Consider the following 65,404-nt stretch of genomic DNA (forward strand, 5'->3'; position numbering starts at 1 on the left):
AGCCAAAAATGCTGGAAACGAGCCTGGAGCCAAACTCCTGCTGCTGCCAAGGCCAACACGCCAGGATTTCAAAATAGCCCCGTGTCCCGCGCGGCTCCGGCCGGAGCCGAGGGTGCCAGCGGGAACCACCCACGCGGGCCGGGCCGGGAAGGGACAGGAGAGGACGGGAAGGGACAGAAAGGGACAGAAAGGGCACTGCTCCTCCAGCAGACGGGAAGGTCAGCCCCATCCGGATCCCACAGCCAGGCCTGGGCACGGCCCCAGCATGGAGGAGGCTGCGTGGCACCCGCTGTCCTGGCACTGCTGGCACGGTGCCCAGGGTGGGCACGGAACGGTCAGACCCCAATGTCCCCTTGTGCTGTCCCCAGGGGGAATTCCCGTGCCAGGGGCTGCTCCCTTGCTCTTTCCCGAGGTGACAGGTGAGCTGCGGAGTGAATTTTCCGGAGTTAATGCTGCTTGAAACCTCCACGATTCCCAGGGGAAGCCGCTGGCGGGGCAGATCCCAGAGGAAAAGGCGATTCCGCTTCCCAGGATATTTATAAGACATGGGAAACTCGTGGGGGTCCCAAGGGCCTGGTCGAGGGTCCTTTCTCAGCCTGGCTGGACTGGGAATGTTCCGGGCGCTCCCTCCGGGGCTGGAGGGGACAATCCCGGCACAGGTGGAGGCCAAAGGCGCCTCTCCCTTGGGATTCGGGATTAGGGAATCGCGGCGGCTTCTTCCCACCACCCTGGGCTTACATGGGGGGGTCAATCCCGGGGTTTTCCCAGCAGCAGGAAAGGCAGGGCTGAGAACGGGGAGAGCGGGGAGAGCGGCCCAGTGTCCGTCTGTCCCTCAGCCCGTCCGTCCTCCTCGGTCCCCACCCCCTCCCACCGCCCCGAGGAGGCTCCCGGGGCCCCACCGGGGGCGGGCACGGGGCGGAGCCGGCCCGGGGGACCGGGGAGGTCCCGGCCCGGAGGCAGGACCGGAGGCAGGACCGGCCCATCCCGGCGGGCAGCGGCGCGGGGACGCAGGCGGACACGGGGGAACGGAGGCGCTCCCGGCCCGGTGCCGCTTCCCGGTGCCAGTTCCCGGTTCCCATTCCACGTCCGAGCTCCCGCAGCGGCAGCACCGAGGAGTCGGGGAGCGCACGCACCTTCGGCACCCCCGCGGTGCCCGGTTCCCCCCGGTTCTCCCCGGTTCTCCCCGGCTCCCGGTGCCGGTTCCGGTCCCGCCATGCCCTCCGCGTACCCGCAGCGAGCCCTGACGGTGCTGCTGCTCTTCGGCACCTTGTCCGCTGCCATGGCCCTGCTCTCCTCCAGCCTCATCTTCCAGCTGCCGTCGGGCCGCGCCAGTCCCGCCGGAGGTGCCGGTGCCGGTGGCGGCCGCGGGGCGCTCCCGGAGCCGGTGGCCGCCGCTGTGCTGCCGGTGTCGGCCGTGCTGGCCGCGCTCTGCCTGGTGCTCAACGTGAGCTGCCTCCTGCTCTGCCTCCTCCACGGCTACTTCAGCACCGAGCTGTGCCGGGGGCAGCCCGGGCCCGACCGGTGAGAGCCGCGGGGCAACCGGGGCTGGAGGGGCCGGGGGGGGGGGGCTCGGGAGAGGCGGGGATGCTCGGAGGGGTCCGGGGGATGGACAGGAGGGAAGGGGCTGGAGGATGGCGAGGGATCGGGGAATGAGGGGTGCGGGGTGGCAGCGGGATTGTCACAGGACACCGGGACAGGGTCCCCTGGGCATGGGGAGCTGCCAACCCGTCTGCACCCCAAAATCCGCGTGAGGATTTTGCCGGGCCCCCCAAAAAAGGGGGGTTGTGGGGAGCAAACGGTGGGAAATCCCTCAAATTCCCCTCCGTGGTGCTTTCCATGAACCCCAAGGCTGGAATTGTGCCCTTTAATTTGGGCTGAGCTTAGCGGCTGCACAGACCGGGAGCAGCGAGTTTAGACCTGGCTGCACAATCCAGGTTATTTCATTTCCCGGATTTGAGATTCCCACCGCGTTTTGGGGGGGTTACAAGAGCTCTTGGCGTCACCCCAGCCCCCAGGGACGGCCCAGGACCCCCCCCAAAATGTTGTCGCTGAGGTCACTGCTGCGGTGACCGCTCGGGCCACCAGCACAGCACCAAAATGACCCCAGGGCTGGGCTCATTAACCACGGCCACGTGTTGATTTAATCATTACCGGCACTTTTACACCTGCACTGTTATTCCCGAAATAATTCCTCTCTTTTTTTCATGGATCTGGAATGGGCTGGGGGCTCCTCGCCCAGCTCCTGGGTTAAAATTAAAACCAGCTCGTGAATAATCAGATTTTAAAGTATTTTTGGGGACAATTGGACATCGTGGAGGACCCCTCAGCGTGGCTCACGCGATTTTTTGGGACCGTTCTGACTTCAGTCAAAAACTCATTTCAAGGGAATGACGATGTTGCAACAGCTTTTTGTCCCTAATTACAGAATCCAATCAGTCCCCGGGCTGGAGAAATTCCAGCAGCGCCTCCTCAGCCTCTTCCAACGCTTCATTAACGGAGGAGAGCAAAAATATTTCTCCAAAACACAAAAACTCCCACAACGAACTCGGCTTTTTGTGGGAGCCAATTTTCCGCTGGGAAATTAACGACAAAAAACTCCCCCCCCAGTCGTGGATTTTCCTGGGATCCCGGCTTGGATCCGGGCTCCGTTTGGGAGCTGTGAGGTTCGAATTTTGGGAATTCCAGGGGCCAAAGGGGAGCAGCGCTGATCGGGCAGCGGGATGCGAGGTCACAGGTGAGGACAAGGGACGTGCCAGCCCCTGCTCCAAGGCAGCGACATTCCCAAGGAATTCCCATCGCCGCAGGGAAGGCTCTTCCCCCCCCCCCCCCCCCCCAAAAAAAAAAAAAAATCTGAATTTAAGGCGGATTTCTGTGTGCGAGTGACACGAGGCTTCGGGAATTCCTTTCCCTGGGAATCTCCAGCAGACCCCTCAATCCGTGCCTCAGTTTCCCCAGGTGCGACTTGAAAGTTCCGCTCACATTTGGGAGGAAAAGCGGGATTTTTGGGACACGGGGCCACGGCCAGGAGGTGCTGGCGATGTCCCCGTGCCGTGGCGGCATTAAGGGAGCCGCTCACGTCGCGGGGACCTTTCCCACGTTGGAGCTGTCACCCCGAATTAGCTCAGGCTGCGCTCCCCGCTCCAAACAAATCCCAACGCTCCCGCTAATCCCTCCCGGCTCAGGTAATTAGGGAACAAAGCGGCCGCTCTTCCCTCTTGGAGCTGGGAGCGGATCCAGCGGCTCCCGACGGGACACGGGGACAGCGGAGGGGGCCCGGGCAGAGCATCCTCGGATGTGGAATTCCCTCCTTGCCTCTGGAATTCTCTCCTCGGATGCGGGATTCACCTCCCTGGATGTGGAATTCGTCCCCTGGATGTGGGATTCACCCCTTGGATCTGAATTCCCACCTTGGATGTGGGATTCTCCCCTCGGATGCTCCGTGGAGCGACACGAGGGGTCTCACAGGATGGTTGCGCTCCCCTTCATCCTTTCCAAACAATTCCCTGGGATTTTTGGAGGTGGCCAGCCGGGATCGGGTTTTTAAGGGACAATTCCCTGGGATTTTTGGACGTGGCCAAGCGGGATCGGGTTTTTAAGGGACAATTCCCCGGGATTTTTGGAGGTGGCCAAGCGGGATCGGGTTTTTAAGGGACAATTCCCTGGGATTTTTTGGAGGAGGCCAAGCGGGATCTGTTTTTTATGGAGCTGTTTGGGGTATCCCAGCTCCCGCCAGCATCTCGGGTTTCCACCCCTGGCACCGCCTGCCCAAACCCCACATCCCGTTCCCCCGACAAGCACAGAACCCTCTGCTCACTCCAAACGCAGCGAGGACGGAATTTTCCAGCTCCTTGTGGCTCTGGAGGTGCCCGGGAAGCGCCGGCAGCGGGAGCAGGGATTGGGGCTGGGGTGAGACAAAGGCTCTGCTGGGAAGGCTGAGATCTTCTCACGAGTTTTAAGCGCAGCTCAAGCACCGAGTCCCGCCCAGACAAAAGGGCTGAAACCGGAGCTGGGCACAGAAATCCAGCCCCGAGGGTGAGGAGAGAACCCGGCCCGGCTTTGTCCCTTTTTTGTCCCCCAGGCTTTGCTGAACTCGAGCAAACCACCTGCAAAAGTTTTGTCTCTCCTCAACCCACCCCCACTCGGCCTTGGAGGCACGGCCAGGCGGGAAAAATGGGAATTTTCAAGCGATTTCCCAATTTTCTCTAAGAAGAAGAGCCTGGGGAACCCCAAACTCAGCACTTGGGGGGTGACTTGGCCTTGAGCTCTTCTCAGTTTTTGAGCTCCTCAGCTCCAGAGCTTTTCCCTGGGCTCGGAGCAGGACCAGGATCCTTCCCAGAGCTGTTTTCCCTGCGAGGAGCCTGCCCAGAGGCTCTGTTTTCCTCGTTTTCCCTCTTTTCCAGGGCAGACTGGTTCCTCCTGGACAGCTGCAGTGTCCGGCACGCGGCCATCGGCCTCTTCTGCTGCGGGGTCTGCCTCTACCTCACAGGCAAGTGTCCCACCAGTATTCCCAGTACTCCCAGTCCAGCCCCGGACTGGTTTCTGCCCCATCACCCGGTGGGGCTTTGCCAGCTCGTTCCCACATCGTGAACTTCCCATTCCAGGAGCCCAAAGCTGGAATTTTGTAGGGGCTGGAGGGGGTCCAGAGATGGGAATGGAGCTGGAGAATTCCTGAGGGAGCTGGGAAGGGGCTCAGCCTGGAGCAAAGCGGGATCAGGGGGGACATTCCCAATCTCCACCAGTCCCTGCCAGGAGGGCACAGCCAGGGGGGTCCCAGGGGACACCAGGACAGGAGGGAACGGCCCCAAGCAGTTCCAGGTGGGACAGCAGCGGGAATTTCCTCCTGGAAAGGTCTTGGAACTGCCCAGGGAGGTTTGGAATCCCCACCCCTGGAGGCGTGGTGGGGGGGTGGCCACACCTTGGACTCGGAGCTCTTTTCCAACCTCAGCAATTCCACGGATTTACAAATCCATCCCTTTTTAGTCCCGGCTCCTGAGGCCGTCCCTGTGCTCTGCCCCCTCTCCCAGCTCTGGCCCTTTTCATGCTGCTGCTGTTCGAGCCGGAGGCTGCCATCGCCAGCGCCTGCATCCTGGCCTCTGGAATCCTCGTCCTGCTCATCACCGTGCTCCACGCCCTGCTCCGCGCTTCCCAAATTTCCCAGCGGAGCCGCTCGGAGCCTTCCCAAGCCCTGTACGAGAACGACTCGGCCCCGCACGGCGACAGCTCCGGCAGCGACCTCAACAACAAGAACGCGGCTCCTCCCCGGCCCCGCCCTGAAATCCACCGGGAATTCTCCTTCCCACCTTTCCTGGAGCGCAAATCCCAGCTGGGCTCGGCCTCCAGCAGCAACCTGAGCTCGGCGGGCAGCCCCGGTAAGGAATTCCAGCAGGAATTCCAGCAGGAATGTCGCGACTTGTCGCGCCAGCACCGGACGCTGTCGGTGGAGTCGGGGCTGCTCCAGGGGCAGGGAAAACCTTGGAATGTCATCACGCAGGAGATGAGGAATGTGATGTCCCGCAAGCCCACGGGCAAGGACTCCACGCTGGTGTGATGGAAAATTGGGATTTTCCCGGCAGCTTCCCGGGATTTGCAGCTCGGGGCAGAGCTGCCCTGCAGTTGTTGCTTTTTCCACGTTTTTGGGATTTTTTTTTTTTTCCTGGATAAACTCCTTTATCCCCAGCCAAATTCCCTCTGCTGCCTGCCTGGAGCCCCCAGATCCATCCAGGACCATCCCAGGTGCGGGAAAGGACGTGGAAAACGTGGATGAGAAGAAGGAATTGGAATTCCCACGAGCAGAACTCCTTCATTCCTTTTCCAGCTGATTTCCTTGGATGTTGTCCCTCCGTTCTCCTTCCTCCCTGCTCCATCCTCAGCCTGACCCCGGGATGGGAGGGCTTTGGGGTGGCCAAGAATGGGGTTGAGGTGGCCAAGAACAGATTTGGGGTGGCTTTAAGTGGTTTTGCGGTGGCCAAGAGCAGTTTTGGGGTGGGAAAAATGAGGTTTGGGGTGGCAGGGGGGTATTTGGGGTAGCAAAGGGTGGATTTAGGGTGGCCAAGAGCAGGTGTGGGGTAGCCAAGAGGGCGGGTTTGGGGTGGCCAAGAACAATTTTGGGGTGGCAAAGGGGGGGTTGAGGTGGTGGGAAGAGGTTTGGGGTGGCAGAGAGGGGAAATGGGGTGGCCAAGAGTGGGTTTGGGGTGGCCAAGAACAATTTTGGGGTGGCAGAGGGGCGTTGAGGTGGTGGGAAGAGGTTTGGGGCGGCAGAGAGGGGAAATGGGGTGGCCAAGAGCGGGTTTGGGGTGGCCAAGAACAATTTTGGGGTGGCAGAGGGGCGTTGAGGTGGTGAGAAGAGGTTTGGGGTGGCAGAGAGGGGAAATGGGGTGGCCAAGAGCGGGTTTGGGGTGGCAGAGGGGTGGGTTTAGGGTGGGAAAAAGCAGATTTGGGGCAGCAGAAGGTGAGTTTGGGGCGGCAGGGATGGGGTTTGGGGTGGCCAAAAATGGGGTTGGGGCTGCCAAGGGCAGATTTGGGGTGGCCAAGAGCCGCTTTGGGGTGGCCAAGAGCCGCTTTGGGGTGGCACTCCTATCATCCCAAAAGCCACCTGGCATCCCAAGACCAACTCCCCTGGAATTTGAGGTCAGCACTGCTCCATTCCCTCCATCCCTGGAAAATCCTGGATCCAGGAGGGATCCACACCAAAGCTCTGCCTCTTCCCAGTGACCTCCAAAACCAGGGGGGGATGAAGAAAATCCTTTTTTTTTTGTAGGATTTTAAGGAACAGGACAATTCCTTTTCTCCCTTGACAGCCTCCAATTCCACATTATTTTGCTCCATGCCCTTGGAAACAGCGGGATAAAACCAATTCCAAGCTCCCATGGCGACAGGAGAAAGTTTGAAACCTTTAAAAGGAATTTTCTTGTTGGTTTTTTTGGGCTTTTTTTTTTGCTGTTGTCGTTGTTTGTTTCTTTTCCCTTTTCTTTTTTATTCTTGTCCTCATTAAAACCAAAATCCAGCAATTCCTTGGCAGCCACGGGAAAAGTTCTCCTTGGAGAATTCCTCCTCAACAAAAGCTTGGAGCGTGCCCACATTCCAGCTTTTACACAAAATTCCCAAAGCAAGACCTCATTGGGGGGGTTGTTTTGGTGGCTAAGAGGTAGGAAAAAAAAAACCTAGGAAGGACAAACACAAACCCACCCCGTTTTTCCATGGAAAAGGGACAAAAGAGGTCCCAAAAAGCAGGGATTTGGGATTTGCCAGCTCCTTTTTCCCGGGAATTCAGGGGCCTCTCTACCTGTGCAGCCCCATAAGTTGGGCAGGGGGGGTTTTCCACTCCTTCCCGAGGCTGGAAAAGGATCAGGATGGAAAAAATCAGGAAGTGCCTGGAGGATTCTTGGCTTGGGGGGTGGAGGTGCTGTGGAAAAAGAGAGAGAAAGTCACACCCAGAGGCCTGGAAATGTGGAAAATTTGGGATTTCCTTAAAAAATCCCCCCTCTCCTGCTGGTTCCTGGGATAAGGGGCTTTCCCTGGGGTGTCACAGGTACTTCTGTATCCCAAAAAATTCCCAAAAAATCCCCCCAAAAATTAAAAAAAAAAAAATCCCTCTCCCCCCCCAAAAAATCCCAAAAAATGAAAAAAAAAATTCCCAAAAAATGAAAAAAAATTCCCAAAAAAATGAAAAAAAAAAACTTCTCAAAAAAAGAAAAAAACTTCCCAAAAATGAAAAAAAAATTCCCTCCCCCCTAAAAAAAGAAAAAACTTCCCTAAAAAAGAAAAAAAATTCCCAAAAATGAAAAAAATAAATTCCCCAAAAATGCTCAGGGTGTGACCCTGCCATGGAAAACACCAGGAATGTTCTGGATGCTCCACAGGGATAAAGGATCCCTGCTTGCTGGGCTGGTTTCTGCTGGGATTTGGGAATTTTCTCCCCCTCCCCAGCTGGATTCCGACACCTCAGGAGAGGCAAATCCAGCCAGGATCTGCTCCAGGATCTTTCAGGAGCTGCCAAGCAGGACTTCAATCCTGCTGCCACTGACTCCTAAGGAATTCTGCCTAGAAAATCAGGATCCAAGCAGCCTCTTCCCAATCCTTACATCCCCACATTCCCAACCCCTTCGGATCCAACAAAAACCCCGCCTTCCACACAACCAACCCTCCCTAAAAATTCCATTTTTTTCCCCACTTTTCCCTCGGCAAACTGCCCAAAATTGGGGGGGGGAAAAAGCAGGGAATGCTGTCCTAAATAATTCCGGGATTCTTCTGCCGGGATTTTGCCGGATACCTGCGGCCCTGGGCGGCGTTGAGCTGCTCCTTGATGGCTATGGAATGTTTGAGGAGGCTGTCGATGCTCTTGAAGTACACACCACTGTCAGTCATGTTCTTGATGGCGCTGGAAAAGCGGGAAAAGCGGGAAAAGGGGGAGGAGGACGGAGCTGGAATTCCCGAATTTTCATCCCTTCCCTTCTAATCCCAGCAAATCTCAAGTTTTAGGTGTTTTCCACTGTGGGAAGTTGGGAAAAACCCGCTTTGGAAGCCCTGAAATTGCTGCTAAGAGTTCCCAAATCCCAGCTCTTCCCGTCCTCGTTGCCTGGATGCTGCTCCAGAATTCCAGGAGTTCCCAATCCAATACCTGCAGGCGTATTCCACGGTGTAAATGGCTCCCTGGCTCTGCTCCTCCCAGCTCTGCATGTCCGACTGGGAAAAAAACCACATGGATTAGGCAGCATCTTCCCCAAAAAAAGAGCTCTTCCCAAAAAAAAAAGGCAGCTGCTCCTCCCTGGGAATTCCCAGATCCTGGGAGGCACCCCGGGCTCCTTGGAATAAAGATTTATTGTGTGTGTGACTCCTTCAGGGGAAAAGTTTGGCTATTTTGGGAATTGCTGGGAAAATTCCAGGGACAATTCCCGTTGTTTTGAGGTGGTTCAGTCCAGGAGCCACCAACAGAGCCTCCGGATATTCCGGAGTCGCATCCAACTGGGATTGGCCCGGCAGGAAGTTGGGACCTCCATTCCTCAGGAGTTCAGCCCTAAAAAACCAGGGAAAAGTTCCTTTCCCAGCACTCCAGGCTCTGTTTTCCTTGGATTTGCCACTCGTTTCCCAGCTGGGATTGTCCCAGTGCTCCGGAATGCTCCGGAATTCCAGAGGCTGATCCCTGCCTTTCCCAGCTGGGAAAGGAGCCCTGCAAAGCTCACACTGCATCCAGAAGTTCTGGAATTTGGATGGAGCTTGGAATTCATCCCAAATCTTTCCTGCTGCTCCAGAAATCTGGAGTTTGGAAGGATAAAAGGAACAAATCCCTACAGGCCTGGCTTGGAGAAATTCCCTGCAGGAGAGGCTCCATGATCCCGGGATTTGGAGCCCCTCAGAGCCTGTGCTGATCCCAGAATCCAGCCTGGGAACTGGGAAGGAATTGCTCCCTGGGAGGAGAAGGGAAGCTCCAGGAAAACCTTGGAGCTGCTTCCAGGGGCTGAAGGGGCTCCAGGAGAGCTGGAGAGGGATTTGGGATGAGGGCTGGAATTCCAGGACAGAGGGAATGGGTTTAAACTGGAAAAGGCAGGGATGGACGGGATATTGGGGAAGAATTGTTCCCTGGAAGTGTCCAAAGCCAGGCTGGAGAAGGGAAGCTCCAGGGAGAGCTTGGAGCTGCTTCCAGAGCCTGAAGGGGCTCCAGGAGAGCTGGAGAGGGATTTGGGATAAGGGCTGGAATTCCAGGACAGAGGGGATGGGTTTAAACTGGGAAAGAGGAATTTGGGTGGGATATTGGGAAGGAATTGTTCCCTGGAAGTGTCCAAAGCCAGGCTGGAGAAGGGAAGCTCCAGGAAAACCTTGGAGCTGCTCCCAGAGCCTGAAGGGGCTCCAGGAGAGCTGGAGAGGGATTTGGGATAAGGAATTCCAGGACACAGGGGATGGATTTAAACTGGAAAGGAGGAATTTGGGTGGGATATTAGGAAGGAATTCCTGCCTGGGAGGGTGGGGAGGGAAGGGGATGGAATTCCCAGAGAAGCTGCAGCTGCTCCATCCTTGGAAGTGCCCCAGGCCAGGCTGGAGAAGGGAAGCTCCAGGAAAACCTTGGAGCTGCTTCCAGAGCCTAAAGCGGCTCCAGAAGAGCTGGAGAGGGATTTGGGATAAGGAATTCCAGGACACAGGGAATGGATTTAAACTGGGAAAGAGGAATTTGGGCGGGATCTTGGGAAGGAATTCCCGGCTCTGAGCAGAACGGGCTGGAATCCCCAGAGGAGCTGCGGCCTCCCCACCCCACTGGGAGCACCCTGGGATCACGGGAGGCGCGGGGGGTGGGGCGGGATGATCCCACAGCTGCCGCCATCCCGGGATTCCGAGGCTGGAAAAGCGGGAATCTGACTGACCTTGTGCTGGGCCAGCTCCGGGAGGGATCTGCGGACGTGCTCCTGCAGCCGGAACAGAGCCACCGAGGGCTCGTTGGCCAGCACGTACAGGCTCTCCGTGAACTTGTCCGTGACTGCCGGGAAAAGCCGGGAATTAGCGGGAAATCGGGATGCACGGGGAGGAAGGGGTGGGAAATCCCCCCCTCCCCCCCAGGGGATGTTTCCAGCAGTGAAAGTGGGAGAGTTTGGGAGATTGAAGTGGTGAGGGGGGGTGGGAATCCAGGGAAATGCAGGGAGATGTGTCCAGAGAAATCCATGGAAATGTCTGCATGGAAATCCCGAGAAATCCAGGGTATCTCCATGGAAATCCATAGAAATATCTCCATGGAAATCCACGGGAATCCACAGAAATCCATGGAAGTATCTCCACGGAAATCCATGGGAATCTCTCCACAGAAATCCATAGAAATATCTCCACAGAAATCCATGGAAATCTCTGCATGGAAATCCCGAGAAATCCAGAGTATCTCCATGGAAATCCATAGAAATATCTCCATGGAAATCCATAGAAATATCTCCATGGAAACCCGCGGAAATCCACGGGAATGTCTCCACAGAAATCCCGAGAAATCCATGGAAATATCTCCATGGAGATCCATGGGAATCCACAGAAATCCATAGAAGTATCTCCACAGAAACCCACGGAAATCCATGGGGATCTCTCCACAGAAACCCACAGAAATCCATGGAAATCTCTGCATGGAAATCTCGAGAAATCCAGAGTATCTCCAGAGAAATCCATAGAAATATCTCCATGGAAATCCATGGGAATCCACAGAAATCCATGGAAGTATCTCCACGGAAATCCATGGGAATCTCTGCATGGAAATCCCGAGAAATCCAGAGTATCTCCATGGAAATCCATAGAAATATCTCCACGGAAATCCATAGAAATATCTCCACGGAAACCCGCGGAAATCCACGGGAATGTCTCCACAGAAATCCCGAGAAATCCATGGAAATATCTCCATGGAGATCCATGGGAATCCACAGAAATCCATAGAAGTATCTCCACAGAAACCCACGGAAATCCATGGGGATCTCTCCACAGAAACCCACAGAAATCCATGGAAATCTCTGCATGGAAATCTCGAGAAATCCAGAGTATCTCCAGAGAAATCCATAGAAATATCTCCATGGAAATCCATGGGAATCCACAGAAATCCATGGAAGTATCTCCACAGAAATCCACGGAAATCCACGGGAATCTCTCCACAGAAACCCATGGAAGTATCTCCACAGAAACCCACGGAAATCCACGGGAATCTCTCCACAGAAATCCCGAGAAACCCATGGAAATATCTCCATGGAGATCCATGGGAATCCACAGAAATCCATAGAAGTATCTCCACAGAAATCCATGGAAATCTCTGCATGGAAATCTCGAGAAATCCAGAGTATCTCCAGAGAAATCCATAGAAATATCTCCATGGAAATCCACGGGAATCCACAGAAATCCATGGAAGTATCTCCACAGAAATCCACGGGAATCTCTCCACAGAAATCCATAGAAGTATCTCCACAGAAACCCACGGAAATCCATGGGAATCTCTCCACAGAAATCCACAGAAATCCATGGAAATATCTCCGTGGAGATCCATGGGAATCCATGGGAATCTCTCCACAGAAACCCATGGAAGTATCTCCACAGAAACCCACGGAAAGATCTCCACGGAAATCCATGGAAATATCTCCTGTCGCGACATGCAGCGTCTCGCCGCCACCGGGCAAATCGCCCCCGCGGAGCCTCGCCGAGCCCCTCCCGGTCCCTCCCGGTCCCTCCCGGTTCCTCCCGGTCCCCTCCCGGTCCCACCTTTCTTCACCTTCAGCTGCATCTCCGGCTCCTCCATCCCGCCCGCCGCCGCTTCCGCTTCCGCCGGCGCCGCCCCCCCGAAGCCGCCCCCGACGGGAACCCGCGCAGCGAGAACACCCACGGCTGGAAACGCGGCCGCGCTCCCGCCGTTCCATTTCAGCGCGACAGCGGCGATTCCCCCCCAAACCGAGCACCCCCCCGGGCCGTGTCCCCCCCCTCCGCCAAGTCCCCACTGTCACCCGCAGGGACACTCGGTGGCTCCCGCTTTGGCCGTGCCCGGCTCGGGCCGCCGCGCCCCCGCTGCCCTCAGAGGGCTCTGGGGGTGTCGCAGCGCCGCGGTCGCGGCCTTTGCCGGGCTGTGACACCCGGGGGTCCCCCTCGGACACCCCCCTCCACCGCGACGCGTCCCCGAGGTGTCCCCAGGGTGTCCCCAGGGTGTCCCCAAGGCCAGGGGGGTCCCGCCCGCTGCCCCACGGCCACGCCGGGCCCGTCCCTCGCGTCGCTTTAAGGCCGCCCTCAGCGGGGAGGTGGCGCCGGGCCGGGCTCCCTGAACCCCCCCGGGCCGAGCTCCCTGAAACCCCCGGGCCGGGCTCCCTGAAACCCCCCGGGCCGAGCTCCCTGAAACCCCCCGGGCCGGGCTCCCTGAAACCCCCGGGCCGGGCTCCCTGAACCCCCCCGGGCCGAGCTCCCTGAAACCCCCCGGGCCGGGCTCCCTGAAACCCCCCGGGCCGGGCTCCCTGAACCCCCGGGCCGCCCCGGCCCCACCGGGCCCCGCGGCCGCAGGAACGGGAAACGCCGGGGCGGGAGCGCCGGGGAGGCCGCGGTGAGACCGGGAACGGGATCGGGAACTGGGACTGGGATCGGGAATGGGGAGTGGGATCGGGAACGGGGAGGGGAGGCAGCGGTGAGGGGCTGGGGAGAAGGAGGGGGGGGGGGGGCGTCCCGGGGGTCCCTCCGGCCTGGGCCGAGCGCGGAGGAGCTGCGGGAGCGGGGGTTTGGAGTGTGGGAAGCGCGGGGAATAGGGATGGGAACGGCGAGGGGATCCCAGGAATTGGGATAGGGATGGAAAGGGCAAGGGGACCCCAGGAACAGGGAGGGAAGGGAGATCCCAGGAATAGCGAGGGAGAGGGGACCCCAGGAATAGGGAGGGAAAGGGGACCCCAGAAATAGGGATAGGGATGGAAAGGGCAAGGGGACCCCAGGAATAGGGATAGGGATGGAAAGGGCAAGGGGACCCCAGGAATAGCGAGGGAAAGGGGACCTCAGGAATAGGGATGAGGAGGGCAAGGGGACCCCAGGAACAGGGATGAGGAGGGGGAGGGGACCCCAGGAACAGGGAGGGAAAGGGGACCCCAGGAATAGCGAGGGAAGGGAGATCCCAGGAATAGGAATGGAAAGGGGACCCCAGGAATAGGGATAGGGATGGAAAGGGCAAGGGGACCCCAGGAACAGGAAGGGAAAGGGGACCCCAGGAATAGGGATGAGAAGGGCAAGGGGGCCCCAAGAATAGCGAGGGAAGGGAGATCCCAGGAATAAGGATGAGGAGAATAAGAGGGACCCCAGGAATAGGATGGGAATGGCGAGAGGGTCCCCAAGAACAGGGAGGGATGGGGAACCCCAGGAACAGGGATAGGGACAGAAGGGGGGATCGCAGGAACAGGGATGAGGAGAATAAGGGGGACCCCAAACCCTACTGCAGTTTGGGGGTCACAAGCGCTCGGGCTCTGTCCCACATGTCCCTGTTTTTCCCCCTCTTCCCAACCCATCCTGTGCCGGGAAGGTGAAGGAGCAGTCGGAGGTGTCGAGAAGCCCCCCTTGGAGCACGGGACCCCCCGGAATTGAGTGGAAAAAGGGGGAAAGCAGGGAAAAGGCAGCAGAGGAGCTGGCGGCCACTGGGGACACGGGGGACAGCGGGGTCCCCTCGGCGTGTCCCCAGCAGGATCGGGACGTGGCACTCCCGGAATGCGGGGACGGTGAGTCTGGGAATGCTGGGGGACCAACCGGATCTGGGATCCTCCTGGAAACCGGGATCTGGCTGGGTCTCACGTGGAATATCCTGAGCTGGAAGGGACCCACCGGGATCATCCAGCCCGGGACACCCCAAAATCCCCGCCACGGGTGATCCCGACCTTCCTGGATTGCAGGTGGAGCCGAGACCCTGCGGAATTCCTCTGCTGCTTCCATGGATTCCCAGAGCAGCAGCGAGCCCCCGGCTCTGGATGGTGAGTGTGGCACAGAGGGAGAAATCCCCAGGATCTCTCATCCCCAAAAAAAAAACTGGGAAAGAGCCTCAAACTGCTGCCATAACGTGGCAAATCCCATTCCCAATCCCAAACCTTGGTGCTGACTCCTCCTGCCAGCCCTGAGAGGTCGCTGCAGCTCCACGCTGGAATTGGAGATGGGAATCTCATTTTCCCTGGATTTTTCCCAGTTAAACTGTGGATCAGAGGCTGGAAAGACTTTGGGATTCCCGAGTGGAGCCCATCAAGGATGGGAAATACGAGGATGAGCCTGGATTATGGGGATTTATGGCGTTAATGCCACATTCCTGCTGGAATTCTGATGGATCTGGTCCCTCCTGGGCTGGTTCCTCTCCCTGCTCAGTTTCCAGGTTTATTTTAGGATGGGAATAATCCCTGGTTTTGTAGGAGTTGGGTTTTGGACAAGGAACAGCTCTGGGTAAGGGCTGAGCTCTGTCCTGTGCACAGAAAATAAATACAGGGGAAAAAACCAAAATCAATAGGGAATAAATAGAAAATAAACCCCAAAATAATTGGGAATAACTCCAAATTTAATAGAGAATAAACCTGAAATTAATAGAGAATAAATAAATATAAAATAACCCCAAAATTAATAGAGAATAAACCCGAAATTAATACAGATTAACCCCCAAATTAATAGAGAATAAACCCAAAATTAATAGAGAATAAACCCAAAATTAGTAGAGAATAAACCCAAAATTAATAGATAATAGAGAATAAAACCTGAAATTAATAGAGAGTAAACCCAAAATTAAGAGAATAAACCCAAAATAAGTAGAGAATAAATAAATAGAGAATAAACCCGAAATTAATAGAGAATAAACCCTGAAATTAATAAACCCCAGATTAATAGAGAATAAACAGAGAATAAACCCTGACATTTACAGAGAATAAACCCGAAATTTATAGAGAATAAATCCCAAATTAATAGAGAATAAGCAGAGAATAAACCCCAAATTAATAGAGAATAAACCCTGAAATTTATAAAGAATAAACCCCAAAATAATAGAGAATAAACCTTGAAATTTATAAAGAATAAACCCCAAATTAATAGAGAATAAACCCCAAATTTATAGAGAATAAACCCTGAAATTTATAAAGAATAAACCCCAAATTAATAGAGAATAAACCTTTAAATTTATAAAGAATAAATCCCAAATTAATAGACTAAACAGAGAATAAACCCCAAATTTGTCGAGAATAAACCCCAAATTAATAGAGAATAAACAGAGAATAAACCCCAAATTAATAGAGAATAAACCCCAAATTTATAAAGAAAAAACCCCAAATTAATAGAGAATAAACCCTGACATTTATAAAGAATAAACCCCAAATTAATAGAGAATAAACCCCAAATTTATAAAGAATAAACCCCAAATTAATAGAGAATAAACCCTGACATTTATAAAGAACAGCCCCCAAAATCAACAGCGAAAACCCCCAAACTTAAGAGAATAAACCTGCAATAAATAAAGGCTAAACACCTAAACCCAGAAGAAACCCCAAAGGAGCAGGACAGGACCCCAAAGGAGTGGGAAACGACCCCAAAGGAGCAGGAAATGACCCCAAACGAGCAGGTCAGGACCCCAAACGAGCAGGAAATGACCCCAAAGGAGCAGGACAGGACCCCAAACGAGCAGGAAACGACCCCAAAGGAGCAGGAAATTACCCCAAAGGAGCAGGAAACGACCCCAAACGAGCAGGACAGGACCCCAAGGGAGCAGGACAGGACCCCAAAGGAGCAGGAAACGACCCCAAAGGAGCAGGACAGGATCCCAGAGGAGCAGGACAGGATCCCAGAGGAGCAGGACAGGACCCCAAAGGAGCAGGACAGGATCCCAGAGGAGCAGGACAGGACCCCAGAGGAGCAGGACAGGATCCCAGAGGAGCAGGACAGGACCCCAAAGGAGCAGGAATCCCAAACCCACGCTGTGAATAAAGCCATCACCTCCTCCTGGCAGCTTTCCCCCTGAAGCACTCCAACACCCTGACCAACAGACAGCGAGGCAACGAGGTCTCCGCGCTGCCGGCCACGCTGGACAGTGAGTGCCCCCCGTGTCCCCACGGGGCTGCAGGGGACAAGGGGGCAGCAGGGGAGGGGCTGCGCCCACCCTGAGCTTTGGGGGTGCCCCCCAACCCCCCCAAATTTGCAGGGAATTGGGTTTTTTTTCCCTGATGGATTCCGTCTCTCCCAGCGCTGTCCATCCACCAGCTCGCTGCCCAAGGGGAGCTCATCCAGCTGAAGGAGCACCTGAGGAAAGGTTGGTGTCTCTTTGGCCCTGCCAGGACCTTTCTGGTGACCTCAAAGGCTCAGCTTGGTTTTTATTCAGCTGTAAAACCACTGGAATTTCGGGGTTTGTTTGGTTTGTTGGGGTTTTTTTTTGGAGGTTTTTCCAATTTTGGAGATCGGAAAAAGCCTCCAAAAAATCACGAATTCCAACCATCTGATGGAGGTGGTTTTGCAGCCCTTACTGGTTTTACTGGGAGCACAGCGGGGTTCACCCTGGCTGTTTTCACCTCCCCCAGGTGAGAATTTGGTGAACAAACCTGACGAGAGAGGCTTCACCCCCCTGATCTGGGCCGCAGCTTTCGGGGAGATCGAGACCGTCCGGCACCTCCTGGAATGGGTGAGGCTGTGGGACACTTCCCATCTGCAGCTCCAGGAGCTTCCAAAGTGTCCAGCAGCATCCTGGGATCTCCCTTTTCCATCCTGGGACCTCCCTCTGTCATCCTGGGATCTCCCTCTGTCATCCTGGGATCTCCCTCTGTCATCCATCTGTTTTTAATCCCGGGATCTCCCTTTTTCATCTTGGGATCTCCCTTTTCCATCCTGGGATCTCCCTTTTCCATCCTGGGATCTCCCTCTGTCATCCTGGGATCTCCCTTTTCCATCCTGGGATCTCCCTCTGTCATCTGTCTTTCATCCTGGGATCTGTCTTTCATCCTGGGATCTCCCTCTTTTATTCTGGGATTTCTCTTTCAAATCCTGGCTCTCCCTCTGTCTTTAATCCTGGGATCTCCCTTTATTATCCTGACATCTGTCTTTCATCCTGGGAATCTCCCTCTTTTTTTCCCTGGAATCTCCCTAATTTTCCCTGGAATCTCCCTCTTTTTTCCCCTGGGATCTCCCTCTTTTTTCCCTGGGATCTCCCTCATTTTCCCTGGGATCTCCCTCTTTTTTCCCTGGGATCTCCCTCATTTTCCCTGGGATTTCCCTCTTTTTCCCTGGGATCTCCCTCTTTTTTCCCTGGGATTTCCCTCTTTTTTCCCTGGGATTTCCCTCTTTTTTCCCTGAGATCTCCCTCTGTCTTTAATCCTGGGATCTCCCTCTTCAATCCCAGACGATGCTGCTCCCTCCCTGTGGCACTTGTGGTGTTGGGGAGCGGGGATCAGCTCCTCCAGCATTCCAGAGGGAGCTCATTCCCACTTCCCACGTGTATCCAAGGGTTGGGAGGCACTCCCAGCTCAAACCCAGCAGGAAAACTGCAAAGCACGACCGGAGACCCCAAAATAAACGGGGGCAGATCCATAAAGGAATTCATGAAATCCAGGAGGGGTCAGTGGCTGGCAGGGCTGGGAGAACAGGGAGATCTTTTATGGAAAGCAGTGAAAAAATAAAAGGGATTCAGCCGGGGGAAAAAGGGATGAGGAACAGGATCCGTCAGCACTGGAAAGGAGGTTCTGAAGCCTCACCTGAGATATGGGATGAGGATTAAAATATTCCTAGGAAGGATTTTACTCCGGAGAGGGAACTGGGAATGCAGGGGCCGTGTCAGCCCGTGGGAAGGGAAGGTGGCTGCGGGCGATGTCACCTCGCTGTCCCCACCCTGCTGTCCCCACCCTGCTGTCCCCACCCCTGCTGTCCCCAGGGCGCCGATCCCCACGCGCTGGCCAAGGAGCGGGAGAGCGCCCTGGCCCTGGCCAGCATGGGCGGCTACACCGACATCGTCACCATGCTGCTGGACAGGGACGTGGACATCAACACCTACGACTGGGTGAGTGCCACCAGCACGGCCAGGGGACACCGGGGACACGGGGAGAAACCTCCCCAGTGCCACCAGCACGGCCAGGGGACATCAGGGACACGGGGAGAAACCTCCCCAGTGCCACCAGCATGGCCAGGGGACACCAGGAGAAACCTCCCCAGTGCCACCAGCACGGCCAGGGGACAGTGGGGACACCGGGAGAAACCTCCCCAGTGCCACCAGCATGGCCAGGGGACACCGGGGACACCGGGAGAAACCTCCCCAGTGCCACCAGCACGGCCAGGGGACACCGGGGACACCGGGAGAAACCTCCCCAGTGCCACCAGCATGGCCAGGGGACAGTGGGGACACCGGGAGAAACCTCCCCAGTGCCACCAGCATGGCCAGGGGACATCAGGAGAAACCTCCCAGTGCCACCAGCACGGCCAGGGGACACCGGGAGAAACCTCCCCAGTGCCACCAGCATGGCCAGGGGACACCGGGAGAAACCTCCCCAGTGCCACCAGCACAGCCAGAGGACATCAGGAGAAACCTCCCCAGTGCCACCAGCACGGCCAGGGGACACCGGGGACACCGGGAGAAACCTCCCCAGTGCCACCAGCACGGCCAGGGGACATCAGGGACACTGGGAGAAACGTCCCCAGTGCCACCAGCACGGCCAGGGGACATCAGGGACACCGGGAGAAACGTCCCCAGTGCCACCAGCACGGCCAGGGGACATCAGGGACACGGGGAGAAACCTCCCCAGTGCCACCAGCACGGCCAGGGGACACCGGGAGAAACCTCCCCAGTGCCACCAGCATGGCCAGGGGACATCAGCCCGGAGTTGGGAGAGGCTGGAAGGAGGTCTCAGTGGGACCCAGTCTAGAACTGGGAGAGACTGGAAGGGGATCCCAGTGAATCCTGGCCTGGAACTGGGTGAGGGTGGAAGGGGAATCCCAGTGAGTCCCAGATTGGAGCTGGCAGAGGGTGAAAAGGGGTCCCAGTGAGTCCCAGAAGGGCTGGGAAGGGGATCCCATTGAGATCCAGACTGGAGCTGGGAGAGAGGCTGGAAGGGGGATCCCAGCCCGGAACTGGGAGAGGGTGCAAGGGAGATCCCAGCGGGTCAGGAACCTCCCGAGGGAGAACAGGGAGAGGCAGGAGTTGTGTGAGCTCGGGAATGACTTTTCCCTCCCCTTCCCCACCCCACAGAACGGGGGCACCCCCCTGCTCTACGCCGTGCGCGGGAACCACGTCAAGTGCGTGGAGACCCTCCTGGGTAAGGCAACACCTGCTCCTGGTGCTTCCAGCTCCTGGAATTGCTGCTTCCCTGCCTTGGGAAGAGAGCCTGGCTGCCTCGGGGCAGCTTTTGGGGTGGCTTTTCCCTGGGCAGCCCCTCCCTTTCCTGACCCGCAGCTCGCGGCGCTGACCTGACGGAGGAGGCGGATTCGGGATACACCCCCATGGACCTGGCGGTGGCCTTGGGACACAAGAAAGGCAAGTGTCCCCTTCCTGGGGAGCTTCCAGGGAATTCCCAGCTCCCAGCCCTGCTCGGGGCTTCCTTGGACCTCCCAACACCACAGCTGTGCCAGGCAGAGGCTTCAGTCCGGGGAAATCGCAGGCTCTGCTTCCCAACTGGAGCTGGGATAAGGCTGGGACTGGGGAGGTGGGGACAGGCTCCTGGAAAACAGGGATTTTCCCTCAGAAAATGGGGATATTCCCTCAGAAAACAGAGGCTTTCCCTCAGAAAATGGAATTTTCCCTTGGAGAACAGGGGCTTTCCCTCCGAAAACAGATTCTCCCTCAGAAAACAGTGACCAGATCCTTCCCAGAGCAGCTTCCCTGGATTCCCCCTCCCTCCCTCCCTCAGTCCAACAGGTGATCGAGAACCACATCCTGAAGCTGTTCCAGAACAAGAAGAAGAAGAAGTGAGGCGGCTCCAGCTCTTCCCAGGATCACCACGGCCTCATCCCAGCCTGGAGCAGGCCCTGGCACGACGCTCCAGGCACGGAGGAATCCGGGAATTTCTGCCCTCCATGGATCCAGGCCTCTCCCAGAGCTGGCATGGCCGCAGTGCCTCAAATCCAGGGACTCTCATTCCTCAGGGCAGCAGCGCTCCAGCCCCGCCTGGGCTCAGCTGCTCCGTGTTTTCCATTGGAAGGAAACCCTAATTGGAATTAAACTCGGAAGCAGCCCCGTCTGCTGCCTCAGCCCATCCCAGCTCCCGTCCCAATCCCAGTTTTTGGGCAGAATTCCCCCCTCAGCATCCTGGAATTGCTCCATTCGGAACGGGAAGCTCCCATAAAGCTGCAGGAGGAAAAATCCTGGCAGCTGGGAATGTGTCACTGCTCAGGGGTGGCCACCAAGGTGACAGCACAAGGAGGGGACGCTTCTCCTCTGCCCTGAAGCCAAACCCCCGGAGGGCTCATTCCCAGAGAGCCAATTCCAAAGGAGCAGCCGGGAAAGAGCAGGAATATCTTTAATTGATCCCATTGCACCCCTGTGTCCCACCACAGCCTCCTGTGTCCTTCACCAGCGTCACCCCAGGGGACAGGGATCCCTCTCAGGGGGGTCCGCAGAGCCCCCAAAATGGGCACAGCCCCTCAGTGTCCCCCCCTAGAGCCTCTCCCCCAGCACCCCCAGGTGATAAACCACGATCCTCCCGAAGAAATCCGTGCTGCTCCCAAAGGTGATCCTCAGCTTATCCAGCACCGTCTCCTCCACCTGGAATCTGTGCCGCTCCCAGTGAAGGAACAACGCAGGGATTGGGATGCCAGACCTGCCCTGAGGGGTGGGAGGGGGGGGTCACACCCCCAGCTCTGCTGAGCAGCTCCCACAGCAGCAAAATTCCAAAATAAAAAATCACCCCAAATGCCAGCCCCCCATCATCATCCTGGGAAAGGATATTTGCAGGGCGTGGCTGTCCTGGGGGTACAGCTCGGATATTTTCACCAGTTCCTCACCAGTCCTGCAGCCTGGGGAGGGCGAGGGCGAGCCTCAGGTGCTGCAGGAGCCTCCAAAAATCTTCCCTGGCTCCCAGCAGCACCCAGAGCACCCCAGCTCCTCTTTATTCCCCTCCAGGAGCCTCCAAAAGTCTTCCCTGGCTTCCAGAGCACCCCAGCTCCTCTTTATTCCCCTCCAGGGGCTGTCCCAAAATTTTCCCTGGCTCCCAGCAGCACCCAGAGCACCCCAGCTCCTTCTTATTCCCCTCCAAGGGCTGTCCCAAAATCTTCCCCGGCTCCCAGCAGCACCCAGAGCACCCCAGCTCCTCTTTATTCCCCTCCAGGGGCTGTCCCAAAATCTTCCCTGGCTCCCAGCAGCACCCAGAGCACCCCAGCTCCTTCTTATTCCCCTCCAGGGGCTGTCCCAAAATCTTTCCCGATTCCCAGCAGCACCCAGAGCATCCCAGCTCCTTCTTATTCCCCCATGGAGCTGCTCCAGGTGTTCCCAAACCCCTCCTGGGTTTTGGGAATTGCTGATGAACCCTTCTGAGCCTCCCTCTCGCAGCTGCAGGGTGCAGGTGTGGGTAAACTGAGGCAGGGCCCCCCCCAATCCTCACCTTCCAGCGTGCACAGCCGGCTGGAAAATCCCCCCTGGAACTGGATGTGGAGCTGCGAGACCTTGACGGGCTGGGGGAAATCCAGGGTGACCCACTGGGACGTGCCCTGGGTGGGGACAGCAGTGTCACAGGGGGCACGGAGTGGGGAGGGGGGGCTCGCAGCTCCCTGTCCCCGCACCTGGTCCGAGTTCCAGCAGGTCTCCTCGCTGCCATCGAACAGGTGCTGCTTCCCAAACTGCTTCACGTCCCGGTTCAGCACGGAGCTCACCCTGCGGGGGACACGTGCCACCAGCCCCGGGGGGACATCAGAGCCTGGCAGGGCCAGGGGACAGCGGGGCACGGGCGCCTGGAGGGGCCGGGACTCACCGCGTGGCCGTGCGGGCACAGACCAGGGGCTCCGCGGGCATCGCTGCCTGCGGAGAGAGCGCTCAGGGAGGGGCAGGAACGGGGACACCCAAAACAGCGCTGGGGACACCCAAAACAGCGCTGGGGACACCCCAAACAGCGCTGGGGACACCCCAAACAGCGCTGGGGACACCCAAAACAGCGCTGGGGACACCCGGAACAGCGCTGGGTACACCTGGGCAGGAACGGAGACACCCAAAACAGCCCTGGGGACACCTGGGCAGGAATGGGGACACCTGGACAGCCCTGGGGACACCCGAAACAGCGCTGGGGACACCTGGGCAGGAATGGGGACACTTGGGCAGCCCTGGGGACACCCAAAACAGCGCTGGGGACACCTGGGCAGGAATGGGGACACTTGGGCAGCCCTGGGGACACCCAAAACAGCCCTGGGGACACCCAAAACAGCGCTGGGTACACCTGGGCAGGAATGGGGACACCTGGACAGCCCTGGGGACACCCGAAACAGCGCTAGGGACACCCAAAACAGCGCTGGGTACACCTGGGCAGGAACGGGGACACCCAAAACAGCCCTGGGTACACCTGGGCAGGAATGGAGACCCTTGGATCGTACTGGGGACCCCCGAGCAGCACTGGGGACCCCTGGGCAGGAATGGGGACACCCAAAAGAGCACCAGGGACCCTCGGACAGTATTGGGGACACCTGGGTAGGAATGGAGACCCTTGGATCGTACTGGGGACCCCCCGAGCAGCACCGGGGACCCCCGGCCAGCAATGGGGTTCCCCGAGAAGCGCTGGGGACACCCGGACACCCCTGGGGACACCCGGACAGCACCGGCTCCCCCCGGGGGCTGCTCCCCGGTCCCCTCCCCGTCCCACCGCGGTCCCTCCGGGCCGCCCCGCACTCACCGCCCGCCGCAGGAAGAGGCGGGGCCCTCGCCCCGCTCCCGGTGTCCGGTACCGCCCCCGGCTCCGCGGGGACGCCGGCACGGGAGCTCCGTGTCCCCCCCGCGCCACCCGGGACCCCTCCGTGCCCCCCACCCCCGGCCCAGCCCCGCCGCCCCCCTCCCACCGTGTTCGCCGCCCTGCAAAAGCCTCGCCCCAGCTCCCGGCCCCCGCTCCCGACCCCCGCTCCCGGTCCCCGCTCCCGGTCCCCGCGTGTCCTTGGGAAGGGGGGGATCCCCCTCTCTGCCGGTGCTGGGGGGACCCGCGCGGGGGGCGCGGGGACCCTCCCGGAGCAGCTCTGCAGGTGGCACTGGCGGAGCGGGGCTGGGACCGGCGAGAGGGAGGAGGAGAGGGAGAGGGAGTGCGGGGTGGGAGGGATTCCTGAATCCCTGAATTCCTGCATCCCTGAATCCCTGCACATCCCTGAAGCCCCGAATCTCGGCATCCCTGCATCTCTGAAACCCTGCACATCCCTGAATCCCTGAAACCCTGAATTCCTGAATCTCAGCATCCCTGAAACCCTGCACATCCCTGAATCCCTGAAACCCTGGTTATCCCAGAATCCCTGCAACACTGAATTCCCGCATCCCTGAATCACTGGAATCCTGCACATCCCTGCAGCCCTGAATCCCTGCATATCCCTGCAGCCCTGAATCCCAGAACCCTGCATATCCCTGCATCCCTAAAATCCTGTATAAACCTGCATCCCTGCACATCCCTGCAGCCCTGCATATACCTGCATCCTTACATATCCCTGAATCTCCCTGAATCCCTGCTCATCCCTGCACCCCTGATTTCCTGCAAATCCCTACACATCCCTGCAAATCCCTGCAAATCCCTGCATCCCTGAATCCCTGCAGATCCCAGGATCCTTACACGGCCCAGCAATGCTGCACCTCCCTGCATCCCTGTTAATCCCTGCATCCCTGCTCATCCCTGCTCATGCCTTCACCTCCCTGCATCCCTGCTCATCCCTGCATCCCTGCTCATCCCTGCATCCCTGCATCCTTTATCATCCCTACATCCCCACTCATTCCTGCTCATCCCTGCATCCCTGCTCATCCCTGCACCTCCTTGCACCTCATCCCTGCATCCTTTATCATCCCTTCATCCCCACTCATCCCTGCTCATCCCAGCACCCCTTCCCACCCCAGCATCGCTGCTCATCCCAGCCCCCGGCTCCGCAGCCCCGCAGAGCTCCCGGTGCCGGGTGAGTCACGGCGGCCGCGCCGAGGCCGCCTCAGCTCAGTCACCGGCAAAAATAAACCCGGCGAGAGCTGCGAAGCCGCCGCCCCCTCCCCGTCCCCATCCCCGTCCCCGTCCCCGCCCCGGGGCTCGGCCCCGGCTGGGGACACACATGTCACACATGTCACACGCGTGTGAGCACACACCCGCGGGGACACGCGACACACGCGTGACCGGCTCTGCCTTCCTCCTCCTTCTCCTCTTCCTTCTCTCCCTCCCTCCTCTCCTTCCCCCGTCGAGTTTCGCCTGAGAAATTGGGTCAAAAACCGCAGGAGCCTCATTTGCCCCTGGGCTAATTGCTCGTCTGGGGACAGAGCTGCCACTTCTGCCACCGCCGTGCGCGTCACCTCCCGCACGCGCCTGCGGGCACGGTCCCCGCTCATCATCCCAGTGACCCCCGACCCCTCCAGCCCTGGAGAGCCGGGAGGATCCCAGTGACCCCCGACCCCTCCAGCCCTGGAAAGCCGGGAGGATCCCAGTGACCCCCGACCCCTCCAGCCCTGGAGAGCCGGGAGGATCCCAGTGACCCCCGACCCCTCCATCCCTGGAGAGCCGGGAGGATCCCAGTGACCCCCGACCTCTCCAGCCCTGGAGAGCCGGGAGGATCCCAGTGACCCCCGACTCCTCCAGCCCTGGAGAGCCGGGAGGATCCCAGTGACCCCCGACCTCTCCAGCCCTGGAGAGCCGGGAAGCAGCGCCTCAGCCCCGGAACCTTCGGCCTCGGTACCTTCCTCGCTGTCGAGGAACGCGGCGCTGCCGCCGCCGGGGCCGGGCCGTGCCAGGAGCGGCTCTGGCTGCGGCTCCCGGCTGCCGTCCAGCCCGGCGCTCCGCCGCGCCCCGGGGAGGCCTTTCCATCGGATCCAGGAGCTGACGGCGAGGCTGGTGCCAAAGCCAGCGCGGGCACGGCTCCAGACCCCCCGCTCGCACCGGGGCCCGCGATGCAGGAAGCGAGCGCCCGGTGCCTTTTGTGCGGCGGGTGGCGGCGTGTGGGCTCTGCCGAGCATCCCCGGCCGGCGCTTCCAAAGAAAGAGCGGGTGTTGTGCCCTTCACCATTAATTACTTGTGCCGATTGATTTCCACTTCCGCGTAAAGCCCCGGGGATCGCCGGGGGATGCGGAATTCAGCGCGCAGCGGCACAGGGCTCTGCCTGTTCTCCGCGCCTTTATTATTTATCAAAATCCCCCCAAGCGCCCGGGACGGGGGTGCCGCGGGGCTTTGGGAAGGGTTTGGCACAGCCAGATGTGGTTTGTAATTCACGCTAAGTGAGGATGTGGTGGCATCTCGGCGCTGGGAAGGAGCAGGGCAGGGTGGCCGTGAGTAAATAGGGATGGGTAAATGATATAATTGTCATTAATTTATTATAACGCTGCTTTTAAGCCACAAGCCGGCCTGTAGTCCCCAGGGCTGAGGGCACCGGGCTTTGCCGCGGTGTCCCCAACAGTGTCACCACACCGTGAGTGCCTGACACGTGTCCCAGCGGTGTGAGCAGGTGTGAGGGTGCCATGTGCCGTTAATGAGCTTGGCTTTGCGGACGGGAGATGCTGCTCGGTGTCCCCGCACGGGACAATTAGCACCTTGGCTAATGAGCCAGCGCGGCGTCCTGCCGGCCCCGCTGCTGATTATTGCCGGAGTCAGAGCGGGGCTGGGCGCGCCCGGTGTCCCCGGTGTCGCCTGCTCCCCCAAAATCACCCACAGGGGTGAGCTGGTGGCATCGCCACCGCGGGCATCGCCAAGGAGGCACCCGTGTCCCCTCCCGTGTCCCCTCCCCCGTCCCCTCCCGTGTCCCCGCCCGTCTCCCGTGTCCCAGGTGCGGGGTGGCCGCTGCCCGAGGGCGAAGGAGCGGGTCCGGCTGCCGGGAGGGGGAAGGGAAGGAGGCAGTTGCCATGGAAACCGCAAATAAAATCAATGCACGCTGCCGGTGGGTTCGGAGGGAAGTTGGGCCTGGCCAGGGCAGCATCGCCCATCCCTGGGGGGACCCGGTAGCCCCCGGGCCGGCCCCGTCTGTGCCCTCCCTGCCGTGCCCAGCTCGCGGCGGGATGAGGGCACAGGGGCAGCACCGAAGTGGTGCCATCGTTCTGCGCCCCCCCGTCCCCTCCCCATCCCTGGCTGAGCTGTCCTGCCCAACTCCAGCTCGGCAGCTCCGCCAGGACAGGCAGAGCCGCCGGTTCTCCGCAGCCACGGATCCTCCTGTCCGTCCGTCCTCCCGTCCGTCCGTCCGTCCGCCTGTCCCCGTGCCAGTGCCCCGAGCGCTGGCCCCAGCTGCGGTGGCAGAGGCCTCGCTAATGAGCTGCAGTCCTGATGAATGTGGCAGCTCTCCTGGAACGGGCTTCATTCGCCGCCGGCGGACCTGAGCGGAATAACAAGCGGCTCCGTGGGGCGCGGGACGGGGTCCCCCCGAGCACCCCGCGGCCGTGCGGGGACACCGGGCCGCGCTCCCGGGGAGCTGCGGGACCCCTCGCTGCCCACGGAGGCTCCGGGGCACCCCGGTGCCCCTCGGCACCCCGGTCACGGTGCCACCACACCGAACTGGAGCAGCTCGGGAGGCTCCCGGCCCCGCCACCCGCCCAAATGGGCTCTGTCCTGTGGGGGACGGGGGTGGCCACCACAGAACCAAACCCCAGCGCTGTCCCCACGCCGCGGGCTGGCCGTGTCACCCCTCTATTGTCACGGCAGCAAGACCTGGCTGAGACCTACCAAACTCATGTCACCAGGCTCCTGGCCCCTCCGCTGTCCCCTGGGGTGGCTGGGGACAAACCAGGGCGGTGCTGGAGCAGCGGGGACCCCCCCAGCCGCACGCCGGAGCCGCAGCGGTGTCCCCGCGGGCGGTGCCGCGTCCCTGCCCCTCGCAGCGGGAGCCCCTCGGCGTTGTCACCGCACCCCAACCGCCCGCGGCCGCTCGCCGTGTCCCTGTCACAACAAAGGAAAACATCTCTGGATGGAAACTGGGGGAGGGTCGTCACGGCAACACTGCTGCAGGATTTCACCAGAATCCCGGCGTTCGGGCTCAAAAAGACGCGCAGTCCCCGCTCCCCCGCGCGGAGGCCGCCGCGGATCCTGCCGGGGCTGGGGCCCGGCGAGTGGGACCGAGGGATGGAGTCACCCCAACCACGCTGGCCCGGGGCCACCCGGTGGGGCCGCGGCCGTGGGGACACGGTGACAGCAGGTTCTGCCTCGTGGGAGCAGCTCGGGGCTCCCCAGGCGATGCCGCTGGATGTGGGGCTGGGGGTGTGGCGGGGACCCCACCCGGGGCGAGGATGGGGACATTGGGACACGGCTCCGGGCCAGCGCTGGCGCTGCCACCCGAGTGAGGCTCGGCCTTGGCAGGATGTTGGGCTCAGAGGGCGATGAGACCCAGTGAAGTCACCTCCCAGCTGGAGGGAGGGCACTGGGACGCCAAACTGGTGCCAGTGGAGGAGCTGGTTCCCAGCGCGTCCCTGGGCACGGAGCAGCTGCCGGAGAGGGGGGAGAGGTGTCCGTGGCACCCCCGTCCCCGAGCCGCGCTGGCGGGTGGCTGCTGTGACATTCATCGCCACTTGAGAGCTCCGCTCAGTCGCTGCCAGCACCCTCCGTGCCACACAAAAGGCCGGGGACACATCCACGCCGGGGCTCGGTGGCCCCTGGGAGGTGGCCCGGGGTCCCGCCTTTGAGTCCCCGGGGCTCCTTCGAGGGTCGGGGTCAGGCTGGGAGCAGCTGTGGGGGAGATTTTTGGGATGTGGGAGCTGGGAGCTGCTGGGGACACCCGACATTCCCACTGGGAAGCAGGCATGAACCCTTCTGATCCCTGATCCATGCACGCTGCGGGATTTCCAGGTGAAATTTAGGGAGATGAAGAGCAGGAGGAAGGATGTGGGCAGCGGGGGAAGGACCCAGCTGTGGTGGGGGGCAGCGGGGACATCCAGAGGGTGCCCAGGTGAGGATTTTGAGGTCGGCCCCATCCCATGGACCACTCCTGGACCATCCTCTCCGAGCAGGAGCAGCACCCTCCTTCCAAAACCCCCCAAAAACCACCCCGGGCCAGCAGGACGGGAGATCTGCAGGGCGGCTGGATCCGCCGAGAGCGGGAAGAAGCCGGGATATCAAATCCCCTGGGACCCTGTCCCTAAAGGCAAACCCCACGGGGACAGTGACCCCTGTCCCTGTCCCCCACGCTTGGGCACCTCCATGGGGCCGGGCCCGCCAGCTGCAGCCACATAAAGAAGGGGAACAGAGGAGCTCTGTGCGCCGGCAACGCCGGGATTGTGCCGGAGCAGGGGGGGCTCACAAAAGGCAGGAAACGCCACGAAAAGTCTGGCACAATGGAGTCGGAAATGAGAACTTTGCTCTCGGGTTTCCACGGATCCATCCTATGGGCGAAATAGGGAGGGGGGATCTCTCCTTTTGGTGCCAAGCCGTGGGAGACAGGCTGGCATTCTTCAGTCACCGGCGGGAAGGTGACACCCCCCCTTCCCCCCCCAAAAAAGCCCCCAATAGCTCAGTGATGGTTTTCTTCCCCCGTTTTGGGGGTCGTTCATGGTAGCGCGGCTCTTTGGAGAGTCTTACCCGGTTTTGGGGGGTTGTTGGGGCTTTTTGAAGTCTTTATCCATCCACAGCATCCTCCGGCCCCCCTGCACCCCATTCCGGCCCCTTATAGGGTGTGGAGGGGCTGGAGGGGGTTGCTGGCTGGGCCCTGTACGGCTTAGAGAGAATTTTGGGGTGTGGAGGGGCTGGGAGACGCTCCCCTCGTTGGAAACACCCCCAAAAAAATCCTGCTGGGTCCCCCCCCTCTCTTCCTGCCTCCATTACCCCCCCACATCCTCGTAGGGACCCCACCCCCATAACAGCCCCCCCTATTCCAGGGACCCCCCCAATCTCTCCCCGAGCCCTCTTAGAGACCCCCCCCCCTCATTACAGAGACCCCCCAGCCCCTTCCACGCCGAGTGGGGTTCAAGAGGCGGCTCCGCTGGATGAGGAGGGGGCGGCCCCGGTTTTGGGGGGGTTGGGGGGGGTTGGCCCGGGTTTGGGGGGGCGGCGCATGCGCGGCCGCCCCTCGCCCTGCGCCGGGCAGCGCGGAGCGGGCGCGGGTTCTCCGCCGCTGCGGGCAGGTGCGGGCGGGCGGCACCGGCGGCACCGGCGGGGGGGGGGGGGGCCGCGCCCGCCGCCAGCCGCGATTGGCCCGGCCCGGCCCGGCTCGGCCCCCTCCGGGGGGGGCTCGGCCCGCTGCCCCCCTCTCCGAGCCCCGCTTTTAAGCCCCCGGTGCCGGCGGGGGTGCTCGGCTCTACCGGCGGCGATGAGTCCCGGCGCGCCCTGAGCACGGACCAGGTACGTGTGGTACCGGCACCGGCACCGGCACCGCCCCCACTGCGGGGACGGCCGTGGGGATGGGGACACCGGCACCGGCAGCGCTACGGCAGGAGCGGGACGGATCCGCGCTGGGGGCTCGGTGGGTGCGGGGCCCGGTGGCGGGGATGGGGGACGGTGACAGCGACACCGACACCGGTACCGGTACCGGCAGCGCTACGGCGGGAGAGGGCTGGATCCGGGCTGGGGACGCGGCGGGGCTGCGGGGGCTGCAGGAATGCGGGGCCGGGTGGCGGGGATGGGGACGGTGACACCGGCACCGGCACTGCTGCGGGGACGGGGATGGGGGCGGTGACACCGGCGGCGACACCGGCGCCACCACGGCAGGAGCGGGATGGAGCCAGGCTGGGGAATGCGGGGGTGGGGGGGCCGCGGGTCCCGGCGGCGGTGGCGGGGATGGGGACGGGGACACCGGCGCGGCTGTGGCAGGAGCAGGACGGATCCGGGCTGGGGACGCAGCGGGGATGAGGGAGCGAGCTGGGGGACGCTCGGTGTGGGAGAGGGACACCGTGGGCACCGGGGGGGGACAGCGGTGAGGGATGGTGGCCCTGGCGTGGGGGAGACGCTGGGGACACTGAGGGGACAGTGAGCTGTCAGGGCTGGCGGTGCTGGGATCGGGGACCAAGGGGCTGGAGGGGACACTGCGGGGATCAGGGGCACTGGGACAGCTGGACAATGGGGGCGTGGCCACTGGCTTTGTGGGGACGCGAGGACGGGGGGACACCGTGAGGACCGGGCTCTCAGGGGCTGGGGACACCGAGAGGGGCTGGGCAACACTGGGGACAGTGGGGCAAGCAGGGCCGGGGACGGTGGGACACCATGCCCTGAGCACCCCAGGAGCTGGCAGCGAGACAGAGGGCAGGCAGAGGTGGCGAGGGGTGGCAGGACAGCGGTGGGTGCCACCGGTGCCACCCCCCCCGCGGTGCCACAGCCGGGTGCGCCTGGGCCACCCAGTTCCTTGCTGGTGACACTGGTGGCTCCCTGGCGAGTCGGGAGCCGGGAATTTCCCTATCCCGAGGTGGCCCTGGCTGCCAGGGCGCTGGCAGAGTGCTGGGCACTCAGTGCCATGGCCAGGATGTCCCCAGCACGCGGACACGGTGTGGAGAGGCCGGGAGGGATGGATGGATGGATGGATGGACGGACGGACGGACGGACGGACGGATGGATGGATGGATGGATGGATGGATGGACGGATGGATGGACGGATGGATGGATGGATGGATGGATGGATGGATGGATGGACGGATGGATGGATGGATGGATGGATGGATGGATGGATGGATGGATGGACGGATGGACGGATGGATGTGGGTGGGGATAGCGCGAGGCACTCGGCAACCCCAAAACCGGTGGGACAACGGTGCCAGCGGCCGGGATCCGTGCCAGGCCCTGCGGCCCGGGGGTCTCCTCCCGGGTTTGGGCACCGGGCGCGGTGCCGGGAGTCATTCCCAGCGTGTGGCCGAGCCAGCGGCAGGGCTGGCGATGGAGCCGAGGGCTCAGAGCGATGCTGCGCCGGCTTCGGGGCTCCCGCGGCGCTTTGGGCTTTGCCGGGGAGAGGCAGAAAGCGGGGCAAAAAGAATCAATAAATCAAAAAAAAAAAAAAAATTCTATTAAAAAAAAAAAAGAGGAGCAAATTCTAAAATAAAGGCTGCAGACTGTCTGCCTAATAAAAATCGCACCCGGCAAAGGGCCCATATTGGACGGGATCACAGCTTCCCGAGGTGCTAATTTATTCCGGCAGGCTGGGGGGAGCGGGGAGCATCACGTTGCCTGTGAGATGTGACGGCAGCGAGGTTTGCAGAATTCCTTTGTTGTGGGCAGAGAGGAGGGGACGCCGAGCCGGCCCCGCCGCCGGGCTCCTGCCGCGGCCGCGCAGCCCCGGGGGGGCCCCCGGAGGACACCCCCGGTCCCCGCGGGGGCGGCGGGGACCCCGCGGCGCTGGGAGGGAGGTGGGTGCTGCGGGGGGGGGTCAGGGCTGCTCGGTGCTGGGGCCGGGGGGATGCAGGAGCAACCCCCGGGGTGGCTGAGGGGGGGGACACGCCGGGAGGGTGGGCACCGGGATGTCGCCTGCGCGTTGGTGGCACCGCGGACCCGAGCGACCCGCGGGGACGGCAGGAGGTCACGGGGGCCGCGGGCTGCGTGGGGACAGCCGGTGGCACCCTCAGGGCTGGGGCGTCCCCAGGGTGGGGGCACCAGTGTCCGGCTGCATGCGGGCCGCCCGGGTGGGTGGGTAGTGCCTCCTTCTCTGCTGCCACCCATCCCGTGTCCCCAGCGCTGTCCCAAATGTCCCCTCTGCTCCGTGCGCACCCCGGGATCCGCAGCCGGCCCCGTCCCAGCCCAGGCTCGGGGCAGGGCTGGGGGGAGAGGTGACCCCCAAACTGGCCGGGTGGTCCCGGCGGCCTGTGTGGAATTAAGCTCTGTTTCAGCTCAAGCTAATCACCAGCCCCGGCTTTGCATATTCATGAGAGGGATGAATTATTCATGAGGTGACAGCTAGTGACAGATGTGAAAATGTTCGCCCGGCTTTGGGGGGGTTTGGGGGGGCGTTTTGCACCGGCGTTATTTTAAATTTCTCTCGTCTGCCGTTCCCCCGGTTGGGCTGGGACGCCGAGGGGACGGGGACACGCTCCTTGTCCCCGAGGGGGCCGAGCCACGTGGCCTTGGGGACGTCACGGTGACACCGCCCTGACTGCGGAGAGAAACCCCCGCTGCGAAATTCGGGCCCTGGTGCCCGTGGTGGCCCGGCCACCCCCCTCACCTCGCCACCCCCGTGCCACCCCCCTCGCCTCGCCGTCACCACCGGGCACACACGTGGCCCAGCCCACGGCTGCTTGCCCTGGGAATCCCGGCTGGATCCTGCCCCGGCCATCCTCATCCATCCCTGGGCATCCGGGATGCATCCCGGGCCGATCCCGGTGGCACCGCAGGGTCGGGATGTGGCCGTGCCACCCCGGCGGGGTTGGAGCTGGATTGTGCATTCATGGATCGCGGGGAGGTGGGAACGATTCGCCGCCGATAATTAACGAGGCTGCGGGGGGACATTGCCCGCCCGTGGGGTCCTGGCGAGGGGACACCGAGTGTGGTGGCACCGGCCCCGGCAGGGCTGGCGCTTCCCGTGTCACTTGTCCTGACCTTGGGAGAAACTTTTGGCTGGCTCAGCACCTTGCCCGGCTGGGCAGCCGGGGGTGCGGTGAGGGGCTGAGGGGATGGAACGGGGCGGGGACGGGAGCAGAGCCATGGGGAATGTGCCCCCTGCGCGTGCCAAGGGCAAGGGCGGCAGCCGGCTGGCCCCAGAGGACAGAGATGTGTCCTGTCGCTGGTGTGGGGGGACTTTGGGGACAGCTGAGCTTTCCCAGGTGCTGCCGGGCCTGGCCCTTCCCACCTTTCCTGCTGTGAAAGCAAATCCTGCAGGAATGCTGATGTCAGGGAAGGCGACGGCTCAGCCGGAGCCGGGCAGCCCTGTGACCCCAAAACCCGAACCCCGAGGGCCCAGCAGCACCCACTGGGGTGGGGTCAGGGACCCCCATCCCATCCCATCCCATCCCATCCCATCCCATCCCATCCCATCCCATCCCATCCCATCCCATCCCATCCCATCCCATCCCTCAAATCCCAGCTCTGCAGCCTCCTGGGAAGCGGCTGGAAACCCAAAGAGCAACTTTTATGTTTAACATTTAAATAAATCCCGGCTGTTTGCTCAGCGAGGAGCCGGCTCTGAGTAAATACTCCGAGGAGGATTTCTACTCCTCGCCTTCACGCGGCTCTCCGCGGGCTCTCGCTGCCGCCGGCCCGGTGTGGCACCGGGGATGGGACCCCTCGGTTCGGGACTGGTGGCCCTGAGTTGTCACTGGATGCTCCACTGGGAGCTCCGCGGGCCCGGGAGGGGGAGGATGGAGAAGGGGAAGATCCCAGGAAAGTGGCAGAGAGCGAGATCCCATCGCTGCTGTCCCCCCCAAATCTCCTCGTTTGCCTTTTGATGGGAAAAGTCGCCTGGAAAATCCAGGGGAAAAGGAAATGTGGGGAAAGACCAAAAAATCTTTCAAAAACCGGGAAAACCCAACAGGATGGTTTGAATCCCTGAGACGTGTGTGAGCACAGCCCGGGGCACCCTTGTTCCCTGGTGCCGGGTGTCCTGGGTGTCCCCGTCCCGCACCCAGCAGGGCTCGGGTGGTGCCCGGACCAAGGACACGGCGCTGCTGCTTTGTCCCGGGAGAGCTCCTGAACACCCCAGAAAGCCAAAATTAACATTCCAACGCGAGGAGCTGGAACCTCCCGAGCTCGCCTGCGCCAAGGAATTTATTTTTCCCCCTGGAGCTCAAAGACCGGGAAAAGTTTGGTGCTGCCGAGGGATTTCCTTCCCCGAGCATCTCCAAGCAGGGATGAACGAGCCGCTGTCGGGGCCTTGGAGCAGCCCCGGCGCTGCTTTGGGGTTTTCCAGCTCCAGGGAGATTAATCCGGGCAAAGGCACATCCCGCTGCCCATTCCTGACCCCGGGAATTTCCCTCTATGGCCAGGGCCAGGTCACCTCCCTGTCCCCTCCCAGCAGAGCGCCCTGCGGAGCTGCCGCGGCGGGGAAGGGGCTGCCAAGGCTTTCTTTCTGAGAAGGAATCAGATAAAACCCGGTTTTCCATCCCCAAAAAGGCCCTTTGCCCGCGCGGAACACGGGGGGGGGGTCTCCTTTTTTCTTGCCGTTTCGCTCTTTCTTTCTATTTTCGTCCCATAAAAGCACAGAAGGGACGGAACGAGGCATCAAGGGCTGGAAAATGGAGCAAAAGGGATGGGGGGATGAGGCAGAGCCTCGGTTCGGGGCAGCGGGAGAGGCACGGGGGGCTCCTGGTGTCCCCCAAAGGCCGAGTGGTCCCCAAATCCCTGTCTGGGACGGGGCAGGAATCGGGGAAACGCAGGGAGCAGCAAATTCCAGGATGGATCTATGAGCGGGGAGGAGCTGGGGTTTGGCTCAAGCTCGTTGGCCGCGTGGTGGCACTTCGGGATTTGGGGTTTGGGGGTGCTGGTTGCATCCCTGCTGCCTCTGCTCGGCCAGTTTGGCACCCGACGGGTGAGTGGTGGTTGTGGTGGGAGCTGGATGGTGGCGGTGGTGGGAATTTGGGGATGGTGTGGGCACTGGGTGATGGTGGTGGGCACTGGGTGATGGTGGTGGGCACCTGGTGACAGCTGTGCCCCCGATGGGTGATGGTTGTGGTGGGAACTGGGTGATGGTTGTGCCAGGTTTTGGTTGTGGTGGGAGCTCAGAGATGGTGGTGGGAGCCGGGTGATGGTTGTGGTGGGAGCCGGGTGATGGTTGTGGTGGGAGCCGGGTGATGGTGGCAGGCGCCAGGCCACGGTTATGCCCATGCCAGCTGTGTGACCTCCCCACCTTCCCGCTGATCCCGGCTCCCAGATGTTTTAGGAACCCTCTCAGCCGCCGCAGAGGAGCAGACGGACGGGAGGGAGCTCCGGGCGGCGGCGGAGCCGGGGCTTTGTGCCCCTGGGGGGCCGCGGGACCCGCGGGTGTGCCCACCCACCCCCAACACCGCGCCGGGTGCCGCGGGGATGTCACCGCGGGTGGCACCGGTGGCGGGCACACAGAGGGACATCCCAGCTGGGTGCTGGTCTCTCATCCCGCCCCCGTGCCGGGAGAGAAATCCAGCTCTCCCTGGGCTAATGGGGCTAATCCCGCTCCTCCCGCGGTGATTTCTGGCCCGAGGGCATCGCGGGGTGGGCGAGCGGTGGCCTGGCAGCGCTGCTGTCGTTGCAGGTCAAGGATGGTCCATGTGATGGGGGATGCCGCCTGCTGGGTCCTGCTCGGGCTCTCCCTCCTCCCCATCGCCGTCCTGGGTAAGTGCTCGGCGGCCGGGGCTAATTAGAGGGCAAAAAGCGATAAATAATGAACTCTGGGCCGGAATAAACCGTGACCGGGAATAACAACCCGGGCAGGGCTCGGGCTGCCCGCGGGATTAGCGAGGGAGAAGCCCCCCAGGCGACCGCGCCCCCTCCCTCTCTCCCTCCCTCCCTCCCCGCGTTGGGATCGCTGCAGGCGAGACCTTAAATCCTTAATCCCGCTGGCGGCCCCCTCCCCACGGCCCAGCTGAGCCCCCCGGGGATTTGCCGTGGCTCTGAGCCGTGTCCCCCCCGTCCCCCGCAGCGGGGACACCGCAGCATCGGCCGCACCGGGGGCTTTGGGATCGCCCACCCCGGAGCCCTCCCCGTGTCCCCCAGGGAGCCGAGGGCTGGGGGTGCGGTGAGGGTGGCGGAGGAAGGTGCCAGGGAGGGATAAGTGGCTGTCTCCAGTCCCCAGCTGTCCCCTGATCCCACTGCAGGGTCCTCGGGGGGTCCGAGACGCGGGGGATTTGCACAGGCTGGGACGGGATTAGTGCGGGAGGAGGAGGAGGAGGATGAGGAGGAGGAGGAGGAGATGGTCACGGTCCTGGCACGCTTGATCCCAGCACGGGGGTGGCTTTTCCGCTGGTGCCACAGGCGTCGAGCGGCGTCTTTGGCGAGGGATCTCCCTCGGCGGGCAGGGACAGGGCGAGCTGGTGTCCCCAGGGAGCCGTGTGGCACCCACGGGTGCAGAGCAGTGCCCACAGCCTGGGGACATCGGGGGGCTGGGCAGCATCCTGGGGGCACCGTGGACCCCGTCCGAGCTGGGGGTTCAGCCCCAGAGGGGGGCAAGGTCTGTCTGCAGCCCCTGGATGGGGCGGCCGCGCTTTATCCCAGTTCATTATCCCGTTTCCTGCTCTTCCTGGGGCGCTCAGGGGTGCCCGGAGCGGAGCCCCCCCACACCCTGCGATGCCCCCCAGCCCTCCCTGCTGTGCCCAAACTCCCCGTGGCAGCCGAGCCGCTCTCCCCGCAGGCTCCCAGGACGAGGGGAAGGTGATCCACATCACCAGGGTGCAGCACCAGGCGGTGCGGGTGGGGCTGGGGGAGCCGGTGACCCTGCCCTGCCTCTTCCTCCTGCACCCCTCCGCCTCCCTGGGGCCCAACGAGCCCCCGGAGCCGCCGCGCGTCAAATGGAGCAAGGTGCGCTCGGCCACCGGCCAGAGGGAGGACGTGCCCATCCTGGTGGCCAAGGACAACGCGGTGAAGGTGGTGAAAGCCTACGAGGGCCGAGTGTCGCTGCCCGGCTACCCCCGTGACCGCTCCAACGCCACGCTGCAGCTGCGGGCGGCCCGCGCCAGCGACGCGGGGCTCTATCGCTGCGAGGTGGTGGCCGGCATCGACGACGAGCAGGACCTGCTGCCGCTGGAGGTGACGGGTGAGCCGGGCACGGCGGGGGCACGGCGAGGGGGGCGCTGGGGGGGTCGCGCAGCCCCTGTGGCCGAGGCAAGGTGGGCGAGTTGGGCACTCAGGGTGAGCTGTGCACCCCATGTGAGCTGTGCACCCGATGTATGCACTCCCTGCGCCCCACAGCATCACTGCACCCCACTGCCCCCCATGCGCTCTGTGCCCCCCATGTACCCGATGGCAGCTGTGCCCCCCGTGTGTCCCCCTGCACCCCATGACGGGGGTTCTGCTCCCCATCAGCCCTGCGGACTCTCTGTGAGCTGTGTGAGGCTTAAACCCCGCGCCAGCCCTGCACCCCGTGCCAATCCTGCACCCGTGCCAGCCCTGCACCCCGTGACAATCCTGCACCCCATGGACCCCATGCCATCCCTGCACCCGTGCCAGCCCTGCACCCCGTGCCAATCCTGCACCCCGTGCCAGCCCTGCACCCCGTGCCAGTCCTGCACCCCATGCCAATCCTGCACCCCATGGACCCCATGCCATCCCTGCACCCCGTGCCAGTCCTGCACCCCGTGCCAATCCTGCACCCCATGGACACCATGCCAATCCTGCACCCCGTGCCAGCCCTGCACCCCGTGACAATCCTGCACCCCATGGACCCCATGCCAGCCCTGCACCCGTGCCAGCCCTGAACCCCGTGCCAATCCTGCACCCCATGGACCCCGTGCCAATCCTGCACCCCATGGACCCCGTGCCAATCCTGCACCCGTGCCAGCCCTGCACCCCGTGACAATCCTGCACCCCATGGACCCCATGCCAGCCCTGCACCCGTGCCAGCCCTGCACCCCGTGACAATCCTGCACCCCATGGACCCCGTGCCAATCCTGCACCCGTGCCAGCCCTGCACCCGTGCCAGCCCTGCACCCCGTGACAATCCTGCACCCCGTGCCAGCCCTGCACCCCATGCCAGCCCTGCACCCCGTGCCAGCCCTGCACCCCGTGCCAGTCCTGCACCCCATGGACCCCGTGCCAATCCTGCACCCGTGCCAGCCCTGCACCCCGTGACAATCCTGCACCCCATGGACCCCATGCCAGCCCTGCACCCGTGCCAGCCCTGCACCCCGTGACAATCCTGCACCCCATGGACACCGTGCCAATCCTGCACCCGTGCCAGCCCTGCACCCCGTGACAATCCTGCACCCCATGGACCCCATGCCAGCCCTGCACCCGTGCCAGCCCTGCACCCCGTGACAATCCTGCACCCCATGGACCCCATGCCATCCCTGCACCCCGTGCCAGTCCTGCACCCCGTGCCAATCCTGCACCCCATGGACCCCATGCCAGCCCTGCACCCGTGCCAGCCCTGAACCCCGTGCCAATCCTGCACCCCATGGACCCCGTGCCAATCCTGCACCCCATGGACCCCGTGCCAATCCTGCACCCGTGCCAGCCCTGCACCCCGTGCCAATCCTGCACCCCATGGACCCCGTGCCAATCCTGCACCCCATGGACCCCGTGCCAATCCTGCACCCGTGCCAGCCCTGCACCCCGTGACAATCCTGCACCCCATGGACCCCATGCCAGCCCTGCACCCGTGCCAGCCCTGCACCCCGTGACAATCCTGCACCCCATGGACCCCGTGCCAATCCTGCACCCGTGCCAGCCCTGCACCCGTGCCAGCCCTGCACCCCGTGACAATCCTGCACCCCGTGCCAGCCCTGCACCCCATGCCAGCCCTGCACCCCGTGCCAGCCCTGCACCCCGTGCCAGTCCTGCACCCCATGGACCCCGTGCCAATCCTGCACCCGTGCCAGCCCTGCACCCCGTGACAATCCTGCACCCCATGGACCCCATGCCAGCCCTGCACCCGTGCCAGCCCTGCACCCCGTGACAATCCTGCACCCCATGGACACCGTGCCAATCCTGCACCCATGCCAGCCCTGCACCCCGTGCAATCCTGCACCCCATGGACCCCATGCCAGCCCTGCACCCGTGCCAGCCCTGCACCCCGTGACAATCCTGCACCCCATGGACACCGTGCCAATCCTGCACCCATGCCAGCCCTGCACCCCGTGACAATCCTGCACCCCATGGACCCCATGCCATCCGTGCACCCATGCCAGCCCTGCACCCCATGCCAGCCCTGCACCCCGTGCCAATCCTGCGCCCCATGGACCCCGTACCAGTCCTGCATCCCACACCGATTCCGCCCCTCCTGCGCCCCGTGCCAGCCCCGCACCCCGTGCTAATCCTGCACCCCCCGCTCCCCCCATGCCAGCCCTGCCCCCGGTACCATCTCCCCGCTCCTGTGCCCTCCCAGGCGTTGTGTTCCACTACCGGCCCGCGGGCGAGCGCTACGCCCTGACCTTCCCCGCCGCCCGCCGCGCCTGCCGCGACAACTCGGCCGTCATCGCCTCCCCCCAGCACCTCCAGGCCGCCTTCGAGGACGGCTACGACAACTGCGACGCGGGCTGGCTGAGCGACCAGAGCGTGCGGTGAGTGCGCGGGACGGGCCACCCCGCGGGCACCCCCTCCCCGCGGAGCCCAGCGCCCACCGTGCCCCTCCCGCAGGTACCCCATCACCCTGTCCCGGCCCGGCTGCTACGGAGACCGCAACAGCCTCCCCGGCGTGCGCAGCTACGGGCGGAGGGAGCCCGCCGAGCTCTACGACGTCTACTGCTACTCCCGGGAGCTGCGAGGCAAGGAGGGGGTGCCCAGGGCTGTGCCCGGCTGAGAGCAGCCCGGCACATGCCCGGGGATGGCCCTCTGTGGTCACGGCGTGGCTGGGTGCCCAGGGGTGTCGCTCCGTGGCTGTGGCATGGCTGGGTGCCCAGGGATGTCCCTCCCCGGCCGTGGCCATGGCTGGGTGCCCACGATGTCCCTCCGTGGTCACGGCGTGGCTGGGTGCCCAGGGATGTCCCTCTGTAGCCATGGCATGGCCGGGAGCACAGATAAGTGCCCGGGGATGTCCGTCCGTGGCCGTGGCACGGCTGGGTGCCCAGGGAGGTCCCTCTATGGCCACATCTGCGCCCGGCTGCAGGGTGGGTGCCGGGGCCATGCCAGCGCTCCGTGCCATCCTTGGCACCGTCACCGAGCGCGGCCGCGGCGCTCAGGCCATGGCGACGTCCCAAAAAGCCCCGCTCCACTCCGAGGCGCCAGGACCGTCGCTTCCTGTCCCCGTGTCCCCAACACCTCCGCTCTCCCGCAGGGACCGTGTTCTACGCCACGGTGCCGGGGCGCTTCAGCTGGCAGGGGGCCCGCAGGCACTGCCGGAGCCGGGGCGCCTCGCTGGCCACCACGGGCCAGCTGTACCTGGCGTGGCGAGAGGGGCTGGACCAGTGTGACCCGGGCTGGCTGGCCGATGGCAGCGTCCGCTACCCCATCCGCCTGCCGCGCAGGAAGTGCGGGGGCGAGGCCTCAGGGGTGCGGACCCTCTACCAGTTCCCAAATCGCACTGGTTTCCCCCCCGCCGCCTCCAAATTCGACGCCTACTGCTACAAAGGTGAGCGGGACCCGCCGAGCTCCGCTCCCAGACCCCCCACCCGCTCCCGTCTTCCCTCGGGGATCAGTGGGCATGGCCGGGAAAATTGCTGCGGATGAATATTTAATTAGGGAATTAATAAGATAAACGAGGAGAGCGGCGCTGGGAGGGAGCCCAGCTCCGGCTGGGTGCGGGGAGGGGGATGCGGTGCCTGGTGCTGGCACTCGAGGAGGGCTGCGAGACCCCTCGGGTGCCCTCGGTGCCACCGCTGATGCTCGTGGTGTCCCCGCAGCCGCGGGGCACAGGGACACGGAGGAGCCGGTGCTGCCGGTGCCCCCCACGCCCGACCCGCCGAGCAGCGACAACGTGCTAGTGGAGCACAGCGAGGACCTGGGCACTTCGGGGGACACCCGCGACATCCCCCGCGACCGCTACGACCTCCAGCCGCAGCCGGGGCCCGCGGGGCTGGGCGAGGATGAGGACGAGCAGCTGCGGCCGGCCAGCGGCAGCCCGCTGGCACAGCGCGGTGACCTCCCGGGGGCTGCCCTGTCGCCGGCACCGGCGGCTCCAGGGCTGGGGACGGGCGGTGGGACATCCCTGCCGCCCACCGCGGCCACCTCGCTGGCGTGGCCCCACGAGGAGGAGGCTCTCAACGTGGTGGATCAGGCTCCGGAGAGCTCCCGGCGGGATCCTCCGGCACAAGGAGACCCCGAGGGACCCCCGGCCACCCTCCTGTCACATGCCCAAAGCCCAGCCCTGGAGCGCAGCACCGGCTCGTCCTTGGCACCAGCGGGGCTGGGGACGGTCCCCAGCGCCGCACCGGCGACCCCCAGCACGGCCCCGGAGACCCCCAGCACCCCCCCGGGCAGCTCCAGCGCCCCGAGGAAGAGCTACCCCGGGCTGAACGGGCGCTACTTCCAGCTCCAGCGGCACAGCCGGGACCCCGCGGTGGCAGCTGGGGACACCACGGTGGCGATTGGAGACCCCACGGTGGCAGCTGAGGACCCAGCGGGGATTGTCACCCAGGCCCCCGTGCTGGCGCTGGAGGTGAAGGGACCCGCAGCCAACGCCGTGGAGCTGTGGAGCCTCCCCCGAGCCGGCACCGAGAGCCCCCGGCGGGAGGGTCCCCACGCGTCCCCCAACGCGCTGGAGGAGGAGCGAAGCCCCGGTAAGTGACACCAGACACGGCCGGGGGGGGTCTCAGCGCGGGCTGCGCCGCTCGGGGACCCCATGGCGGTGCCGTCTCTTGCAGAGCTCATGGCCCCGGCCACCGCCCTGCTGTCCCCCTCGCCGCAGGCGCCGGCCCCGAGGGATTCAGGGACCCCCACAGGGACCCCCCCCGTGCCGTCCCCGTCCGTCCCCGCCACTCCCCGCGACGCTCGGGGCCACCGGGACATCCCCGCGGGTGGGGCTCAGCCCGTCCCCAGCGCCCGCGGGGACTCCCCGCGGCCACCCGCGGATGCCACCGAGGACTTCTCCGGGGACCGTCCCTCCCAGGAGGGCGGTGGCTCGGTGCCCCCGCTGCCCCCGCTGCCCCCGGCCCCGCTGGTGGCCGAGGGTCCCGAGCCGGCCCCGCAGCCCCGCGGGGACGGCGGGGACGGCAGCGGGGCCCCGGGTGACGGCGCGCTGGAGAGGCAGAGGAAGGCGGTGACATTCCTGCAGCCAGAGGGTCCCTCCGAGGGACACCCTGCCACCGCCGGCTACACTGAGGGGGCTTCTCCCGGGCCCCTGGGGCGGTCCAGCGCCGCGACTCCCCACGGGTCGGCCGAGCCTAGCCAGGAGCAGCCGGAGGGATCCAGGGATGCGGCCGAGCCCAGCCAGGAGCAGCCGGAGGGATCCAGGGATGTCGGGAATGGCGCAGCCGAGCCCAGCAGCGAAGCAGCCGCGTCCCCCCCGGCCTGGGATGTCCCCTCTCCGTCCCCTTCCCCCACGGCCACCGAGGTGGTGCTGTGGGCCAGCACCGAGCGGCCGGAGGAGGTGGCGGTGCTGGAGCCGGTGGCCGAGGAGGGGTCCACAGGCTTCGCTCCCCCGGACCCACAGCCCACCCACCGCTCGGAGCCGGAGCTGGGGGCAGCCGAGCAGCTCCTCCTGTCCCCCCCGGGCCCCCGGCAGCCCCCCGCCACCCCCGGCGCCCCAGCTGTCCCCAGACACGAGGATGCTCCAACAGCCCCCGGCGAGGAGGACGCCTCCGGGGAGGCCAAGAGGGAAGAGTCCCCCACTGCCCTCGGGCCCTGGCCGTCCCCCAGTGCCCCCCAGCCCCGGGGAACGGAGCCCGCCGGGTCCCCGAGCGCGGGGCTGCTCTTTGAGCCCTCCGCGGAGCCAGAGCTGGGGGCTCCGGAGGGGTCCCCGCTGCTGGACGCCGACAGCGGCAGCGGGGAGGAGCCGGCGCTGGAGGAACGGGAGCTGCTGGCCTGGGTGGGCACCGGCAACGCCAGCGGGCACGGTGAGCTGCGGGCACCGGGGCTGGTGGGCACGGGGATGGGAGGTTTTGAGGCGGAGGTTTGGGCGGTGTCGCTCCTTTCATCCCAATTTCCTCGCTGGGAGCCGACGGGATGGGAGCGGGGATGGCGTGGGTGGCACCGCGTCCCCCCAGCCGGGCTCAGGGCACCGCTGCCGCCCCGCAGCGCCTCCGGACCCGTGCCAGAACAACCCGTGCCTGCACGGCGGGACGAGCCGGGCCAACGGCACCGTGTGCGGCTGCAGCTGCGCCCCGGGCTTCACCGGCGAGAACTGCGAGATCGGTGAGTGCCCGGGCACGGCGCGGCCCTGGCACAGCGCGGGGGCGGCTCTGCGGCTCCGAGGGCTGCGCGGAGCCCCGTCCTCGGTCGCTGGCACCGGAGGGCTCGGGAGGGTGGCGGCGGAGATGTCGCCGTGCCCACAGCTCGCGGTGTCCCCGCAGATATCGACGACTGCCTGTCCAGCCCGTGCCAGAACGGCGGCACCTGCATCGACGAGATCAATTCCTTCGTGTGCCTCTGCCTGCCCAGCTACGGCGGCAGCCGCTGCGAGAAAGGTGGGGACAGCCCCCCGTGTCCCCCCCCCCAGCCCGGCTTTGTCCCCGCGGGGACACGGCTCAGCCGCCGCGGCTTTGGGGAGCCTCAAGGGGACACAAATCCCGCACGGCGCCGCTCCCCGCGGGGCTGAGGGCCGGCCCCTTTCTCTGTGGCCACCGTCGCCGTCTCCCCGCAGACACGGAGGGCTGTGACCACAACTGGCACAAGTTCCAGGGGCACTGCTACCGCTACTTCGCCCGCCGGCGCTCCTGGGAGGACGCGGAGCGCGACTGCCGGCGCCGGGCCGGGCACCTCACCAGCATCCACTCGCAGGAGGAGCACGGCTTCATCAACGGTGGGCTGGGGGTCCCGAATCCCCCCTCCCCGGGTGCTCCTCGCCTCCTCCATGCGAGCCGCGGGTGCCTCTTCCCGCAGGCTTCGGCCACGAGAACACCTGGATCGGGCTCAATGACCGCATCGTGGAGCAGGACTTCCAGTGGACCGACAACACCGGCTTGGTGAGGGCCTGTGGGGGGTCGGGGGTGGGCTCAGGGTGCGGGCAGGGGGCGCGGGGGGTGTCACCCTCTCTGGTGGCCCCGCAGCAATACGAGAACTGGCGGGAGAACCAACCCGACAACTTCTTCGCGGGCGGCGAGGACTGCGTGGTGCTCGTGTCCCACGAGATCGGCAAGTGGAACGACGTGCCCTGCAACTACAACCTGCCCTACATCTGCAAGAAAGGCACAGGTAGCGCCCGCCCGGCGTGCCCAGCCTGGCACGGCCTCATCCCGCAGCCCTCGGCATCCCTGTCCCCATCCCGCAGTCCCTGGTGTCCCCATCCCGCAGCCCCAGTGTCCCCATCCCACAGCTCCTGCCATCCCTGTCCCCATCCCGCAGCCCCAGTGTCCCCATCCCACAGCTCCTGCCATCCCTGTCCCCATCCCGCAGCCCCCAGGCCCCTCCTCATCCCCAGCAAACCTTTCCCAGCCCTTCTCCCAGGCGAACTCCAGCAGCTCTCCCCTAAATCTCCCTTTTTCCTCTCTCTTCCCCCGCCCCCATCAATCCCTCCCTCCACACTCGGATTTGTTTAATTTGCTCCCATTAAAACCCATTAAATTCCCATTCCTTACCTCGGGAAGTTCCATTAACCTCCCAGCTGCTCCTCCCCACCCCGCGCGCTAATGACGCCCCAATAAAGCCATTAATTAACCAGTTAAACCCTGGGGACACCTCGCTGCCACCCTGATGGACGAGCCTCTCCCAAAGCCACCGCCACCACCACCCGTGTCCCCGGGGATGCAGGGAGAAGCTCATGGTGGCCCGGACTGGTGTCCCTTGTCCCCTCCCAGTACCTCCCAGTACCTCCCAGTACCAGGGGGGGTGACGGGGCTCTGTGTCCTCTCCCTCCCAGTGCTGTGCGGGCCCCCCCCGGAGGTGCCGAACGCTTTCCCGGTGGGAAAGAAGAAGGAGAAGTACAACATCCACTCCAGCGTGCGCTACCAGTGCCAGGAGGGCTTCACCCAGCGCCACGTGCCCACCATCAAGTGCCACAGCACCGGCAAGTGGGACCGGCCCAAAATCCTCTGCACAAAACGTTAGTGGGGGACACGGAGGGGGGGTGGGGGGGAAGCCGAACCGGGGGTGTGGGGGCGTCACGAACAGTGACCTGACCCCCCCCCCCCCCCGCTTGCCCCGCCTTGCCCCCCGTTAGCCAGGCGGTCGCACCGAGCGCGGCGGCACCGGCGGCACCGGCACAGCCACCCCCACCACCAGCACCACCACCACAAACCCCGCAAGGAGCGGCGAAAACACCGCCAGCACCTCCGGCTGGACTGGATGGAGGAGGGCCACTACTTCTAGGGCCGGGCGGCGGCCACCGAGCACAAGGGGCCCCCGTGGGATGTGGTGACGTCCCCCCGCCCCTCTCCCGCCCCCTCCCCGCCCCTCTTTTATAGCCCCCTTTTGGCTTTAGCTCCTTAGGATGCCCGGCCCCGTAGGGAATAGGATCCGGAGGGGGCGGCTGCGTGTGCGTCCCCAGCCCTCCCTGCATGTCCCGCGCTCAGCCCCCCCGGCCCGGGCTGGAGCCCCCAGCCCCGCACAGGGACCCCCCCAGCTGGGCTCTGTCCCTGTCCCCAAATCGGGGCTAAATCAGGCAGCCCCCCCCCATATCCCACCTGGGGCGGCTCTGGTTTTTTAGCAGCCCCCCCATTTCCCTGCCCCAGCACCCCGGGGTGACCCCGCGGCCGGCACGGGGTGGGGGTGGGGGGTGGGACACGGTGCCTCCGGGGCCACTGTCCCGCTCCGCGCCTGGTTTGGGGGGTGTTTGGTTTGGTTTTGTCCCCTTTCCGTTCGTTTCGGGTCCCCGTTGGAGTTGGCGTGTGTGTGTGTGTACGGCGCTTTCTGATCTCTGCTGTTTGCGACGTGACTGCCGTGTCCCGACCCCCTCCCCGACCCCCTCCCGACGCCCCCTCCCCATTTCTGACTCTGCCTTTCTGTACTGCTGGACATTTTAATAAATTTTTTTAACAGTTGAGCGAGCCCTGCGCTTTCCTGGGGACTGCGGGACGTGGCCCCTGCCCGGCGCCGCTGCCCGGCTGCCTCCTCTCACCGCACCCCATTAATTCCGAGCAAACCCAAACCTTCTGCCAGGGCTCCCCGTGCCAGCTCCGCCGCCTGCTCGCCGTGAATCACCGCCGTGGTGGCCGCCACGTGGGTCCCTGTCGCTGGCCAGCGTGCCCGCGGCGTCCCCCTCAAGATGGGGAGGTGCCGATGGATTTTTTTGGGGTGATTCCTGCCTTAACCGTGGCTGCGGGGGCTGCAGCTCCCACCCCTCCCTCTGTCACCCACCCCCCGATGTTCCCCTGCCCCCCTGTCACCCACGGTCCCCGCTGTCCCCTCCCAGGGCTGTGACATCCCAGCAATATTCGTGTCCATCACTCATTAAAGGTGATTTATGGGCTGTGCTCAGCTGGGCCGGGCCTGGAGGACGCCCCGAGCCCCCTCCGAATCCCGGGGTCCCCACCCATGTCCTGCCACCCCCCTGGGTGGTCCCTGGTTGCTGCCAGCGCTGTCACACCCCGAGGTGGCTCTGCTGCTGCTGCTCCTTGGATCTAATCCCGATAAATCCAAGGGTTGGGATGCTCTGAGCGTGCCCAGATCGCGCTGCGAGTGGGGGCTGTCCCCCCCAAGGACACAGCAGAGCCGCGCTCAGCTCTCCAAAGCGGCCGAAGCTTTTATTTCATCTACGTCCAGGGCTGCCAAAGCCTGCGGCCGGTGCCCGGCTGGGTGGGCACAGGGGCCGCTGCCCTCCCCCGGCCCTTCCCTGCTCCGGCCCCGGCCAAGCCAAGCGCGCAGGAGCCGCCCCGGCCCCGGCGGGGGCTGGAGGGGCTGCGGGACCCCCCCCCCCCGGCTGCCACGGCACGAAGCCAAACCCGGTGCCGCCAATCCTTGCCCAAGGGAGGATTTCGGAGGACCTGCGGCACCTCCCGGGGGCGGTCAGCGCCGTGTGACCGCGGGGACAGCGTGAGGATGAGGAGGGCGGGGGCTCTGCGGCCCTTTAGCACATGCAACAGGCGCGTCGAGAAGCAAGAGCTGCGAGGAGCGGGGAGCCAGCCCCGGATCGGGGCGCAGGCTCCTGGCCGGGCTCACCAAACCCTTCCCGTCCCGCTGCCTCAGTGTCCCCAAGCGCCACAGCCCGCGCTGCCGGCCCCTCTCCAGCCCGAGGCAGGGGCTGCCCGCAGCTCCCCGCACAGCGCGGGGGGGGATCCCCGGCCGAACCCGGGGGGTGCTGCCGACCACGCCGACCCTCACACGCGCTTGGGGTGCCCCGCCGCCCCCGCGGGCGGGGCTTCTCCGGCCTTTTTGAAGCAGTACACGCCGAACAGCTTGTACTTCTTGTCGGGGAAGCCCAGGTTGCGCACGCCGGGCTCGCGGCCGCCGCAGCGGGCGCGGGGGTTCACGATGGGGTAGCGGATGCTGCCGTCCTCCAGCCAGCCGGCCTCGCAGCGGTCCAGCAGCTGGATCTTCCAGGCGGCGTACAGCTGCCCCACCTTGGCCACGGCCGCGCCGTTGTTCTTGCACGCCTGCACGGCCTCCGAGTAGCTCAGCTTGCGGAAGGTTTTGAGGAAATAAACTTTGCCTGAAAAAGGGGGGTAAAGGGAAGGGGGGGGGTCGGTCTGGAGCAGCCTGGAGGCAGCAGGGCAGCGGCGCGGGGTGGGGACTGCACAGGTGAGTCCTGTGGGGACTCCCGACGTATTTCTGGGGGGACTGGAGGTGAGGGGTACGAGTCCTGTGGGCCCCCGAAAATATTTGGGGAGTTGGGGGTGAGTGATGGAAGCGCTGTGGAGTCCCCAGAACATTTTGGGGGCTTGGAGAAGGCGAGTGGAACAAGCCCTGTGGAGCCTCCAAACACATTTTGGGGGTGCTGGAGGAAGCAAGAGGTACCAGCCCCGTGGACCCCCAAAAACATTTTGGGGAGGTTGGAAAACGTGAGTGGGACCAGCCCTGTGGACCCCCTGAAAATATTTTGGGGGTGCTGGAGGAAGCAAGAGGTACCAGCCCTGTGGACCCCCCAAAAACATTTTGGGGAGGTTGGAGCAGGGGAGGGGTACCAGCCCTGTGGACCCCCCGAAAATATTTTGGGGGGCTGGAGGTGGAGGGTGGCACAAGCCCTGTGGACCCCCTCCAACACGTTTTGGGGGGGGGGTTAAGAAGATCCCACGATGCGCTGTACCCCCCCAAATTTTTTTTTTTTTTGGGGGGGGGGATGGATGTGGCGAGTACCACAAGCCCCGTGGACCCCCCAAGCCCCGTGGACCCCCCAAGCCATTTTGGGGGGGGGCCGTGTGGGCTGATGGGGGCAGATTCCCGGGGCTGGGCAGCGGCGGTGCCACCCCCGGGCGATGCCCCCCGTTGTTTGTCCCGCCTGGCACCGTTGAATAAAGCCCGGCCGGGCCCCCCCGCGCCCCCCGGGAGGGATTTACGGAGCCCCGGAGCTCTCCCGGCTCCCATCTGTCCTGTGCGGCCCCAGCCTCATCCATCACCGGCTGCTGCAATTCCCTCCAGCCCCTGGATCCTGCTCGGGAAAGAGGTTTTGCTTAAAAAAAAAAAAACAAAACACAAACCAAAAAAACCCCCAAAATATAGAGTTTTCCTTAAAGAAAAGAGGTTTTTGCTAAAAAACAACAAAATTTAAAAAAAAAAAGGGGGGGGGAGGAAAGGTTTTCGCTGGAAAAAAGGAGGTTTGGATTTAAAAAAAAAAAAAGAGGGTTGGGTGAAAAAGAAGAGATTTTGGATGAAAAAAAGTGGTTTTGGCTGAAAAAGAAGAGATTTTGGATTAAAAAAAAAGAGGGTTTGGCTAAAAAAATAGATTTTTGCTGAAGCAAAAGGAGGTTTAGGCTAAACAAAAAGAGGCTTTGGATAAAGAAGAAGAGGTTTATGCTAAGAAGAAGAGGTTTTGGATAAAAAAAAGAGGTTTTGGCTAAAACAAAAGACGTTCTGGATAAAAAAGAAGAGATCTTGGCTAAAAAAGAAGAGGGTTTGGATAAAAAAAAAAAAAGAGGTTTTGGATAAAAAAAAGGAGGTTTTGGCTAAAAAAATCAGGTTTTTTGACTAAAACTCGGCATTCCAGCCGCACGAGTGCTGCCGATTTATGCTGGGACCCACAACGCTGACCCCCTCCAGGGCTGGCTTCCCGCTCCCTCCTCTCCCCCCCATCCCTGAGCATCCTCCCGGCTGGGCGCTGCCACTGCCCCGGCCACCTCCGTGCCTCAGTTTCCCTGCGCCGCTCACCGTTGAGGTTGGAGGTGAAGCAGAAGGCGTCGTAGTGCTCGCTCTCCTTGTGCCGGTAGCCGTAATTCCGGACGCCCACGGGCGTGTCCTTGCGGCCGCACTCCTCGCGTGGCCGGGAGATGGGATACTGCACCGAGCCGTCCTCCAGCCAGCCGGCGTTGCACCAGTCCATGCCCTCCAGCCAGGCCTGGTGTAACTGGTCGTGGGACGCCAGGATCCCGTCCTGCTCCAGGCACGCCTGCTGCGCCTCGTGGAAATTCAGCGTGTAGCGCCCCAGGCGCGGGTGGTACGGGAAAATCACTCCTGGGAAAGGTGGAGAAGGTGGGGTGGGGGTGGTTTTGTTTTTTTGGGGGGGTTGTTTTGGTGCTGGGTGGAACAGCGGGGTCAGCGCCAGGCTCGGGAGGCCGTGGGGAAAATGGGGATGGGGAGGGTTGGGAGAGATGCCTGGAAAATCGCTCGTGTGACACTGCAAGGAGGTTTGGGAGATCCGGGGTTTGGGATCGCAGGGATCCCCAGACTCCAGGGGGGTCTCCTCAGGGATTTGGGGTCATCGGTGGTGCCCGTGCAGGCTCCAGCCGAGCCCTGGCACCCACTAACTGCGGCCCCCGAGCTCCCAAAGAAGAGATTTCCCCTTTCCCAGCCCCAAAGCTTTGCCTCCCAAGTCCCTAAAAAAGTGTTTTCCCCTTTCCCAACATCCCAGCACTGCCACATCCCGGTGTCCGGCTGCTTTACGAGCCCATGCCACCCCCAAACTGCGCTCCCCGAGCCCCTAAAAAGGCGTTTTCCCCCTTTGCCACCCCCCAAACCCCTAAAAAAGCGTTTTCCCCCTCTGCCACCCCCAAACTGCGCTCCCCGAGCCCCTAATAAAAAGTTTTCCCCCTTTGCCACCCCCAAACTGCTCTCCCCGAGCCCCTAAAAAGGCGTTTTCCACCTTTGCCACCCCCCAAACCCCTTAAAAAGCGTTTCCCCCTTTCCGAACACCCCGGCGCTGCCACATCCCGCCGCCCGGGATCTTTACGAGCCCGTGCCACCATCACTCTGCGCCTTTTACGAGCTGCCACCGTAAACCCGCAGCGCCAATAAAACCCCGTAACAGCGGCCATAAACCACGGGAAGAGCACCCGGCCGGGAAGATCCCACACCGGGAAGCCCATCCCGGCCACCCCAAGCTACCTTCGAGGTCCAGCTTGACCACGCCGGTGTCGTCCTCGAGCTCGTTGGTCACCTCGCACTCGTAGCGCCCGTAGTCCTGCAGGGTGACGTTGCGGATGATGAGGGACGCGTCGCCCACCCCGTCCTCTTGTAGGGCCGTGCGACCCCGGTAGGGTCCGAACGCCCTCCGCGCCTTGCCCAGCGCCACGAACACGTCCACGAAGGCCATGGGCTCGGTCACTTTGGTCCACTTGAGGCGGATCTCGGCCGGGTCGTGCGCGGACACGTCGTAGTGGTAGCGGCAGGGCAGGATGATGGTGCCACCGCGGTGTGTCACCACCTTGCCCGGCGCTGTCTGCACCACCACGGCCCCGCTGTCACCCTCTGGAAAGGGACACGGGGCTCAGCGAGGTCGCTGTGCCCAGCGGGACCCGCGGCCGGCCCAGGGCTGGCACAGGGAGGGGGTTCCAAGTGGGGGGAGAAGCAGGATGGGGGTGTGGGGCCACCTTTTGGGGGGGAATTCCTCTCTTTTGGGGGCTTTGCAAACCCTAAGGAGAGTTGGGGATAATCCCAGGAGGGTTCCCAAGCCCTGGACAGGACAGGGGGGACACAGGGGACACGTCAGAGACCCGGATCGTGCTTTGATGTGCATTAAACCCAACAACCCAGAGGCTGCAGGAGGTTCCCCCAATCCCAATCCCATCCCAATCCCAATCCCAGGATGCCCACGGCATCCCGGCCCCACTCACCCATCACATGCACCACCTTCTTCCTGCCCCGGGCGTTGAGCAGCGCGTCGGAGGCGACAACGGCGGCGAGGAGCAGCAGCGCTGCCGGGCCAGCGGCCCAGGGGCTTTGGGGACGCATCTGGGGGGGGGACAGCAGCGCCCTCAGCCCCCTCCAGCCCCCACCCGGAGGAGCCCGGCTCAGGGGAGCCCCCCGAAGTGACGCTGGTGCCCAGCCCGTGGTGTGCCAGCAGCCTCTGTCACCCACCCCGTGCCCAAGCGGGTGACAGGGCTGGGTCAGTCCCTGCCCCCCCCCCCCTGCACCCCCCCAGCCCCGCAGGGACCCCCCCGGCCCCGGCTCTGAACTCGGCGTCCCCCGCTCGCTTCCAGGCGGGATGAATATGCCATGAATATTTCATGGCAGCCGCACCGGGCCGGATCTCCTGAGTTATTTATGGCACCTCTGGAAACCGAACTGATGGGCAGGGACCGGGCAGCGGCGGCCGGAGCCCCCCCCAGACCCCCGGGGAACAGCGCGGGGGGGGGGGGGGGGAACGTGGGGAGGAGCCTCCCCCTGCCTGGGGGGCTGCGACCCTGAGCCCCGACTCTTGGGGTGCCCCAAATGCCAGCCTGGCTCTGGGTGCCCCCTCCCCGCGGGAATGAGCCCCCCCCGGGCAGGAGGCTGGATGGGGGCAGGGGGAGCGCGGCGGCGCCCCGGGGGTCCCGATCGGGGGACAGGAGCAGGGGCAGCCCCGCCGGTGGTGGCGGTGCCGTGTCCGGGGGCAAAGGGAGCGGGGCGGCCACTGCCCGGGGGCCCGGGGTCTGCTCGGGGGGCACAAAAAGCGGGGCAGCCCCCCCGGTGGTCCCGGTGCCGTGTCCGGGGGCGGGAGGAGAGGGACAACCTCTTCTGGTGGTCCCGGTGCCCGGCTGGGGCAGGGAGAGAGAAGCAGCCCCTCCGGGGGTCCCGGTGCCCGGCCAGCACGGGGGGCGCGGGGCAGCCCCCGCGGTGGTCCCGGTGCCAAGCCCGGGGACAGGGGGAGGTGGGCATCCCCTCCCGGTGGTCCCGGTGCCGAGTCCGAGCTAAGAGCGAGCAGAGCAGTCCCGGAGCCCGGTCCGCGGGCAGATGGAGTGGAGCAGCCCCCCCGGGGGTCCCCGGTGCCCGGTGGGAGTGGGAAAGGCCCCCGCGGGCATTCCGGTGTCCGCTGCGGGGGCAGAAGGAGCGGGGCAGCCCCGCGGGGGTCCCGGTGCCGCTCGGGGCAGCGGCTGCGGCGGTGGCGGCGCTCGGCGGCCGCGGGCCCGGTGCGGTGTTGCAGTGCGGGACACTGCGGCGGCAGCCCCGGGGCTGCGGGACTCCGGTGCCCGCCGGGGACAGCGCAGCGCGGGGGGAGCTCCGCTCCTGCCGCCGCCACTCCGCAGCGAGCGACCCCCGCCCGCCGCGCCCCTCCCGGCCCCGGGGGTCCCGTCCCGGCGCCCCGCGCCCGCTCCGCAGCGAGGGAGCGGCGGCCGCAGCCCCGCACTCACCGTGTGCCCGGTGCCGGCCCGCGGGATGGGCCCGCCCGCAGGAGTGCGCCGGTGCCTCCGGTACCTCCGCCGGTACCTCCGCCGGTGCCGCCGGTGCGGCTCCGCGCAGGGGGCGGCACCGGGAGCTCGGCCCGGCCCTGCCCCGGCTCCCGGCGCTGCGCAGGGCCGGCGGCTCGCCAAGGTCACCGGCCCGCCCGGTTCCCCCGGTGCCCCCCAGGCACTGCCGGGACCCCCGGGCCGGGCTGCGGGCGGGGAACACGCGGGGCACGAGGAGTTGCGTCCGGTAAATCCCCGCCCCGGGCACCGCAAGGGCGGCTGTGCCCACCCAGCCCCAGCCTGGGCACCCACCCAGCGGGTGCCACCCCCAAGCCCCGGTACAGCCCCTCCGCCCTGTGCCCACCCCCCAAAAACCCCGGTACTGCCCCCCGCCCTGTGCCCACCCCCAAACCGCTCACACCCACCCACCCCTGAGCCCACCGGACCCACTCGCGCACCCCCTGCCCACCCGCGGGCACCCTGGCACCCACAGGGACCCTCCCTGGCACCCCCAGGGACCCCCGGCCCAGCCGCCCCCAGCCCCTGCCCCCAAAGGGCCCGCGGGGCGCGGCCGGGGGATGCTGCGGTGGCAACCTCGGTGCCCCGCCTGGCACGGGGGCACTCGGCTGGGCACAGCGGGGACACGGGCTCGGAACGAACCTCGGCTCCTTTATTTTTCCCTGGAAAGCAGCGTTTCCCTGCGCCGTCCCCACTCCTGAACCCTCCTGGCCCACTCGGGAGCACCGGGAACGGACCGGGACCATCCGGGAGGGGACCGCGGCTCCTGCGTCCCCCAAGCAGCCACACAAGGACAGGGCTGGGACTGCAGCGATGTCCCCGCGGAGCATCCCGAGGTCCCCAGAGCTTTTGGGGGACCGGAGTATCCCTGGGGACTCCTCTGGCAGCCGGGTCCCAGCGCTCGGAGCGGGGCCGGAGGCGCCGGGCGGGATCCCCCCGGGGCGGGGACAGTGGCCCAGGGGGACGAGCAGGACACGTCACTGGTACTTCTTGGCCCGGGCCAGGCCGGGAGGATTTGGGGGAAGGAAAAAGGCCGGGGAGCGCAGGCAGCGCAGCGCCAGGAGCTGCGGGCCCAGCGCGTAGAGGACGTTGGAGAGCAAGAAGCTGCCCAGGACATCGTCGGGGGTCTGGTAGGGGAACGGGGTGCGGGAGTGCAGCGAGGAGCCCAGGTGGGCAAACTGAGCCTGCGGGCACAGGGATGGGGGGTGGCGGCATCAGAGGGGCTCGGACCTAAAAGGTGCAAAGCCCCGGCCCTAAAAGGTGCAGCCCCTCGGCCCCAAAGGGTGCAAAGCCCCATCCCTAAAGGGTGCAAAGCCCTGGCCCCAAAGGGTGCAAAGCCCCATCGCTAAAGGGTGCAAAGCCCCATCCCCAAAGGGTGCAAAGCCCCATCGCTAAAGGGTGCAAAGCCCCATCCCCAAAGGGTGCAAAGCCCCATCCCTAAGGGATGCAAAGCCCCATCGCTAAAGGGTGCAAAGCCCCATCCCTAAGGGATGCAAAGCCCCATCCCTAAGGGGTGCAAAGCCCCATCCCTAAAGGGTGCAAAGCCCCATCCCTAAAGGGTGCAAAGCCCCATCCCCAAAGGGTGCAAACTCCCGGCCCCAAAGGGTGCAAACTCCCGGCCCCAAAGGCTGTTTGGCTCCAGCACATCCTATCTATAGCCCTGCAGCTCTCTCCATCCTATTTCCGTCCCACTAATCCCGGGTTCTGTCCAAATCCACCGAGGCCAGAGCAATTACCAGGCACAGGAACTGCTCCACTTGCAGCCGCGGGTGAGGCTCTGCCCCCCAAAACTGGGATCTGCCCCCCCAAAACCTGGATCTGCCCCCCCAAAACCCTGCCCTGACCTTTTGCCGATCCCCGTGTGGGGATTTCCACCCAAATCCCGGGATCTGGGGGAGTTTGGGGTTACCCCCACCTGCACCACGGCGCCGGCAAACACCAAACTCCAGTCAGGCAGCCAGGAGCAGCCGGGCAGTGCCAGCGCGTAGATGGCGAGGATGAGGAAGGGCAGCAGGTAGAAGAGGTAGATCAGCATCTGCTGGGGACACCGAGATTGTCACCCCAGGTGGCCCTGGTGGCACCTGGAGGGGGGGTCCGGCCCCCCCTGTCCCCCCCCCCTCACCTGCACTTTGGGGTAGGCCACGGGGTCGCGCAGGTAGGGCTCGTGCAGGTGGGTGTAGTCGAAACAGGAATCGGCCGGGCAGTCCAGGACCACCTGGGGTGGGCAGGGAGGTGGCCGAGGGCAGAAAACCTTCCCTGGGACCCCTGAGATCCTCCCGGGACCCTTGAGATCCTCCAGGCCACCCTGAGACCCTTCAGGACCACCTGGGGTGGGCAGGGAGGTGGCCGAGGGCAGGAACCCTCCCCGGGACACCTGAGTTCCTCCCGGGACTCCTGAAATCCTCCAGGCCACCCCGAGCCCCTCCAGGACCCCCCGAGATCCTTCAGGACCACCTGGGGTGGGCAGGGAGGTGGCCGAGGGCAGGAACCCTCCCTGGGATCCCCGAGATCCTCCAGGCCACCCTGAGCCCCTCCAGGACTTCCCCGAGACCCTTCAGGACCACCTGGGATGGGCAGGGGGATGGCCGAGGGCAGGAACCCTCCCCGGGACCCCTGAGATCCTCCCCGGGACTCCTGAAATCCTCCAGGCCACCACGAGCTCCTCCAGGAACCCCCGAGACCCTTTAGGACCACCTGGGGTGGGCAGGGAGGTGGCCGAGGGCAGGAACCCTCCCTGGGACCCCTGAGTTCCTCCAGGCCACCCTGAGACTCTTCAGGACCACCTGGAATGGGCAGGGACCCTCCCCAGGACCCCTGAGATACTCCCCGGGACTCCCGAGATCCTCCCCGGGACCCCCAAGCCCATCCAGGACTTCCCCGGGACCCTCCAGGAGACCCCCGAACCCCTCCAGCCCTCCCCCAAGCCCCTCCAGGCCCCCCCACCTCTCACCATCCCTCTGAAGAAGGTGAAGGCGGCAGTGAGGATGAGGATGAGGATGAGGAGCAGGTCCTGGGGCCGCTGGTAGAGGGGTTTGCGCTGCTCCTCCGCCACCTGGCACAGGGAATTTGGGATTTTGGGATCCGCACCCTCTGATCCAGCCCCCCCAGAGCCCCGCTCCGCGCTCACCTGCTCGGGGCTGAGGCTCGGCAGCGCCCGGGGCTGCTGGAAGAGCCTCCGGCCGGCCCAGGCGAGGATGAGGAGGTAGGGCAGGTTGAGGAGGAAGGACGGGCTCAGCTCGGGGCTGTATTTCCCTGCGAGGGGGGAGAGCGCGGGATGGGCACGGCAGTGCCAGCAGGGATTGGGAAGAGGAGAATCCCAAAGGAAGGGTGGGTGGGACATCCCAGCAGGGATTGGGAAGGAGCAAATCCCAAAGGAAGGGTGGGTGGGACGTCCCAGGAGGGATTGGGAAGGGGAGAATCCCAAAGGAAGGGTGGGTGGGACATCCCAGCAGGGATTGGGAAGGGGAGAATCCCAAAGGAAGGGTGGGTGGGACGTCCCAGGAGGGATTGGGAAGGGGAGAATCCCAAAGGAAGGGTGGGTGGGACATCCCAGCAGGGATTGGGAAGGGGCAAATCCCAAAGGAAGGGTGGGTGGGACATCCCAGCAGGGATTGGGAAGGAGCAAATCCCAAAGGAAGGGTGGGTGGGACATCCCAGCAGGGATTGGGAAGGGGCAAATCCCAAAGGAAGGGTGGGTGGGACGTCCCAGGAGGGATTGGGAAGGGGAGAATCCCAAAGGAAGGGTGGGTGGGACGTCCCAGCAGGGATTGGGAAGGGGAGAATCCCAAAGGAAGGGTGGGTGGGACATCCCAGCAGGGATTGGGAAGGGGAGAATCCCAAAGGAAGGGTGGGTGGGACGTCCCAGCAGGGATTGGGAAGGGGAGAATCCCTAAGGAAGGGTGGGTGGGACATCCCAGCAGGGATCAGGAAGGGGAGAATCCCAAAGGAAGGGTGGGTGGGACATCCCAGCAGGGATTGGGAAGGGGAGAATCCCAAAGGAAGGGTGGGTGGGACGTCCCAGCAGGGATTGGGAAGGGGAGAATCCCAAAGGAAGGGTGGGTGGGACATCCCAGCAGGGATTGGGAAGGGGAGAATCCCAAAGGAAGGGTGGGTGGGACGTCCCAGGAGGGATTGGGAAGGGGAGAATCCCAAAGGAAGGGTGGGTGGGACATCTCAGCAGGGATTGGGAAGGGGAGAATCCCAAAGGAAGGGTGGGTGGGACGTCCCAGGAGGGATTGGGAAGGGGAGAATCCCAAAGGAAGGGTGGGTGGGACGTCCCAGCAGGGATTGGGAAGGGGAGAATCCCAAAGGAAGGGTGGGTGGGACATCTCAGCGGGATTGAGAAGGGGAGAATCCCAAAGGAAGGGTGGGTGGGACGTCCCAGCAGGGATTGGGAAGGGGAGAATCCCAAAGGTGAGGAAGTGTTGGGATTCCCGCTGGATGGCCGGAATCCTCCTCCTCCTCCTCCCGAGGGGTCCCGGGGGGGATGGAGGGGTCCTGGGGGTGGGACACGGGCCCGAGCCGCTCCCCGCGCCCCGTACCGAGCAGATTCCCGAGCAGGAAAACCACGGCGCTCATCAGCATCGAGCCCAGCCAGAGCAGCCCCAGGCTGCGGTAATTCTTCCTGCGGGGACAGCGGGACCCCCTCCTCAGGAAATTCGGGATTCCCCAGCCCCCCCGAGCACCCCTCCTCAGGAAATTCGGGATTTTTCCAGCCCTTGATCCCCCCCGAGCCCACCTGGGATCACCGCGCGCTCCCTCCTCAGGAAATTCGGGATCCTCCAGCCCCCCGAGCTCCCTTCCTCAGGAAATTCGGGGTTCTCCCACCCCCCTGAGCTCCCCTCCTCAGGAAATTCGGGATTCTTCCAGCCCTTGATTCCCCCCGAGCCCACCTGGGATCACCGCGTGCCCCCTCCTCAGGAAATTCGGGGTTCTCCCACCCCCCTGAGCTCCCCTCCTCAGGAAATTCGGGATTCTCCCACCCCCCCGAGCTCCTCTCCTCAGGAAATTCGGGATCCTCCAGCCCCCCCGAGCTCCCCTCCTCAGGAAATTCGGGATTCTCCAGCCCCCCGAGCTCCCCTCCTCAGGAAATTCGGGGTTCCCCCACTCCCCTGAGCTCCCTCCTCAGGAAATTGGGGATTCTTCCAGCCCTTGATTCCCCCCGAGCCCACCTGGGATCACCGCGCGCTCCCTCCTCAGGAAATTCGGGATCCTCCAGCCCCCCCGAGCTCCCTCCTCAGGAAATTCGGGATTCTCCCACCCCCCTGAGCACCCCTCCTCAGGAAATTCGGGATTCTCCAGCCCCCCGAGTTCCCCTCCTCAGGAAATTCGGGATTCTCCCACCCCCCCGAGCTCCTCTCCTCAGGAAATTCGGGATTTTCCCGCCCCCCGGACCCTCTCCTCAGGAAATTCGGGATTTTCCCGCCCCCCTCACCCCCCTCACCGCTGCCCGATGGCGCTGACCATGCCCAGGTAGAGCCCGTAGTGGACGGTGCCGTCCCAGTAGCACAGGAGGAGCCCGTGGGCCGTGCGCACGTGGGGCTCGCCCTGCGCGGGGACAGCGGGGGGACACCGGGGGGTCACACCGGGGATGGGGACACCGGGGGGTCACACCGGGGATGGGGACACCGGGGGGTCACACCGGGGACGGGGACAGTGGGTCCGGGTCACACCGGGGGGGTCACACCGGGGATGGGGACACTGGATCCAGGTCACACCGGGGATAGGTTCAGTAGGTCCGGGTGACACCAGGGATGGGGACACCGGGGGGTCACACCGGGGATGGGGACACCGGGTCCGGGTCACACCGGGGGGAGGGATCACACTGGGGATGGGGACACCGGGAGGGTCACACCGGGGATAGGGATACCGGGGGGTCACACCGGGAGTGGGGACATGGGGAGGGGACACCGGGTCACACCGAGGTGGGGGACACCGGGAGGGGGGACACCGGGTTATACCGGGGAGGTCACACCGGGGATAGGGACAGGGGGTCCGGGTCACACCGGGGGGAGGGATCACACCAGGGATGGGGACACCGGGAGGGTCACACCGGGAGTGGGGACATGGGGAGGGGACACCGGGTCACACCGAGGCGGGGGACACCGGGAGTGGGACACCGGGGGGAGGGGTCGCACCAGGAGAGGGGACACCGGGGGGGTCGCACCGGGGATGGGGACAGCGGGTCCAGGTCACACCGGGGGGGTCACACTGGGGATAGGGACAGTGGGTCCAGGTCACACCGTGGGGAGGGATCACACTGGGGATGGGGACACCGAGTTCGGGTCCCATTGGGGGGAGGAGTCGCACCAGGAGAGGGGACACCGGGGGGGTCACACCGGGGATGGGGACATGGGGAGGGGACACCGGGTCACACCGAGGCGGGGGATACCGGGAGCAGGGACACCGGGTCCGGGTCACATTGGGGGGGGTCACACCGGGGATGGGGACACCGGGTGGAGGGGTCGCACCGGGAGCGGGGACACCGGGGGGGTCACACCGGAAACTGGGACACCGGCTCCGGGTCACACCAGGGAGGTCACACCGGGGATGGGGACACCGAGTCCGGGTCACATTGGGGGGATCACACCGGGGATAGGGACACCGGGAGGGTCACACCGGGAGTGGGGACATGGGGAGGGGACACCGGGTCACACCGAGGTGGGGGACACCGGGAGTGGGGACACCGGGTCCGGGTCACATTGGGGGTCACACCGGGAGTGGGGACATGGGGAGGGGACACCGGGTGGAGGGGTTGCACCGGGAGCAGGGACACCGGGGGGGTCAGGGTCACACCGGGGGTGGGGACACCGAGGGGTCACACCGGGGCTCACACCGGGGATGGGGACAGCCGGTCACACAGGGGGCCGGGGGTGCAGGAGCCCCGTGTGGGGCGTGTGGGGTCGGTACCTCTCGCACGTAGAGCTCCGTGAAGCCCGAGATGAGCCCGTCCTCCTCCAGCGCGATGATCAGATCCACGGCCGACACGAAGGAGAACACCACGAACACTGCAGACACACGGGAGGCTCCGTGTGGGGCCTGCAGGTCCTCCAAATCCCAAATCCCAAATCCCTGCTCCATGTGGGGCCCGCAGGTCCTCCAGATCCCAAATCCCAAATCCCAAATCCCAAATCCCTGCTCCGTGCAGGGCCCGCAGGTCCTCCAGATCCCAAATCCCAAATCCCTGCTCTGTGCGGGGCCTGCAGGTCCTCCAGATCCCAAATCCCAAATCCCAAATCCCTGCTCCGTGCGGGCCCCGCAGGTCCTCCAGATCCCAAATCCCTGCTCCATTCAGGGCATGCAGATCCCCCAGATCCCAAACCCCTGCTCTATATGGGTCCCACAAATTCCCCCCAAAATCCCAAATCCCTGCTCTGTGTGGGTCCCACAAATTCCCCCCAAAATCCCAAATCCCTGCTCTGTGTGGGTCCCACAGCTCTCCCCACATCCCAAATGCCACATCCCAAATCCCTATTCTGTGTGGGTCTCACAGCTCTCCCCACATCCCAAATGCCACATCCCCAATCCCTGCTCCATGTGGGTCCCACAGCTCTCCCCACATCCCAAATCCCAAATCCCTGCCCTCAGCACCAATCCCACCCCTCAGGGGTCTCACCGCAGAACAGGGGATCCTGGAAGTGGCTGATCCCACCCGTGAGGATGAGGATGAGGATGGAGATGAGGCCGAGGAGCACCAGGATCGCCACCAGCGCCGGGGACAGGGGGCTGCTGTGGGATCGGGAAGGGTTCAGCATCCAGCACGGCCTCATTCCCCCCCATTCCCCCAAAACATTCCCAGTCCCACCGGTTTTTAGGATTAGAATCAGACCCTGCAGCCAGCACAGGTGGAGTCACTGCCCGTCCGCTGTGGAGGGAAAATCTGGATCCGAGAATAACCCAGGGAGGAAAATCCCAAAGGAAGGGTGGGTGGGACATCCCAGCAGGGATTGGGAAGGAGCAAATCCCAAAGGAAGGGTGGGTGGGCCAGAATCCCAGCAAGGATTGGGAAGGGGAGAATCCCAAAGGAAGGGTGGGTGGGACATCCCAGCAGGGATTGGGAAGGGGCAAATCCCAAAGGAAGGGTGGGTGGGACATCCCAGCAGGGATTGGGAAGGAGCAAATCCCAAAGGAAGGGTGGGTGGGACATCCCAGCAGGGATTGGGAAGGGGCAAATCCCAAAGGAAGGGTGGGTGGGACATCCCAGCAGGGATTGGGAAGGGGCAAATCCCAGAGGTGAGGAAGCGCTGGGATTCCGGCTGGATCGCCGGGAGCCGCTCCCAAAGCCCTTGGGTTGGGAATTCCGGGCAAAGAGAAAGCGGGGCCGTTATCGCGGCCGTGCCAGCGGCGGGGACGGGAGGGAGCGGGGCTGACACCGGCCGGGACACGTCAGCGGCCCAGGGGACAGCGGGGACACTCCAGGGCCGGCATCACCCCAATTCCCTGGATTTGGGCTGTCCGGGAGCCCGAGCGGCTCTGCGGGGTCGGAGCTCCCGGAGCGGGATTTAAATCCAGCGGGAAAACCCCACCCGCAGCCGCCTTCCTATGGGAACACCTGGATTGGGGTCCCTGTCCCGGGATGGACCGCCCGATCCAGGGTAGATCCAGCCCCTGTCCCGGACTGGATTCCCAGACCCTGTCCCCTGGCTGGGACGCAGCTCCCAGGTCCGGATGGGACCCTGGGGATGCGACAGCGATCCCAGGTGGGGTCACTCCCCCGGCCCTGGATGGAGCCTTGTCCCGCCCGTCCCAGCCCGATCCCATCCCCGGAGCAGGACCCCATTCCCCGTTCCCCATTCCCGGGGCTTCCTCCCATTCCCCCTTCCCGGTCCCTATTCCCCACTCCCGGGGCTCCCTCCCGGTCCCCATTCCCGGGGCTTCCTCCCATTCCCCCTTCCCGGTCCCCGTTTCCCATTCCCGGGACTCCCTCCCGGTCCCCATTCCCCATTCCCGAGAGTCCCTCCCGGTCCCCATTCCCCACTCCCGAGAGTCCCTCCCGGTTCCCATTCCCCACTCCCGAGAGTCCCTCCCGGTCCTCATTCCCCACTCCCGGGGCTCCCTCCCGGTCCCCATTCCCCATTCCCGGGGCTCCCTCCCAGTCCCCATTCCCCATTCCCAGGACTCCCTCCCGGTCCCCATTCCCCATTCCCGAGAGTCCCTCCCGGTCCCCATTCCCCATTCCCGGGGCTCCCTCCCGGTCCCCATTCCCCACTCCCGGGGCTCCCTCCCGGTCCCCAGTCCCCATTCCCCAGTCCCCATTCCCCATTCCCGGGGCTCCCTCCCGGTCCCCATTCCCCATTCCTGGGGCTCCCTCCCGGTCTCCATTCCCCATTCCCGGGGCTCCCTCCCAGTCCCCATTCCCCATTCCTGGGGCTCCCTCCCGGTCCCCATTCCCCATTCCCAGGACTCCCTCCCGGTCCCCATTCCCCACTCCCGGGGCTCCCTCCCGGTCCCCACTCCCGGGGCTCCCTCCCGGTCCCCAGTCCCCATTCCCCAGTCCCCATTCCCCATTCCCGGGGCTCCCTCCCGGTCCCCATTCCCCATTCCTGGGGCTCCCTCCCGGTCCCCATTCCCCATTCCTGGGGCTCCCTCCCGGTCTCCATTCCCCATTCCCGGGGCTCCCTCCCGGTCCCCATTCCCCACTCCCGGGGCTCCCTCCCGGTCCCCACTCCCGGGGCTCCCTCCCGGTCCCCATTCCCCACTCCCGGGGCTCCCTCCCGCTCCCCACTCCCGGGGCTCCCTCCCGGTCCCCACTCACTCCAGGTTTGTCGCCCCGCTGATGCCGAAGGCCACCGGGAGGGCGAGCAGGGGGGCGCCCAGGGCGGCCGGGCCCGCCGGGAGCTGCATCCCGGCCCCGCCGCCAGCACCGGCACCGCGGACTTCGGCCCCGGGACCGGCCCCGGGCAGCGCCCTTAAAGCCACAGAGCCGCCCCGAGGCACCGGGACAGCGGGCAGGGACCGACGGGGAGCCCGCGGAGGGACCGGGGGGACACGGGAGGGACGGGAGGGGCCTGGGAGGAAGGACAGGGATCGAGGGAAAAGGACTGGAATTCCGGGGAAGGACGGGGATCCAGGGAAAAGGACAGGGATTGAGGGAAAAGGACTGGAATTCCGGGGAAGGACGGGGATCGAGGGAAAAGGACAGGGATTGGGGGAAAAGGACAGGGATTGAGGGAAAAGGACCGGGATTCAGGGAAGGATAGGGATCCAGGGAAAAGGACAGGAATTCCAGGGATGGACAGGGATCCAGGGAAAAGGACGGGAATTCCAGGGAAGGACAGGGATCCAGGGAAGGACAGGGATCCAGGGAAAAGGACAGGGATTGAGGGAAAAGGACAGGAATTCCAGGGAAGGACAGGGATCCAGGGAAGGACAGGGATCCAGGGAAAAGGACAGGAATTCCAGGGATGGACAGGGATCCAGGGAAAAGGACGGGAATTCCAGGGAAGGACAGGGATCCAGGGAAAAGGACTGGAATTCCAGGGAAGGACAGGGATCCAGGGAAGGACAGGGATGCAGGGAAAAGGACAGGGATTGAGGGAAAAGGACAGGGTTTCAGGGAAGGACAGGGATCCAGGGAAGGACAGGGATTCAGGGAAAAGGACAGGGATCCAGGGAAGGGGTCAGTGCTGGACACTCGTGGCTCGGTCCGAGGGTCCTTGCGGGCTTCCCTGAAGGATCCAACCACTCCAAGGAACTTGGAAAACTCGGGAATGGGAAGGATGAGGGTTTTTCCCACTTTTCCAGTTCATCCCGGCGATCCTAAAGGACGCAGTTCCTCAGATCCGGGAGAGCGAAGGAGCGGAGCGGACGAAAGCCGAGCTTTTATCCCGGATTTTAGAGGGATCGGAGGGATCGGGAGCGGCCGCTCCAAGGGCTCCGCATCCCGCTGGAAACTCAGAATTCCCGAGCCTTTATCCCGGATTTTAGAGAGGGATTGGAGGGATCGGGAGCGGCTTTTCCAAGGGCTCCGCATCCCGCTGGAAACTCGGAATTCCCGAGCTTTTATCCCGGATTTTAGGGAGGGATCGGGAGCAGCCGCTCCAAGGGCTCCGCATCCCGCTGGAAACTCGGAATTCCCGAGCTTTTATCCCGGATTTTAGGGAGGGATCGGGAGCAGCCGCTCCAAGGGCTCCGCATCCCGCTGGAAACTCGGAATTCCCGAGCTTTTATCCCGGATTTTAGAGAGGGATTGGAGGGATCGGGAGCGGTCGCTCCAAGGGCTCCACATCCCGCTGGAAACTCGGAATTCCCGAGCTTTTATCCCGGATTTTAGGGAGGGATCGGGAGCGGCCGCTCCAAGGGCTCCGCATCCCGCCGGGAGCTCGGAATTCCCAGCCCTGCAACAGCATCCCAGGGCTGGGAACGGGCTGAAAAAATTCCAGAGGAATTCAAAACTTCCCGAGCCTCCTCAGGCCCACGCCGGGGCGGCCGCTCCGCCTTTTCCCTGCTTCCCAAATCCCTCGGGAATGCGGCCCCGGCCACCCTTTGGCCCTCCTGCTCCTGGGGAATTGTCCCGGCTGGATTTTGCCCTGGGATTGTTCCCTTGGGAGGAGCTGGGACACGCCTGGGAATGGGAACAGGGAAGGATCCAGCCGGGAAAAAACCTTGGGAATAAACGGGGTTCGGCGTCGGGAATTGGGAATGGGATGGGGATAAGGAAAAATGCACAAAAAACAGTAAAAAAAAAAACCAAAAACCAAAAACGCGATGGAAAGAAAAAAAAAAGGGATTTTGGAATGATTTGATGGAAAAACTTCCAGCTTTTCCCAGTGAATCCCATGCTTGGAAGGATTGGGAGAGGAGGGCCAGGAAACCAAGGCTGGGGTGGGGAAAAAAATAAGGGAAAAAAAGGGGGGGACGACAAGGGGGGGGGGAAGGGGGAAAAAAGGGGGGGGAAAAGGGGGGAAAAAAGGGGGAAAAAAGGGGGAAAAAAGGGGGGGAAAAGGGGGGGAAAAGGGGGGAAAAAGGGGGGAAAAAGGGGGGAAAAGGGGGGGAAAAGGGGGGGAAAAGGGGGGGAAAAGGGGGGAAAAAAGGGGGAAAAAAGGGGGAAAAAGGGGGGAAAAAGGGGGGAAAAAGGGGGGAAAAAGGGGGGAAAAGGGGGGAAAGGAGGAAAAAAGGAGGAAAAAAGGAGGAAAAAAGGAGGAAAAAGTGGACTTTTGGCAGCATGGAATACCCAGGGATGGCTGTGGTGGTCCACCAGCCTGGAATTCCCACCCACCAGGAAGAGCAGGAATTCCCTGAATTCCAACACTTCCATGCCCTGAGTGCCAGAATCCCCTGGAATAAAAGCGATTTTCCAAACCCCTCCATGCTCCCAAAAATCCCTTCCTCAAATCCTGGGGGGGCTCCAGGCTCTGGATTCCCAGGAAAAGCAGCCCAGGAGCGGGATCCAGGCGGGAATGGGGATCCAAGGGTGGCGCGGTGACCTCGGGCCCTGGAGCAGTGCCAGGGTTCTTATCGGGATTTCCCAATTTTCCCAAAATTCCTGGCTCCAGGCTCCCAGATTTTGGGGTTTCCCTGGATAAACCCCCTCCCTCCCCCTTTGGATATGCTTTAATTAAAATCCAAGCGCTCGACTCGGTAATG

The 65,404-nt window shown here is 63.7% G+C and overlaps 7 protein-coding genes across 9 annotated transcripts; 3 read left to right on the top strand and 4 right to left on the bottom strand.

The window, feature by feature from the left end:
• The first annotated feature begins 243 nt into the window (after positions 1–243).
• Positions 244–5,630, top strand: TMEM221 (transmembrane protein 221). 2 transcript variants are annotated; one of them, XM_068997068.1, is made up of 3 exons: positions 244–419; positions 4,406–4,486; positions 5,025–5,630. In XM_068997068.1, exons 1-3 carry the CDS (start codon positions 266–268, stop codon positions 5,546–5,548), a joined length of 759 nt encoding a protein of 252 aa, XP_068853169.1. In that variant the 5' UTR covers positions 244–265; the 3' UTR covers positions 5,549–5,630. The 2 variants fall into 2 exon arrangements, with proteins under 2 accessions (XP_068853169.1, XP_068853168.1); XM_068997067.1 differs by lacking the exon at positions 244–419 and adding an exon at positions 997–1,521 and having other exon boundaries at positions 4,401–4,486.
• Positions 5,631–6,902: 1,272 nt separating this feature from the next.
• On the bottom strand, positions 6,903–12,286 carry BORCS8 (BLOC-1 related complex subunit 8). Its single transcript, XM_068996922.1, has 5 exons — positions 12,205–12,286; positions 10,353–10,465; positions 8,618–8,682; positions 8,270–8,377; positions 6,903–7,402 (listed from the first exon to the last, which is right to left on the bottom strand). The coding sequence occupies exons 1-5, from the start codon at positions 12,239–12,241 to the stop codon at positions 7,360–7,362; spliced, it is 366 nt and encodes a 121-aa protein (XP_068853023.1). The 5' UTR covers positions 12,242–12,286; the 3' UTR covers positions 6,903–7,359.
• A 564-nt stretch (positions 12,287–12,850) lies between these two features.
• On the top strand, positions 12,851–20,458 carry RFXANK (regulatory factor X associated ankyrin containing protein; the record flags this gene model as incomplete). The annotated part of the gene is made up of 10 exons (XM_068996813.1): positions 12,851–13,027; positions 13,985–14,177; positions 14,349–14,426; positions 16,427–16,507; positions 16,661–16,726; positions 16,992–17,092; positions 18,335–18,460; positions 19,643–19,709; positions 19,847–19,927; positions 20,301–20,458. Coding segments are annotated over 10 exons (1,032 nt in total), but the record flags the coding sequence as incomplete, so codon positions are not given.
• A 433-nt stretch (positions 20,459–20,891) lies between these two features.
• Positions 20,892–23,189, bottom strand: NR2C2AP (nuclear receptor 2C2 associated protein). The gene is made up of 5 exons (XM_068996921.1): positions 22,356–23,189; positions 22,168–22,258; positions 21,990–22,095; positions 21,337–21,405; positions 20,892–21,162 (listed from the first exon to the last, which is right to left on the bottom strand). The coding sequence occupies exons 1-5, from the start codon at positions 22,394–22,396 to the stop codon at positions 21,047–21,049; spliced, it is 423 nt and encodes a 140-aa protein (XP_068853022.1). The 5' UTR covers positions 22,397–23,189; the 3' UTR covers positions 20,892–21,046.
• Positions 23,190–35,644: 12,455 nt separating this feature from the next.
• On the top strand, positions 35,645–45,486 carry NCAN (neurocan). Its single transcript, XM_068997236.1, has 14 exons — positions 35,645–35,717; positions 36,733–37,134; positions 39,424–39,598; positions 39,675–39,802; positions 40,312–40,605; positions 40,877–41,752; positions 41,837–43,027; positions 43,209–43,325; positions 43,484–43,597; positions 43,774–43,932; positions 44,013–44,095; positions 44,180–44,324; positions 44,989–45,171; positions 45,293–45,486. Exons 1-14 carry the CDS (start codon positions 35,645–35,647, stop codon positions 45,484–45,486), a joined length of 4,134 nt encoding a protein of 1,377 aa, XP_068853337.1.
• Positions 45,487–46,999: 1,513 nt separating this feature from the next.
• HAPLN4 (hyaluronan and proteoglycan link protein 4) lies at positions 47,000–52,813 on the bottom strand. The gene is made up of 5 exons (XM_068997173.1): positions 52,766–52,813; positions 51,269–51,386; positions 50,541–50,903; positions 49,368–49,670; positions 47,000–47,715 (listed from the first exon to the last, which is right to left on the bottom strand). Exons 2-5 carry the CDS (start codon positions 51,384–51,386, stop codon positions 47,384–47,386), a joined length of 1,116 nt encoding a protein of 371 aa, XP_068853274.1. The 5' UTR covers positions 52,766–52,813; the 3' UTR covers positions 47,000–47,383.
• A 902-nt stretch (positions 52,814–53,715) lies between these two features.
• TM6SF2 (transmembrane 6 superfamily member 2) lies at positions 53,716–62,689 on the bottom strand. 2 transcript variants are annotated; one of them, XM_068997322.1, is made up of 10 exons: positions 62,574–62,689; positions 60,435–60,544; positions 59,729–59,826; positions 58,263–58,366; positions 57,361–57,443; positions 55,947–56,071; positions 55,770–55,871; positions 54,942–55,034; positions 54,735–54,854; positions 53,716–54,003 (listed from the first exon to the last, which is right to left on the bottom strand). In XM_068997322.1, exons 1-10 carry the CDS (start codon positions 62,660–62,662, stop codon positions 53,797–53,799), a joined length of 1,131 nt encoding a protein of 376 aa, XP_068853423.1. In that variant the 5' UTR covers positions 62,663–62,689; the 3' UTR covers positions 53,716–53,796. The 2 variants fall into 2 exon arrangements, with proteins under 2 accessions (XP_068853423.1, XP_068853422.1); XM_068997321.1 differs by having other exon boundaries at positions 60,435–60,547.
• Positions 62,690–65,404: the final 2,715 nt, after the last annotated feature.

Source organism: Aphelocoma coerulescens, chromosome 28, assembly GCF_041296385.1.
Source record: "Aphelocoma coerulescens isolate FSJ_1873_10779 chromosome 28, UR_Acoe_1.0, whole genome shotgun sequence".
NCBI lineage: Eukaryota > Metazoa > Chordata > Aves > Passeriformes > Corvidae > Aphelocoma > Aphelocoma coerulescens.

Excerpts from the sequence above, each read along its gene's own strand:
- TMEM221 (XM_068997067.1), top strand. The coding sequence starts at position 1,214 with ATGCCCTCCGCGTACCCGCAGCGAGCCCTGACGGTGCTGCTGCTCTTC. Across the intron at positions 1,522-4,400 it reads GGGCAGCCCGGGCCCGACCG|GGCAGACTGGTTCCTCCTGG; the intron begins GTGAGAGCCGCG and ends CCTCTTTTCCAG. Across the intron at positions 4,487-5,024 it reads GGTCTGCCTCTACCTCACAG|CTCTGGCCCTTTTCATGCTG; the intron begins GCAAGTGTCCCA and ends CCCCTCTCCCAG.
- BORCS8 (XM_068996922.1), bottom strand. The coding sequence starts at position 12,241 with ATGGAGGAGCCGGAGATGCAGCTGAAGGTGAAGAAAG. Across the intron at positions 8,683-10,352 it reads CGGAGCTGGCCCAGCACAAG|TCGGACATGCAGAGCTGGGA; the intron begins GTCAGTCAGATT and ends TTTTTTTCCCAG. Across the intron at positions 7,403-8,269 it reads AACGCCGCCCAGGGCCGCAG|CACCTCCACCCCCCAAGCCA; the intron begins GTATCCGGCAAA and ends CTTTTTCCACAG.
- NR2C2AP (XM_068996921.1), bottom strand. The coding sequence starts at position 22,396 with ATGCCCGCGGAGCCCCTGGTCTGTGCCCGCACGGCCACGCG. Across the intron at positions 22,259-22,355 it reads TGTGCCCGCACGGCCACGCG|GGTGAGCTCCGTGCTGAACC; the intron begins GTGAGTCCCGGC and ends TGTCCCCCGCAG. Across the intron at positions 21,163-21,336 it reads GGACAGCCACGCCCTGCAAA|GATTCCAGGTGGAGGAGACG; the intron begins TATCCTTTCCCA and ends GGGAGCGGCACA.
- HAPLN4 (XM_068997173.1), bottom strand. The coding sequence starts at position 51,386 with ATGCGTCCCCAAAGCCCCTGGGCCGCTGGCCCGGCAGCGCTGCTGCTC. Across the intron at positions 49,671-50,540 it reads GGTCAAGCTGGACCTCGAAG|GAGTGATTTTCCCGTACCAC; the intron begins GTAGCTTGGGGT and ends CACCTTTCCCAG. Across the intron at positions 47,716-49,367 it reads CTTCACCTCCAACCTCAACG|GCAAAGTTTATTTCCTCAAA; the intron begins GTGAGCGGCGCA and ends CCCCTTTTTCAG.
- TM6SF2 (XM_068997321.1), bottom strand. The coding sequence starts at position 62,662 with ATGCAGCTCCCGGCGGGCCCGGCCGCCCTGGGCGCCCCCCTGCTCGCC. Across the intron at positions 59,827-60,434 it reads CCAGGATCCCCTGTTCTGCG|TGTTCGTGGTGTTCTCCTTC; the intron begins GTGAGACCCCTG and ends GTGTGTCTGCAG. Across the intron at positions 55,872-55,946 it reads CGAGCCTCAGCCCCGAGCAG|GTGGCGGAGGAGCAGCGCAA; the intron begins GTGAGCGCGGAG and ends TCCCTGTGCCAG.
- NCAN (XM_068997236.1), top strand. The coding sequence starts at position 35,645 with ATGGTCCATGTGATGGGGGATGCCGCCTGCTGGGTCCTGCTCGGGCTC. Across the intron at positions 39,599-39,674 it reads CTGAGCGACCAGAGCGTGCG|GTACCCCATCACCCTGTCCC; the intron begins GTGAGTGCGCGG and ends CCCCTCCCGCAG. Across the intron at positions 45,172-45,292 it reads CAAAATCCTCTGCACAAAAC|GCGGTCGCACCGAGCGCGGC; the intron begins GTTAGTGGGGGA and ends CCCGTTAGCCAG.